The sequence below is a fragment of the Mytilus galloprovincialis genome, chromosome 6 (assembly GCF_965363235.1).
Source record: "Mytilus galloprovincialis chromosome 6, xbMytGall1.hap1.1, whole genome shotgun sequence".
In the NCBI taxonomy this organism is placed as follows: domain Eukaryota; kingdom Metazoa; phylum Mollusca; class Bivalvia; order Mytilida; family Mytilidae; genus Mytilus; species Mytilus galloprovincialis.
The window spans coordinates 80,104,509-80,176,597 of NC_134843.1; the positions used below are offsets into that span (position 1 = coordinate 80,104,509).

The 72,089-nt window shown below is 31.5% G+C and overlaps 2 protein-coding genes and 3 long non-coding RNA genes across 5 annotated transcripts; 2 read left to right on the forward strand and 3 right to left on the reverse strand.

The window, feature by feature from the left end:
• Window positions 1–8,699: 8,699 nt before the first annotated feature.
• Window positions 8,700–18,231, reverse strand: LOC143080463 (uncharacterized). The gene is made up of 3 exons (XR_012979719.1): window positions 17,991–18,231; window positions 9,772–9,860; window positions 8,700–8,983 (listed from the first exon to the last, which is right to left on the reverse strand). It is a non-coding gene; the product is annotated as an uncharacterized LOC143080463 (long non-coding RNA).
• Window positions 18,232–21,070: 2,839 nt separating this feature from the next.
• Window positions 21,071–22,612, forward strand: LOC143080464 (antithrombin-III-like). The gene has a single exon (XM_076256319.1). It carries the CDS (start codon window positions 21,234–21,236, stop codon window positions 22,383–22,385), a length of 1,152 nt encoding a protein of 383 aa, XP_076112434.1. The 5' UTR covers window positions 21,071–21,233; the 3' UTR covers window positions 22,386–22,612.
• A 2,729-nt stretch (window positions 22,613–25,341) lies between these two features.
• LOC143080467 (uncharacterized) lies at window positions 25,342–33,613 on the reverse strand. The gene is made up of 3 exons (XR_012979721.1): window positions 31,014–33,613; window positions 29,885–30,193; window positions 25,342–27,576 (listed from the first exon to the last, which is right to left on the reverse strand). It is a non-coding gene; the product is annotated as an uncharacterized LOC143080467 (long non-coding RNA).
• A 49-nt stretch (window positions 33,614–33,662) lies between these two features.
• On the forward strand, window positions 33,663–35,258 carry LOC143080465 (iripin-3-like). The gene has a single exon (XM_076256321.1). The coding sequence runs from the start codon at window positions 34,133–34,135 to the stop codon at window positions 34,673–34,675; it is 543 nt and encodes a 180-aa protein (XP_076112436.1). The 5' UTR covers window positions 33,663–34,132; the 3' UTR covers window positions 34,676–35,258.
• A 7,058-nt stretch (window positions 35,259–42,316) lies between these two features.
• On the reverse strand, window positions 42,317–50,755 carry LOC143080466 (uncharacterized). Its single transcript, XR_012979720.1, has 3 exons — window positions 50,630–50,755; window positions 43,506–43,628; window positions 42,317–43,050 (listed from the first exon to the last, which is right to left on the reverse strand). It is a non-coding gene; the product is annotated as an uncharacterized LOC143080466 (long non-coding RNA).
• Window positions 50,756–72,089: the final 21,334 nt, after the last annotated feature.

The following is a 72,089-nucleotide window of genomic DNA, read 5'->3' on the forward strand; positions in this document are numbered from 1 at the left end:
GTCGTGACATTGTTGGTGTGTAAACAAATGGAAGTCGTCATTTAACAGGAGAAACACACGCACACACACACACACACACACACACACACACAAAAACAGACTAAGCATAAGACAAAATCCTATGAGAATAACAAATATAACATCAAAACCAAATACATGAATTTGGGATAGATAAAGTACCATGACACGTCTTATATCAATGTGAATTCACACTCAAAAATACGAGAAAACAAACGACACAACGGAAACACAACGTAAAAATGTAACACACACACAGAAACGAACTATGATATAACAATGGCCATATTCCTGACTTGGTACAGAACATTTTTAAAGGAAAAAATGTTGGGTTGAACCTGCTTTTGTGGCATGCCAAACCTCCCCTTTTTATGGCCATGTGAAATATAACAGTAAAATGACAACACAAAATCACAGGACTACAATATGAATAAATAGGAGAACATAATTGACAAAGAAACACACGAATAATAGCTAACAAAAGGCAACAAGTTTAAAAATTTTAATACAACCTTCTCTTAAACTTAGAAAATGATGCATTCACACAAGACAAGACCAAACTATTCAAAACAATTAACGGTAAAATAAAATATGAGAAATAGCAATAAACGACAGATAATAAATCACAGGCTCTTGACTAGGAAAAGTCATATATAGAATATGTCAGGGTTAAACTGTCAATAAATGATGCCACTATCGGGACGCATAACGTTCTCCTTTGTTTGGATAGAAGTATTTCAGAACAAATCAATTTTAAGTTGTATTTCACATCCTAAATTTTACGGTAAATAGTGTGCTTAAAGTGCGGAATAAAGGCAACAGTAGTCTACCGCTGTTCAAAACTATTGAATATATGGACAAAAAACAAAATTGGGATAACAATAAAGAATTTCACAAACACTATTTGATCCGTGTAAACTCATCAAATCTTTAAACAAACTTATTATTTAAATTATGTAACAAGATCTTTGAGTATTGTATACATTTATATTGATACTTACATCGACAAATTAAAACATAACTAAATTTGTATTTTTATGAATGTTTTTCTTTAAGCAAGAATACACATTCATGTTAATGTTTTCTTTGTCTAAAATGTATAATTAACATGATACTACATTGTACTAGTACATATTTATTATGTAAAGATTGACATCTAACGATCCTACTGCCTGTCGATAGTTTCACAAGTTTCCTTTACTGTCCATGGCTTTAAAACACTAAATTCCTGGGATATGTTTGATGCATGATTTTGTATAATTGTTGATTGTTTTTGGCTACGAGTCTAACCCTCCTTTTTGTACTTGTGCTAGTTCCCAAATCACACATACTCTGGCTAGTCACGTTATCATCGTTGACCTCAACATGGTAAATAACACTTCCCTGCGAAATGTGTCATCAAAAGGTCCAAAATATCGTGAACTTGAATTCATCAATTGGAAACACAACTTCAAAATTTTGATGGATTCAGTCGAGGATTAGGCCAGGCAATGAATGGGCTTAGCGTAAGATGGAAGACGTAGACCCTCTTTCTGAATGGATTAAGGCTGTGAGGTCGTTGTTACAAATCAGAATTAAGAAACTGAATGGGACTATAAATGCCCATGGTACGCCAATCTTTTTGTAAAGTGTTTATTGTCAGCAAACTACATATACAAATAATCATAGTGAGTAAGTCCATATAGTACATCAGCAAAATAGGACAAGTACATAGAGTTGATATTTAATATAGTTTGCAGATATTTAATATGTGACTATGCAATAGATCAAAATATATTTTGATCTATTGCACTGTTACATATTTAATAACTGTTTTATTACCTAATACATACTGAGTCAGTTCTAACAAATTCTTAGAAATAAAAGGTATGAAAGTAACACCTTTATAAATTATAATGTGTTAGGGGCATACATGTACAACTAATACTTTATAAATTCAATAAAACGGAGATCAGAGCAATTTAAATGACAAGAAAACATTAAAGTCAACATATCAAATATTCTTCAAAATTTAACAGCTATACACATTTAAGGTGTAATATCACTACATCATGGTACGTCACATCCGATTGTATACAAAAATAGGTCGAAAAAGTATTCCCTTGACTTTGGCAGTTGTAGGTTAGTAATACTACACTTTATTGCAATAAAACATTTCTGTGTCATAAACAAATGCCTTGGGTATTTCAAAGCACCATTATTTTGTTATTTGGGACTTCTATAGAATATTTTGTAATCTCGAGGTTATATGGTGACTTAACATTGTACATAGATAGAATAGGGGAGAAATTTGATTGGTTAACTTCCAGTGATGGTAATTTCCTTGTATGCAATGAAATGTTATGTGATTTTTTTTTCTATAGTACTGGACAGGATACAACTTTACTCATGCCAAGTGTTTCTTTATTTGAAACAAATTTAAATTATGCACATTTTTTTGAAAAGTGCACAATTAACAAAGACTGATAGGTGAAATCAATGGGGGTATAACACCTAATTAATGGTAAAGAATGTGTACATTATTCACATAACTTAACACCAAATTATTTGGAACATTGAGTCTCCTCTCAGTTAATACTCTTGAGGTACTTTCACATTTTGACGCTATCGTTCTGACGTATACGTAATTGTCACTTAAAGCAGTTTTATTATTTGATGTAACTTCAGAAAGTAATTACAGTTATACAATTTGCAGATGATCAAAACAATAAACCCAAAAACGTTTTAAAAACACAATTTGATTGGAAAAAAATAATTCCTTTCAACTAATTAGATTCCAGAATAAGAGTACATAAAAAGTCAGTGCAATAAACATGGAACAAAAAATGGCAGAAAAATAGCAAATAATATAGGAATATTAATAAAAGAGTAAAATACTCTTTATTAGGTAATAAATAATAATAGTGTCAAAGGAAAAAAAAAATCTAAACCTGAGGTAGCATGGATTGGGTTGGTGTTCTTATTATGTAAAATCTTACTTGTAAAGTCATTCTATTAGTTGGAGCCAGGAGTTCAAGCAGACGTACGCTCTTTGCAATTTTTTATTTTTATAAAATATTATTTTTCAATAAACAAATTTTCTTCAAGATAGTCTTTAAAAACCCAAATGTTGCAAAACTTTAATCCTACCTACATGACAAATATGTTGTTGTCCCCGCAGATATAGCCCGAAACAACATCGTGTGTGTGTGTAAAACAATTTACATTAACTGCTTACTAAACGAATTACGTTTCACTTGGAAACTCAACATCTACCCTCACACTTACCAAAAAGGAAATTCTTGGTCTGTTCTATCGGATATGTTCCTTACGTGATAACTACAATCTCCTTCTTTTCATAAATGTGATATACCGAATTTGACTAATTATCGGACTTGTTATAACATGTGCAACACGACGTTTGACATATATATATGTGGAGCAGAATCTGCTTACCATTCCGAATCAAATGAGATTATCTGCATTTTTTGGTGGGATTCGTGTTGCTTATTCTTAAGTTTTATTTGTTGTTTCATGTGCAGTATTATTTGTCTATTTGTCTTCTTCATTTTTAACCTTGGCGTTGTCAGTTTATTTTCGATTGATGAGTTTGACTGTTTCTCTGGTATTTTTCGTCCCTCATTTAAAAGTATTTAGTAATATTTCAGTCAAGTTTAGACAAAATTAATTGTAAATTTGGAAATCATATTAAACTTTGAGAGATATAAAGATTCTACCACTCCATCGCGTGAAATACGAAAAAAAAACCAGTTAAATTTTCATATTTAAAACACAAGGAACTGTCGAGAGAGGATACATATCGTATTGCACGATACGTGGTGGTGGAATCTGTTTCTCTAATGATTTCAGACGATATGCAGACAATCTTAGAATCATTCCTTTTGCCTGCAAAAGATGTGTTCTTTCTATGTGACGTCATCACACATAATCGCCTTTGTTCATGACGTCACAGTAGGAATTTTAGTGGAAAGCAAGAAAGCTTTACGTCATTATGGAATTGAGACGAATGAAGTAAATTGTATTGAAATCAAGAGAACCACACGTTGACTTATTAAAAAACTTTACATAGTGGTTTCTTCTGATGGTCAAATGATATGTATATTTTTGGGTGAAAATAAGATTTAATTTTTTGAGACACGGCACTTTATTACTAAAACAGGGGAATTTATGGCGACGTATCTCAAAAACTATTTATGATTATTGCTTAAAACTTTACACACTTCTTAGTTATATTAATCTAAAGATCTGTATACTTTTTGGTAATGATTCAATATTTGTATTTAAGAGTTATTGAGTTTTTGTTTAAAAAATGGGCGTTTTCCAAATGTCGCGCCGTATCTCATAAACTTTTTATGACTATTGCATAAAATTTCACACACGAGACGACGGGTGTATCACGCGCTCATTGCACAGCTCTTGGTTACTTTATATCCAGTTGTTTTTCGAATTATGGTGTTGGAACGCCTTCGTGTCTGTCTGTTTTTCTTTTATGAAAACCAATAAAACATAAATGTATCATAATGTGCCAACACCTTACGCATGAAATTTATGTTAACAAAATATTTTCTGTAAAGTGTCATGTTGTGTAATCAAAACTTAACAATTACGCTTTAATATCAAATCTGTTACCTTCACTCGTCTAACATATTTACGTCTTCAAATGAAGGTTTTTGTCCGGATGAATAATATTGTAACGACTTCAATTGTCGGTTTATGTTTTTATACACCGGAAAAATGTTATTATACATTGAACTTTTCAAACTTAAATACACATACAAGTATTCAGTACCGGGCCACGTCCACTTGTATTTTTGTCCATCTGATGAGTTAAGCCTTTTTCAACTGATTTTTATAGTTTGTTCTTATGTTGTACTGTTATACCATTGTCCCAGGTTAGGGGGAGGGTTGGGATCCCGCTAACATGTTAAACCCCACCACATTATTTATGTATGGGCCTGTCCCAAGTCAGGAGCTTGTAATTCAGTGGTTGTCGTTTGTTTATGCGTTACATATTTGTTTTTTTTCGTTCATTTTTTTATTTAACCTTTACTTGTTGAACAATACTCAACACCACAAAACATATTCGTGTATAGGTAATAAAATTCAGAATGAAAATGGAGAATATGTTAAAGAGACAAACTCCAATGGGTCTTCAACGCAGCGAGCAAATCCAGCACCCGGAAACAAAAATGTGTACTAGTCCAATGATAATAAACGTCATATATACTTAAGGATGTACTTAAATGAGTCGAGGTGAAAATTTATAAATCAAGAATTAAAAATTGAAACTATAAACTTGTAGAGCCTTCGTTAAGGATAAAAATAAGCTAAAATATTAATAGGTCATGAAGCTCCTTTTCGAGATATTTGATTTATAAAATATGGCGGGAAAAGGCTGACGCTGACTTTTACCTTATATTTGCATCTGGTATTATATTGGTCTCAAATCAAAAGAAAGAAAACAAGAATCTGCTTAAATTTTGTCAAATGACCATTTATGAGCTATTAAGTCTTATGTTAAAAGATAAATAGGTGTTACGGGACAAAATAATTTTTCTTGTATCGTATGGAAAAACACCAAGGAGTCCGAATATTTGATACTTATTCCAAAACCTCACCTAAGTACATCCATAACTCCGAAATATATAAATGAACTAAAATTCAAAATCATACAAGACTAGCAAAGGTCAGAGGCTCCTGACTTGGAACAGGCGCAAAAAAAAAACCTATAGGTTTCAGCAAACAGTGATACTGCATAGCATAAGATAAACTAAAAATTTATATATTTTTAAAACCGTCTCTGCCAAATCGATCAGTATAGTTATACACTATTACAAAAGACATACAGTTAAAATGAACATTAACACAGAATTAATTAACTTTTTAAAAACACTATGAATATATGGACAATGGAGTAAAAACATAATATCCTTTTTTCGAAGCTTCGATTTTCAAACAAAAACAGTGATATAACGTGGAAATAATAATTTTGACCCCACTTTCTCTTTTTTTTTTGATTTTATATATGTGCTTCAATGAATACTTTATAATAAAGATAATATTACGCATTAAAATAACATATGGTTAAAAAAAAAAAAACTGAAGGTCGGAGGTTTTAATGAATGTTCAATTCTATTGGACAAAGTTTTAATATTTATAATTGAGATATAACAACAATAGAGTAGTCGACGACAGACTAATATCCGTATGTAAGTTAGACGTATATATTTTTCTCTTTTTCTCTTTAACATTTGTAAATTAATAATGGCTTAATTATTTCATGACTAAAAATTCAAATGAATTTCATAGAAATTATGATGTCACTGGTAATTAAGAATTTTCTATTTTCTTTTTATTGCTTTCTGCTTTTTTGTGTCACTGCTGCATGTTTATTTTGTAACATGGATATTGCTCGACAAATTGGAAATAGTAAAACGTAAACATACAAAGAAGCACAATAGAATATGCGTAGTTTGTAATTAATTAAGGAATGACCCTAGACCTGCGTAATTCAAATTACATTCAACACTCAAAACAACAATCACTACAAACCATTAGAAGTCTGAAATGGCCTATATCTGTACTCGACTATACTGATTTTTACTCGACCAGTCTGAATTCGTCTGAGATTTACTTGATAATACTCGACTGTAGTCTGAACCATACTTAACAGTCTGAATGTGTACTTGACCAGTACTTAACCGTTTTATACGAGTCTGAACCGTACTCGACCTAGTCTGAACCGTACTCGACCTAGTCTGAACCATACTCGACCTAGTCTGAACCATACTCGACCAAGTCTTAACCAAACTAAACCTATTTTTTGTATCTATCAACTGAATTTTATCAATTTAGGATTTTTTTAAAATAAAAATGAAATTTGAACAACAACTTGAAATTAAAAATGTATTCAATACAGTATTGAAATTAAAATTTCACAATAATCAATCATAATATAACTTCAACTCAATATTAATCAACACTTACATAATAATATATATCAACTTTTAAAATATAAATAAAACAAGCTGATCAAATAATCTAAAAAAAATGTATTGTGACTAATATTTTCAATATTTTTCAAAATTTTATGAATATTTCGGGGGTATTTAATGGTAACTGGACTATTTTCACCATTAACTTTAGTCTAGTATAGATTTATGGTGTCAGTTGAGTTCAGGTAATAATGCAGTGAATGTTTTTTTTTATTAAGTAATTCATAAAATATACTAGTCAACAAAAGAAACGATACACGACTTTGAAATAAAATTTATCAAAAAGTATTAAATATAAAACAAAATGAAATACACTATTTTAAAAAGCTTTCATTTGCAATGTATGCACATGTGATAATGAAAATCAAAACTTGTCGGAAAGTATCTAAATTCCCTGTAAACGACTATAGGGTGCACATAAGTTTTGCGGAAAGTTGAATAAAAAATCGACACGTAATTTTCTAAGTACTAAATAATATTTCAACTTTGTTTAAAAATATTCAATATGCTAATCAAGTTGTGTTTCATGTTGTAACTAATGGGTTGAAATATTGTTTTTTCAAATTTTTGGGAAAAAAAGTGTTTTTTTGAAATCTCAAAAAATGCAAAAAATTATTTTTTTATTTTTGTCTCAAATCAATGCTTTGGATATGAAAACAACACACAGTAAATTTGGAACATTAGTTTTAAGACCGCTTTTTGAATATCACTTTATACATACTGTCTATGGTAAATCAGTTGATAATGTACACATTTTAACGATTTCTCGTGGGGCCGAACTTTGGTAAACAAATAAACGAAGAAACTGTATGATTTTTAAAAACAAATTGATGGCAAACATTGTCTTTACCTTTAAATGAGAGGTTGGCATCATTAGTTGAAACTTCTGTTTTTCAAATTGTTTTATGTAAATTTTGTAAAAAAAAAAAAAAAAAAAAAAATCGTCAAAAAACATCACGAAAGCAAAAAAATATTTTTTTAAACGGATTTATATTTCCATAATGATTAAGTATTACTACCTTCTATATTGGTCCTATAAACGGAAAACTTTATATTAAATTTGAAAAAAAGTCTTGTATCGTTTCTTTTGTTGACTAGTATAGTATATAAAATAACTTAATAAATTTTTAAAAAATGAGAGCTTAATTGTTTTGTTTTATTAAACCAAGAATTTAATATAAACATTATAATAGAATTTCCATGAGGGTGTCTACAATCCAGACATTTTCCATGCAAGTGAAAATGATGTACAGACCAATGAACAAACTGAAGAGAACGATGACTCATTTCAGGATAGTGATGTCGATTCCAAAAGCTCGACAAAACCTCTCCTGAATACCAAGTGTAGAAGTAGGTCAGAGAGTGACACGGAACATTCACATTTGAACCTTGGTACTCATGAAAGTAAGTCCGCTGGAAAAGACAATTCCCATCAGCAAAAGGAAAAACCCAAAATTCTTAAAAGTGTTGACAGAAGACCAGGTATCTCGAGGTATTTGACAACAAAACCGAGTCATGATACTAGTGACAATATAAATAGCACACCTAAACAGTCAAAAACAAAGAACATTGAAGAATCTCCAGTAACCCCAACAGAGAATCTGCACGACTCAACACGAGATGAGGCTGCTAAGAAGCCAAAAAAAGAGACGTTAATTTAACATCTGTTAATCAAAATACAAAATATAGGACTAGAACTCTTTTTATTTTAAATTATAAAAAAAAAAAAAAAAAAAAAAAAAATGCATTGTATCAATCATATTTTTCACAAAACAGTATGTATAGCACTGATTCCATTTATTTTTAACTGTATATATGATTCGAGATACGTCTCAAAATGTTTGTTGTTATGTGACACAGCTGATAAAGGTTGTCCACTTAAAATATGCAGACTGCCAGATAGTCTAATCAATACCAATAATGGAGATCATAAATGGTCTGTTCTTTATCATGTTTATGAAAGTTTTATCCTGAAAAAGAAAAAAAACAAATAAAAACAAAAAGTACATTAATGTATGTGTATGTAATAAAATGGCAAAGAAATTGTGTTGTGTACTAGAGAATCTAGTTATGTCGATGATAAAATTTATGTCATGTTACTATAATATTAAATTAAAGTATTTAACATCTGCTACTAAATATCCTGATCGAGAAAACATATTTATCAATCTTAAAAAGTCTCCATCAAAAGCGGATGAAATAACCTTGACCAGAATTCTATAAATAATTTAACGTTGAGGTCAAAATATAGTATACGTACAAAACTAAAAGTAGAGAGCAAGCATACCTGGACAATGAAAGTCTAAATCTATTGCAAAACAAACACCATTTACTTGACGAATATAATCATCATGAGAATAGGTTATCAATACTAATTATGAAAAAGATCGATAACATAATACATTTTACTGTACGAGAAAATAAAATGTTAAAAATATTAATCAGGAATACACCGACTATAAACATAGAGAAGATAGTAAACAAACCGGTATTACTTGGGGAAAAACAAACACAGACCCAAATTCATCTTTTAAATACCGACGATCTGAAAAACCAATCGCAATCAGTGAGGCGTATAACGGTATTTCTCAGGTAAAACAAATGCTATATCAGGATGTAAACTGCCCTATAAATAAGTCAGCTTGTACAGAAACAAGACTAAAAGAATTTACTTTTAAGTCAGTCAAAAGAAATAACAAAATAACAAAGAAAACAAATCCTAAATGGTTCATTATTAATGCTAAGAAAGATAACTCACCATGTATGAAATTTAAAATATCCAACTATAAATCACCATGAAAAACTATCTGCATATTTGTACGGTCAATGCTAATGGCCTACAGCAACCTGAAAAGATAAATAAAATAGTAAGTTGGGCAAATCAACAAAAATGTGATATAATTTTATACAGGAAACTCATTTTACTAAACAAATGAAAGATACTTTGTATAAAGAACTTGGTAAAAATATTTTCAGAAGTGATGGTACAAGTAATGCACGCGGAGTAGCAATATGGATAAAAGAAAGAATAAATTTTAAAATTAACGATGAGAACAAAGACTCTGATGGTAGATTTATTTTGATTAATATTGAAATTAATGAAAATATTGTTACACCCCGGTGATTTGAAAGCTGATATTTTTACTGTGTTCTCCGTTCCTCACTTGATATACGCAGATGTCCGTTGTTGAGTTCGGATTCGTATTTTACAGAAGAAATAGCTGACTTTGACCTTGTATTATATACTGACTTCTTTAAATCTATATATCTATTTTATTTATATGTGTAATTTTTCTTTTTGTATTTGTTTATACTTAGTTTCAGTATAACGCGCCAAATGTAACGTTACGTGTTCTTGTTTATGAAGAACTTGTGTATTACGTCACACGTAGTATAAAATACGGAACGCATGTTCCTAAGTTGAGCTTCTCTCCAAAACCTCCATGCAGTTAGCAGTCTCTCTAGAATTTGCTGCACCAAGTAAGAGCACTTGTGATAATGCAGTGCACCAAGTAGATTTGCAGCATTAAGTAAAGTTGCTTGGTGAGAGTTTTTAGATGCAGTGCACCAAGTAGATTTGCTGCACCGAGTACGCTGAGTATTTGAATGCCGTGTACCAAGTAAACCCCGGAACATTACATTGGTGTCAGAAGTGGGATTTTAGATTTTTAACTATAAAAAAAATTATCTGGTGAAGTTTGAAAAATAAAATCATTTTAAAATGGATGATTCCTTGCAGTCTGATATAATACAATTTAATCCAACTGATAGATCATCAATTGCTAGTGAAGATACAGTGGAGAATATTACACATCATGCAGAGAGAACAAATTCGCAGAGTTCTTATGAATCAATTCAAGCATACAATCTATCTAATAGTTTACCAGCTATTTCACCTGCAGTAGGAGACATATTTGAATCACTCACAAATCAAATCAGTGATACATTTTATATGGTGACACAACAAAATGCAGCAAATCTTTCTATGTTGGGAGACAGATTTCAAAATCAAATCACACAGTCGAAAGAAGAAATATTTAATTTAAGAAAAGAGTTTAATAAACAAAAGTCTAAATCTGATCAAATTCAATCTGAAAGATCAAAAATTATTGTTCCAGAAGCTGATATCATAAAAACACATGCAGTACCTTCAAAATCTGAAACATGTAGTTATCAAAATTACAATAATAGTCAAAACACAAGGGGTAGGCAATCTCGTCCAAGTTATCATGCTGGTGTTGCACAAAAACACACAGTTGATATGAAACCACAACCTTATGATGGTACTGATGATATAGAAGAATATCTCAGTCAATTTCAAATTTTAGCTGAAGTTAATGGTTGGGGTTATAATACAATGTCACTATGTCTAGCTAGCAGTTTGAAAGGTGGTGCTAGAGCCATTTTAAATGAATTAAACGAGTTTAAAAGGCGAGATTTTGATAGCCTAGTTGATGCCCTTCATAATAGATTTGGTTCAGTTCATAGGTCTGAGATATTCAGAGCTCAGTTACAGACCAGAGTAAGAAAAGATAATGAATCTCTATCTGTCCTCAGTCAAGATATTAAAAAAATGACTCGCTGTGCTTATCCTGGTGCCCCTTCTTCTGTAACAGATATACTGGCTTTGGACAGGTTTATAGATGCATTACATGACCCTGAAATGCGTCTTAGAATAAGAAAAGCAAGGCCTAAAAATATAAATGAAGCTGAAATTTTAGCTATTAGATTTGATACTTTTAACTAAGCAGATAGAATAAGGTATCATAGCTTAAATAATGCTGTCGCTGGTATGTCTGTTGAGTCAAAGAATAAATGCTTTCGCTGTGGTGAAAAGGGACATGTCAGAAAAGCTTGTCCTTATAGAGACTAATTCTATAAATATTGTTTTCGTTTAATTTGTTTTATTTATTATGTTTTAAACTGTTTAAAATATTTATTATTGAATGTGATGCAGAAATGTGCTGACAAGTAGAAACAAAAGCTCGCTGAATTGTTCAATTTAGTTGTTGTTGTCTTCCTGTCGTTGATCTAATGCCGTCGTAGTTAAACTTGCAAGAACTAGTAGTGGTCCAAACTACTACTACACAATAATAATACACGCAGAAATAGTTAAATGTCTCTGTAAGTATAACCGATGCGTAAATAATAGCATAAGTCAAGCTCCATGAGTAAAACAATGAGACCATGGAACCAGACAAATTGTATGCTATTGTATCGGATGTAAGTTACATGGAGTAAATAAAAGTCAATGAATGGTTTGTTAGTAATTTTTGTCGCTGATATATTCATGTTATCATGAATTAGTAGAATGGTTTGCTGTTGTATTTTGTAAGTTATCCTGTGACGGAAATGTCTGTGGAAGACTTATGTATTTTAAGGGTTTTACTTGTACGTCCTGTGATGAATATCTGTGGAGTACCGGTGATTGTGTATGTGTATTTTCTGTGATCGAGTATCTGTGATATACCATATATTTTAGGAGCAGTATAGTCCTGTGACTGGTATATTGTATGTGGAATGCTGTTGCTAATGTTGTTTTTGAAGTCGGTTCCTGTGACGAAAGAATGTCTGTGGAAGACTTATATACTTTAAGGGTGTTACCCGTACGTCCTGTAAAAAAAGATTTCAGTGGAGTATTGGTGATTTTTCAGTATAGTCCTGTGACTGGTCTATTGTCTGTGGAATACTGTTGTTTATTTGGATACCAAATTGTGATATCAGCGACTGGATTTAAGTATATATTTTGTTTATGTGCAAACCATAACAATAATTGTACATATAAACTGATTTTAACTAGACCTGAAACGGCGAGTCAACCATGTAATGAATATCACTAAAGATACTTGTACAGCTTTAACATTTTATTGAACTTTGATATCAACAAAGAACTTTTTATCTAACCACAAGAGGGATATATGTTATCGAATCATATTAAACATTTTACAGAAGACGATGCACAGGAAGGGGAAGACGGTCTGAAGAGTGAATATCTGAATGATGGATTGTTATATTTCTATTTCTATATGAAGTGTTTCTTACTCAACATTATTGTTTTATCTTACACCATGCATGAGACTTACGAAGTGAGACTTTTTGTGTTTATTCTATATTACATTATGAAATGACATCTGCATGACATACATACTCTCATATTTGAGGACAAATCCTTTTTCTATAAGGTAGGGGGTAGTGTTACGCCCCGGTGATTAGAAAGCTGATAGTTTTACTGTGTTCTCCGTTCCTCACTTGATATATACGCAGATGTCCGTTGTTGAGTTCGGATTCGTATTTTACAGAAGAAATAGCTGACTTTGACCTTGTATTATATACTGACTTCTTTAAATCTATATATCTATTTTATTTATATGTGTAATTTTTCTTTTTGTATTTGTTTATACTTAGTTTCAGTATAACGCGCCAAATGTAACGTTACGTGTTCTTGTTTATGAAGAACTTGTGTATTACGTCACACGTAGTATAAAATACGGAACGCATGTTCCTACGTTGAGCTTCTCTCCAAAACCTCCATGCAGTTAGCAGTCTCTCTAGAATTTGCTGCACCAAGTAAGAGCACTTGTGATAATGCAGTGCACCAAGTAGATTTGCAGCATTAAGTAAAGTTGCTTGGTGAGAGTTTTTAGATGCAGTGCACCAAGTAGATTTGCCGCACCGAGTACGCTGAGTATTTGAATGCCGTGCACCAAGTAAATCTTCTTGCTCCGAGCAATTGTTTTATTAAACGTGGTGTAATGAACGCATCTTGCCGTATTGCTTATTAGCTTATTAACGTATTTTGTTTCATAAACCACTGTATTTGATGTATTGTTTAAGTAGAAATAATTCAATTTATGAACTTTCATTATGATCTTTATTATTACTTCCTTCACCAGAGGCCCACAAAAGTAACTACGGGTGCATATCCTGACAAGAAAACTCCGGAACGTTACAATATTTATACGCTAGTAAATATCTATGCTCCAAATAGATCAAGAGAGAGAAATAGTTTTTTTTTCAAAACAGCTAAATCATATATAAATAAATATGGATTAGGTCAAACAATTCTTGCGGGAGATTTTAACGACATCTGGTCATTAATTGATACAAAAAATAAAACTAAATCCTCCAAAAAATTTGATAAACCAGTTTCAGGTTTAAAAGGGCTTATAAAATCGTGTAGATTAATAGACATTTGGAGAAGTAGAAATAAAAATCTAAGGCAATTTACTTGGTGTAGAAAAGATAAATCAGATGCCACCAGAATTGATTACTTTCTGATTTCGAAAAATTGTAAAAGCTGCGATATTAGACCTATAGTGCAGAAACTAACTGACCATAATGCAGTATCCTTAAAAAATAATACTGAAAGAGGAAATAAGGGGCGTGGCTACTGGAAATTAAACTCAAGTGTTTTAAATAATGTTGACTATGTAAATGAAATAAACAAATTAATAAATAAATATGAAAATGAATCAACTAACTGTGATGATTTAGGGATACTATGGGACAATTTGAAAATAGAGATAAGAGATGCAAGTTTAGACTATTGTAAAAGAAAAGCCAAATTAAAGAAAATCAAATAAATATTCTAGAAAACAGCTAAATGATCTCAATAATAAAGCAAATAATGGTACAGATGTAAATCATATATTACAAAAAGAAATCGAGAATGTGGAAAATGATCTAGAGAGTTTATATAAAGACAAAATTAAAGGACAAAAAATAAGATCAAGGGTAAAATGGTTTGAAGAAGGGGAAAAAATAATGCATACTTCTTGGGACTAGAAAAAAGTCGTCAAACAAAAAAGATTTCAACTGAACTATATGATGAAAATGGGCTCGCAACAACTGATCAAGATAAAATTCTAAATCTACAAGTGAAATATTACAAAAAACTTTATGAGTCAACTAATCCTTGTGATAATGAAGTTAAAACATATATTAATGAAACAAAATTAACAAAAACGCTTAAAGATTCAGATAGTAATCAATGTGAAGGGGAAGTAACAGAAATTGAATGCACTGATGCAATTTTTAAAATGAAGCTTAATAAATCCCCAGGTCTTGATGGGCTGACAGTGGAATTTTATAGGCAATTTTGGACGTGCTTAAAAAATATAGTTGTCAAAGTATTTAATTATAATTATGAAAAAAAAAAGAACTTACAAACTCACAAAAGAAAGGTGCAATTTCACAAATTTTTAAAAAGAATGATCCTCTTTCATTAGATAATTATCGTCCCATAACTTTATTGAATATTGATACTAAACTATTAGCTTATGTGTTAGTTCAAAGACTTAAAAAAGTTCTACCTTCTATTATTAGTTTAGATCAAACAGGATATGTTAAAAATAGATATATTGGTTTTAACATCAGACAAATTCAAGATATAATAGATTATTCTGAGAAATTTAATATAGAAGGAGCAATCCTTTTCTTAGATTTTAGTAAAGCTTTTGACTCACTAGAATGGACTTTCATGACGGAAACACTGAAACGGTTTGGCTTTAAAAGTACCTTTATCAGATGGGTGGAAACTATGTATAACGACATAAAGGGATGTATCTTAAATAATGGGTGGGTCTCAGGTCCGTTCAAAATATATCGAGGAATACGACAAGGGTGTCCGATCTCAACGTTACTTTTTGTTATTACAGTAGAATTAATGGCAATAAGACTTAGAAGTAATAAAGATTTTAAAGGTATAAAAATTACATTAGATGGAAAATCTTGTAATTTTAAAATATGTCAATTAGCTGACGATACAACACTTTTTCTTCAGTCAAGGAAAGAAAAAAGTTTAGCTCTCAGTATAATTGAAACATTTGGAAGTTTTTCAGGACTTAAGCTTAATAGAAATAAAACGGAAGGGGTATGGTTAGGAAGACTAAAAGTTCAAAAGATAAATATGAAAATATAAATTGGACCGACAAACCAATCAAAAGCCTTGGAATATATTTTGGGTATGACAAGAAAGAGTGTCAAACATTAAATATTGAAAAAGTGTTAGACAAATTAACGAAACTTGTAGAAAGATGGGCAAAAAGAAAGTTAACACTACTTGGAAAAATATAAGTAGTTAAAGCTCTTCTGTTACCAAATATAACCTACATTGCTACTAACAGTATCATTACTAAAGAAAATCTACAAAATATAAATAAAATCTTATATAAATTCATTTGGAATGGAGGAAGAGATAAAATAAAAAGGTCAACAATAACAAAAAACTTTGCAGAAGGGGGGTTAAAAATGATTGATGTAGAATCCTATATAAAATCTATACATTTAAAATGGATTATAAAAATATTAGAATCAGAAAATACGAATTGGTCTGTATTATCAAAACTGTACCTTAAAAAATTCGGAAAAAACCTTCTTGATGAATATAAATAACACAAAATTGCTAGATAAAAACATATGGAACAGTACACCAACTTTCTATCAAGAGATGATAAAAACATGGATAAATGTAAATAATTGTGAAAACAATCATCACGATCAAATCGATAATTATTTAGAAATCAGAAAACAAGTTATATGGGGAAATAAATTCATAAAATTTCAAGGAAAATGTTTGTTCTTTGATAACTGGATTGATAGTAACATACTATATATAAATGACATAATAGATAAAGAGGAAATATATCAGAAGAATTGATTACTTCAAAATTAGGAAATAAAAGGAATTGGATTTCTGAATACTCAAAACTAAAAAAATCTTTACCAAAGCAATGGACAGACAAATCAAAATCAGAAGAATCATTCAAAACAAATGTCCATATCAACCGAACAAAAACTAGACTAAGAGATTGTAATGATGTTCTAACTATTAATGCTAAAAACATATACAAATTAGTATTAAGTGTGTCAAAAACAGAAATACCAGTAGGATTTTTGAAATGGGAAAGAGTCTTAAGCAAAGGGGGACTAATAAATGAATTTAAAGACTCAATTAAATTTAATTTTGAATATCTTAAAGATAATAAAATAAAAATGTTTAGGTGGAAACCAATGCACTATATTTTGCCAAATGAGGTGCTGCTTTATCAGTTGAAAATTTCACTAAACAACTTATGTTCATATTGCAATGAAATAGATAATTATAATCATTTTTTCATTACATGTTCATATCATAAAACATTCTGGAAATCAATGAAAGTTTTACTTCAAAAAGTCTTCATAGGTGAACATGTAATAAGTCTTCATTCGTTGGTTATAGGATACAAAATTCATGACGATGCATACTATGCACTAAATCATCTGCTTAGCTTAATGTTCTTTTCAGTCTATAAAACACATTATGTTTCTAATAAAAAAACCAGTAGACACATTAAGAATTTTTGAATATGAGGTAGAAAATACTGTAGAACTATATAGTAGGACCAATATAGAGATCAGCAGTTTATTAGCAAAAGTGTTGAACATTTTGAAGAATAATAATGAAGTCACCTTATAGTTAACTTAAGCTACATGTATAGTAAAAAAAACAGATGCTATAGATCTAGATTGTGTGATTGTATGTGTTTTTTTTTCCTTTAATTTATTATAAATGTACTATGCAAGTAATTATCTGTAAGTGCTATGCCTATGGTATGAGTATGTGTGAAAGTTATGGAAAAAAATTTGTGTGTAAAATGTATCATGTAACACTGAACAAGTATGACTGTATGTGCAGAAGTTTGTTTGTACAATAACTATTAATATGAATGTTAATGTGGGTAATTCAGATATATTAGTATGCATGTGTATGTAGGTGTGTGTGTGTCTTGGTCAATATATAAGTATGTAGGTGTGTGTGTCTTTGTCAATATATAAGTATATAGGTACTTCAACACTTGTACGTTAAATTTGTGTACATTGTTTACAAACTTTGGCAGATAAAGGTCACGACACGGTACTTATCTGGGTCAAATCAATAACAAATTTAATAAAGATTGAAAGTGCAACTATGAAAAATATATTTACACTCCAACTTACCTTTTCGCAATATTACTCCAAGCTTTCAAAACCATATCGAAATTAATAATCCAAATTCTCGAAACACTTCAAAAAATATTGTCCAAACACGAGGAACAGAAAAGTCGTGTGAGGTCACTTGACCGCAATTCGTTTCTGATTAGATAATAAAAGAACCCCAAAAGTCATTCCGGATGAATGATCAATTTCCGTAAAAAAAAATATTGTGTAGATATTTTTTATGAATATATCTGAAAATACTTTTTGTGAAGTAGCAAAGACTATTTGTAACAACTATAATAATAGTTTAATGTGTTAATTAAACCAATGTAATTTATTAGTTAATTTTACTGAATATCATCCCGGGGTATTCAGTGGTAATTTAACAGGGAAACTTGATGAAATGCTGTACACCAAGTTTAATTGTTAAACAGCAATATGTGCAATAAAGAATCAATTAGAGTGTTTAAAAAAAAAGAAGAATTTCCATTGCAATCCTTGATAACATTTTTAAAAAAGGAAATGTATTCCAAAGTAACAGTAAAAAATTTTTCAATTAATTTAAGTATTTTTTGTCAAATTAACATGGCATACATAAAGCACTTTAATATGTTCTAATTACTTCAGTACATGTGTGTTTTACAGGTAAAAAGAAAGCCCTATTTTCTTAAATTCGTGTATTACTTATCTAGTACATACATGAATATTCGAAAGGCCTTGTTATTTAATTTAAACAGAATGTTGTAATTTTGAATCAATGTTATTTAGAATTTAATACCTCTGACCAGGTATGATCTTATTTATGAGTTTGCCCCAAGCAGAGGTTATACTTTATATTTCACCACTAATCAGAAAAACAATTTAATTTTTTATTTAATTTTATGCCTTTTTGATATAAGTTATATATGATATATTTTTTATCCTAAATATAATCAGAGATATATTTCTTTTATAAGGTTAAAATCTTTTATAAATTTTGTTGGCTGTTGTTATATATGTCAGTTAAAAAAAAAATTATTTTAACAGTTAAAAAAGTAGAGGTTTTTTGGTCTAGTATGGTTCAGACTGGTCGAGTATTGTTCAGACCTTTGGTTAAGTATGGTTTAGACTGAAAAAAATAGGTCGAGTACATGTCGAGAATGGGTTGAGACTGTTTCAGACTGGTCGAGTAATAGTTCAGACTATTTTCAACGGCAAAGATAAGGGCCAAGTACGATTCAGGACAGTCAAGTATGGTTCAGACTGGGGTCGAGTAATGTCAAGTAAAAATCAGTACAGTCGAGTACAGATATAGGCCATTTCAGACTTTAATGGTTTGTAGTGAATGTTAAGATTGGTAAGTGTTAAATCATAAATATGAATTGCAAATGCGTTTGAGAACCACCTGGATTTATATAACCTAAGGGTACCCAAATTGTACCTATTCTGATATTTTGTTCAACTACGTTTAAGTATGATCGAAACAAAAGTTTCCATTCTGTGTTTATTCGGTATACGTACCCTTTTTTTACAAATTAAATTGTAAATCCATATTGAACCATGATAGAAAAATGTGTTAGAACATTCTTAATAATCGAATATCATATGTTTTATTTTATTTCTTGAAATATTTAGAATAATTTGACATTAATCAACGGCCTACTATTTACTTTATAAGAAATGGATGCCTGTAACACATTTTATTTGCTATTTTTCAGAAGATGACTTTTTGTGACCGTCGCATTGATGTTTCCGTAGATTTTATTATTTTCAATGATCAGTGCTTCTGTTAATATATACCGTGAAAGTTTTGTGTATGTTAAAATATATTATCTTAAACTCAAAATTTCTACTTTTTTAAAACTCAAAATTTCGACTTTTCTAAAACTCGAAATTTTGACTCATTTTAAACACAAAATTTCTACTTTTTTTAAACTCAAAATTTCGACTTTTGTAAACTCGATATTTCGACTTTGAACTCAAAATTTCATCTTTTAAAATCTCGAAATTTTTATTTTAAAGTTAAAATTTGACTATTGAAATCTCGAAATTTTGACCTTTTTCTAAGTACTTTTAAAACTTTGATGTTAGTATTCAAACACAGTTATTATAATTTTAGAAGGAGTAGACATGGACGCAAGTTATTAAAGCGTCATCCACACATTTTGGCAATTTATATATAGAAATTGGTTTTGTTCTTAAATTTAAATAAGGATTAACATTTAATATTGAAGAGTTTCATTCGGAAAGAACATGCATGTTGACAGAAAAAAAATGTTTTCCCATATTTCATGTTTTAGTTACCACGACACGGTCATATGATCGTCAGATTTGAGGACATTTAGCATCACAGTTTCAAAGGCCTGTTTGGTTTCCCAATAGCAAGTCACTGACTTTGCCTTGTTTAAACAATGGTAAATCAAGTAGCCAAAAACTGCCATGCATATTCAGGACGACCAATGAGCTGCTCAGTTTTCTAGTTTTGGAATTTTGAAATGTTGGTTCTTTTTTCTGGAACATTCTCTACAAGTTTGCATTCTTATAACTCAACTATTAACCCTTGTCTTTATATATTAGACTGTTGAATAAAAGTATATCGTAATATATGTGTGTCGGAATAACGGAGTTGTCTTGATACACATATCTGAAGTCCAGACTTGATATTTATGTATTTAAACTTGAAACAAATTTTATTTATTCTTCGGCACGAACAAGATTTTCTATTGATATAAATGACTGTGAATGTGGTAATCGCAAACTTATAAATACTGAGGAAAAATTTTGAGTTTAAAAGAAATCAAAAATTCAAGTTAAAGTCGAAATTTTAAGATTTGAAATGTCAAAATTTCGACTTTGAAATAAAGTTCACTGCCAATTTTATTTTTTCTATGTCCCTAATACGCTTCCGTACAAATCACTAAAACTGCATTTGCGTACGTTATAATTATAAATATTAAATTTGACAAATGACCAGGATAATAACCAGAATATTTGTCACGATTCAAATGGACAAACAAATCGGTAAACCGCATAATGTCCTCGACTGACGACAACGAACATGACATTTACTGCGTTTTATAAAACATATATACAACAATTTTTTTATAAACTATCTATAAGTAAAAAATGTTAATCTAGATTGCGCATTTCAGTAAAAATCTTGTATTATTTTGTTGGAAGCTTATTCTATTTACATACAATTTGCATTTAATGTATATATGTAATATAACTGTGTCTGCATTCTGATATTTCAGTATCATACCACATCTACACGGGACTGAAATAATGGCTTCGTTAGTAGATATTCCTATTGACTATCAACAAAGTGTAATTGAATTTTCGACATCTTTGTATCAAGGATTAAACAAGCAAGAGAGTTTATGTATGTCACCGTATAGTATCACAGCGGCGTTTCTACTGCTGATGGTCGGAGCAAGCGGACGATCAAAACAACAAATTTCATCTGCTCTTTTTCAAAATAGTATATTTTCAGAGGAGGAAAAGTTGAGATATCACAAGTCACTTAATAGCTACATAATTCATCAAGCTGGTGTAAATGTAAGTTTGGCTAGTGCAAATAGGCTTTTTGTAAATAAGCAATTCACAGTACTGCAGAATGTCCGAGAAAAAGCAAAACAATACTTTGGAGCTGATATCAGTTTAAAAGATTTTACAACACCCAAGGCATCTTCACTGATAATGAATAGATGGGTGTCAAAACAGACAAACGGCAAAATAAAGGATCTGATCAAGGAGAAATGGATAGATTCAAATATGGTAATGTTCATTATAAATGCCATATATTTTAAAGCAACATGGGAGAACCAATTTTCACCGAAAAAAACAAGAAAAGGAAAGTTTTACCTCCCTTTCAAAAAAACAATTGAAGTTGACATGATGAACACACGAGCAGCTGTTCCATCTTTTAAAGGACGAGACTTCTCCGCGATAGCGTTACCATTCAGGGGAGGAAATTTCGATATGGTCTTCATTTTACCAGATGAAAAAGTAGGACTCCAGAATATTGAAACTAAAATTACACCAAAATTCCTTAAAACGATTTCCTCTGGATTTGAAAGAAAAATTAGTAGTATCACCATTCCTAAGTTTAAATTACAGTCTGAGTTTGATCTAAGAGTAGAATTACCAAAACTTGGAGTTACAGAAATTTTTGACGACTTGAAGGCTAACTTCACGAATCTTATTGTTGAGAGAACACCCAATTTATTCGTCAAGGTTGCTGTTCATAAAGCCGTCTTTAACTTGAACGAAGCAGGAGTGGAGGGAGCAGCTGGCACAGTCTTTGGAATAGGTTTCAGAAGTGGTGGAGGCTTAGAATTTACAGCCAATAGACCATTTTTGTTCTACGTAAGAGATGTCAAATCTGGTCTCATTTTGTTCATTGGTCGATTTCATCCACAAGTCAACGCTGGATAATTAGCAGCAAGACAAAATGAATATTTTCTAATTAATGGTACATTATTAAATTCATTTGCAGATCAAACATTCACTGTATAAATTTGGTATTAAAGCTTTTTTTAAAAGCCTCACATTAATTTAAAAATAAGGACGTATTTAGTTATTCAAATCAGCTAACATGAGAGATATGGTTAATGGTTTTCTTCCGGTACCTTGTTTGTACCGTTATTAAAGATGCATGTCTATTTTTGAGTTTATTCTAATTTTAATTCAAAATCCAATCTTTTGCATGAAGGGCAACTAAAATTTTTTTCAAAACTATATGAAGAATTGGTGTCTTGTTAAATTCACCAAGACTATTCATAGTCGCTTTAATATGCTGGTATTAAAGTTAGCAAGGGAAATGTTGCTTCGTCATATTTCAGTGACATTGCTGTATGCTTTTAAAATACACCGAAAAAATAATGTTGTATTCAACCGTTTTGATGTTTATCCATATAAACTGCTCAGCATAACCGATGTACATGTTTGCCTACGTCTAAAGAGACTCAAGTCTTTATAGAATAAATTAGTCTGACTAAAAATACATGTTTGCTTCAAAAATTTAAGTATTTCCATTTAAAAGTTTGTAAATTACCATAGCCTTATTATATATGTCATAACATTCCACTCTTTAAATTCTTATTCTATTTTTCCCTCTTACTGGTTTAGCGTCACTGATACAATGGTTGTATGGTTCGCTACTGACCCCCTACGGATCCATAGAGGGTTAGTCAATTCCTATGGATTTTATTCACACTCTATGGATCCGTAGGGGTCAGTAGTTAACCGTATAACGAATTTATGACATGCTGTACTTTTCTGCTGCGTTTTGTTAAAAAAAAATTGTAACACAACAACATTAACAGATGACGTCACCATTAACGCGTCATGAACCCCCTATTGGCTCATAGGGGGTCGCCACATGACGACGTTTAACCAATCACAACGTGATACTTTCCCCGCGGTGCGATAAATACTCATATTTAGATGAAAACGCCCATCTTTCTTCTCAATGTTACGGTAAGTATCTTTGATGAGTACGACTACCCTTTGCACGACTTTTTTTATTTAGCACACTATTGGAGAAGTTGTCAGACCAGGATATGTACACAAGCCCAAGCTTAAGATATCAATGTGTTTTTCAAACCAAAGCTAGAAAACATGTAACGGGAAGATGATTCGATATAATATAATATTGAAATTTTTCTAATTAGATAAAAGAAGATGAGGCATGAGTGCCAATGAGACAACTCGCCTTTCAAGTCATCAATTGTAAAAGTAAAACCTCATAGGTCAAAGTACGGCCTTCAACACGGAACATTTGCTGTCACATTTCATGAAGCTATAAAGGGCCACACAATTTATTTTGTAAAACCATTCAAACGGAAAAATCAACGGTCTAATCTATATGAAAAAAGAGAACTGAGAGACACTTATGAACCACATCAACATACGAAAAACAAGAAGTTTTTTTTTACAGAATCCAATATTTACTTGCCTTTGGCTAATTTTTGCTCTTTGATCACGTTGTTGTCACTGACGATTCCTTATTGCCATTCTCAATTATATCAAAGAAACCCAATGCAAAGTTATAGTCGTAATTCTGTAACAAAATAGGGTATCCAAAAGCAAAGATACACATCTTGCCTTTATGATGTAAGTAAAAACGATATATTTACTTCATTGGTCCTTTTTATGTGGATTATCCGAAATTGAATACTTCAGCCCGAGCCCCATTTTTTCACTAAGGTTTTGCTAATCCCAGCGATAAATTGCTAGTCGTTTATAGAACTAGTTTTGGGATTTTTTTATTTAAATACTCTTCAGCTTCGTACGACCTCTCGATTATTACGAATCTAGTGCCACTAAGGAGAGTTATGTGTATCCCATTTAAAGCCTTGTGTCTATGCTTACTTTTTTGCTGTCTTTTTAAAAAAAAAAAAAGTATAAAGAGTGTAATTTGAAACTGGTTGACCTCATGAGTTTCTATGACTTAGTAATGATTGCATTGATTTCCACTTTTGCTTGTAAAAAACAGGTTCTTTGTGTACCTGCTCTACATTGACCATGTAGCAGTAAATGTTAAAAACATACAAAACTTATGATTAAAAAAAGGGTGTATGCATGTCAGGTTTAGGATATATTTTGTCAGATGTGTGGACTCCTTGGTATTTTGTCAGATGTGTGGACTCCTTGGTATTTTGTCAGATGTGTGGACTCCTATGTATTTTGTCAGATGTGTGGACTCCTTGGTATTTTGTCAGATGTGTGGACTCCTTGGTATTTTTCTTCTTTTATCTATTGTATTTGTCAATATGTAATCATCTACAACGAAATGCAAGTGCCTTGTCAAATTTACTATCAACTTCAACAAATTATTGGTTGGTATCTTTGTGATATTTATTTGTACGTTTTAGTCAGCTGTACACCGATGTATGTGTTGGTATCTTTGTTATATTTAGTTGTACGTTTTAGTCAGCTGTACACCGATGTATGTGTTGGTATCTTTGTTATATTTATTTGTACGTTTTAGTCAGCTGTACACCGATGTATGTGTTGTTTTTTTTTGTTTTATTTATTTGTACGTTTTAGTCAGCTGTACACCGATGTATGTGTTGGTATCTTTGTTATATTTCTTTGTACGTTTTAGTCAGCTGTACACCGATGTATGTGTTGTTATCTTTGTTATATTTCTTTGTACGTTTTAGTCAGCTGTACACCGATGTATGTGTTAGTATCTTTGTTATATTTCCTTGTACGTTTTAGTCAGCTGTACACCGATGTATGTGTTGGTATCTTTGTTATATTACTGTGTATGTTTTAGTCAGCTGTACACCGATGTATGTGTTGTTATCTTTGTTATATTTCTTTGTACGTTTTAGTCAGCTGTACACCAATGTATGTGTTGGTATCTTTGTTAATAAAGGGACTACTGGCGCTGATAAACAGACAATACAAATTGTAGAAAGAATATAGAATATTTATTACTAATAATACAGCAAGTATATGTACAAAATATGTATGTGTGGATATTTAATAGGCCGCAGATAAAATGTTTAACCAGTTCCAGGGAGACAAACAAACCGGTAGCCAAAGGATTGAAAAGAGCATATCGGTGACCCTATGATAACATAAGTGTCAAAACATCCCTCCTACGTGCAAGAGTGGACTGGACGGAGAACCCCCTCTGTTTACACAGACCTCTGAAAACAACAGTCTCTCCGATTTTTTAAATGCAAACAACCTGAATTACGTGTACTGCGGAGATGACACCTCCCTTCTGATACCAGAAGTGGAGGGGATTCCTCTTGATGACAAGAGTGAACCCTAGGAAATTATTTGATACCTCCACTAAAGAGCCGGTAGGGTAGAGATATGTGCCAGAGGGGGACAGTTCCAAGTCCGTTTATAGTCTCCCTGAACCGCCAAATGAATGAGGGTCTTATAAATCCCCATTCACCGCCAAACATTCTCTGCGCTCAATTATCTGGTGGGAAAACCTTAGCAACACCGAGTACGAAAGTTTCAATGGCAGCCTGAATGTTATTTAGGAAAATGCCAATACCGACTTGTGACAGGTGGCAGCCGTCATGTCTAAATAAATTGTGTTCAGAGGCTTTGATAGCTGGATACCTCGAAATATATTGGCCTTCGGTCTTTATAAATGATCTTACGGCACAATTGACTCTTTTTCTAGCTATTTCCACTAACTTTGGCCTTAATGTTCCATGCCAATAGGGCCTTGGTAAAATGTCTGACCAAATAATCCTGATGTCGGGTGCAAAAACCTTTATTCTCAAAATTGAACATTTGATATTCTCTATTAGCTCTTTTGATTTCATAAAAACTAAATCATTGGCACCTAGATGTATAAATATATAATTAGGGGCTGGCCACTTTTCAATTTCATTTTCAAAAGATGAATCCAGATCTTTCCATTTCATTCCTGATTTAGTTATCCATTTAACTTGTACTCCAAGCCTATCCAAATTAAGGTTTTTCCCACCAGATCGGCTAGCAGCTGTTATGCCAGCCCAATGGGGAATAGAAGATCCCATTATCCAAACGGTTGACTGCAGCTCATGACCTACAAACCGAAAACTATTTAAGGAGTTTGTTATAATGCTTTTTACTTCTGTTCTATATGTACATATAAAGAAATTGAAAATTTTGAAATTATTTTCACCAAGGAATCCTGATGTAACGCTCAAATGCACCTGACGACCACCTTCCCCATTTTTTAATATCTTCGTCATTAATACCACGTTTGCTCGCTTCTGTGGCGGCTCCAATTCTAAATGAATGCGATTTCAAAAGGTTAGGGTTTGGAATGTTACAAAAATTAACTGACTTTCTTAGCATAGCTGACAGTTGATTACGGGTTAGCGGTGACCCGTCAAAATGCATAAATAAATGATAACAGCCTGAAACCGCAGGACGTGCAGCTAAATATTTCTTCAAGGTTAACACAGGGCAAATGCTCGCGTTATCTCTGTATTTATTTATCACAATGAACGTTGAATAACCTCTCTGATCCGTTTTACTTTTCTTAATTTTAATTTTTAATTGACAATCTGACACGACCACATCCGACAATTGCAGTGCCTCGGTACTAGAATCAGATTTATTTTTTGTCGTAAATTCACTTACACGTAACATAGCAAAAAATGCCAAAATAAATGAAGATTTAAATAATAAAGATTCATAATTAGATGTACAAATACTAGGGAGAGCGTCTGTAATCTGTCGTAATAATGGTAATGTTACCGGGCCCTTATAGTCTCTCTGTGGGTGATTTCTGTGTAAACCTTCAAGCATTTTTGATACCACAAAATTCTTAGTAGTATCCTCTAAATTACATTCCTTGTGAGAAAAAGAAATGCCACTTATATATAATCGAACTGTAGCTGGAGAAAAATGCTTCAAGGATAAATAAGCGATGAATTGTACTAACTGTTCAACAGGAACTGGCCATACTTTATCCAGTGTATATAGAAGTTGGAATGAATCAAGAACAGATCTCGCTCTTGAATAGCTTTTCCATGTATTTCCGGCTAACGAATCGGAAAAAGTCTAGCTGATTCCTCTGTTATAGAATCCATACTTGGTTCGGAATTGGAGTTGGTGTCAGAGATGCATTTGGTGCTAGGTTCCGGAAACGGGACCACTGGCAACGAGAAATAGCATCAGCTACAATATTAACCTTACCTGGGACGTGATCTGCTGTAATTAATATGTTATGATGTAATGTTTCTAGAACTAAACGTCTAACTAATATCATGACATCTGATGATTTTGATGATTTTTTATTAATAATGTGCACTGCTCCTTCGTTGTCAATATGAAATAACACCTTTTTATTTCTAAGTTCAGACCCCCACAGAATGATCGCTACCATGACTGGAAATAGTTCTAAAAATGTAATGTTAGACAATAAACCGCGCTTATGCCACGTTCTCGGCCATAACCCGTGAGCCCATCTACCCTTAAAATATATATGCCGAAACCAAGTGTGGAACCCCCGGCACTGTCTGTGTAGTTGTCGTTGGAGGTCCATAATCTATCTGGCATAAGAGTAAGACCATTAAAATTTTTCAAAAATGATTTCCACATAAAAAGATCAGCTTTTATGTTCGAAGTTATTCTTATTCTGTAATGTGGTTTATTCAAACCAATCGTTGAATCAATCAATCTTCTGCAAAAAGCTCTCCCCGGCGCGACAACACGACATGCAAAGTTTAATGAACCCAAAAGGGATTGCATTTCTCTTAGCGTTACCTTCTTGCATTTTAAAACAAACGAAATTTTTTGAAGCAATTCATCAAGCTTATCTGAAGGTAAGCGGAGAGTCATGTCGGAAGTGTCAATTTCTACACCCAAGAATGTAAGCCGAGTCGTGGGAGAGATTGTTTTCTCGTGCGCTAAAGGAATTCCCAGATCATTGCAAATAACCTTGAAAGCATGAAGCAGGTCAGCACATTGACAAGTTCCGCCCCTTCCCCAAAATAGAAAGTCCTCAAGATAGTGTACAATGGCGCCCTCAGATTGTCTTACAGAAACCGCCCAGTGTAGAAATGACGCAAACTTGTCAAATAAAGCACAGCTAATTGAGGCTCCAAAAGGGAGGGTTTTATCAAAATAAAATTCTTGATTAATTTTGAAACCAAGAAGATCAAAATCAATCGGCGAGATAGGGAGTAATCTAAATGCTGAGCGGACATCGGACTTGCTGGCTAATGTTTTATTTCCGTATAATTTTATATCATCGACAGCGTCATCAATATTTGAGTAGACAACTGAACATTTCTTTGGATCAATAAAATCATTGACGGATGAATTTTCGGGATAAGATAAGTGGTGAATAACTCTAAACTGACCGTCCTTTCCCTTTGGAACTAATCCCAATGGCGAGATTCGTAAAGTAGGAATAGGCCTAAACTTAAAGGGACCAGCAACACGCCCTGCATCTATTTCTTTCTTAATTTTTTGAAGAAGTATATCAAGTCTCTCAATAGCACTTTTTAAGTTTTTGGAATCTGTAGGTAAACGAGGTCCTGAGTAATGTAAAGAAAACCCAAATTTGAAACCGGACAATAAATACGAGGCATTTTCTAAAAGGGGATAATCATGTAAATATATTTCTAAATTTTCAACCTTAACTGGGGAAAAAACCAAGTGAAAATGTGTCTCTCTGTTTTGCCATTTTAATGTCTCTTACAAAAATAAGCTGGGTGTTGACCTCCGCATGCTGAGCATCCATGTTTGAATCTGCAGGGGTTAAAATTACACCGTTTCCCTTTTGTGTTGTATGCATTGCATGTTCTAGGTGGCTGAACATTTTGTTGGCCTGATGACTGACGAAAGGAATGAAGAGGCTCACTTTGAGAACTGAAACCTACTTTACTTTCATTACTTTGACCTTGATCTCTCATAGCTGTTGTTATATAAAATGACCATAAGTCTTGGTTTATGACAGCCCAAGATGACTGAGGTCTTTGTGCTTTGCGGAGTCTGAATTGCTCATCGTATGTTCCCCAACCGTGTGATTTATTTGCTGCAAAACGAATATCTCTCATGTACTTTAGCAATTCTTGAGCCAAAGAACTCTGTTTCTCTAGCAAAATACTCATATAAATCATGAAACGCTTGTCCATGTGTGTATATTTGGTATAGCGCGACATGGTTAAGATTCAATCCGCATGTGACCCCCTTTTACAACTAAATCACCTTCATGGTCAGGAAAATTTGCCAGTTCTCTAGGAGATTAATCAACAAATTTAGGTCGATAAATTCATGTTTCCAAATCTTATCTTTTAGTTTCATGGGTACATAACACCCGATTTGGTCAAACAAACTTTCCTCAAGACAGGGAAGGCTTTGTGAAAACTGAATGTTTTCGTTAAATATGTTAGATTCTGTCCCAGTTGACGTTTGGGAGGGCCCTGGGTCACTACTAAGATCTATAACCGACTCACCAAATGATCTTTGATTAACTATACTAGCTATAGGTTGTTCCTTCTCCTTGGGGTCGGCCATTCTTCGTCGTTTGACCCCCTGCCCTCTACCTGGGGTCCCTTTCTTTGAATTCCCTCTTGGCATGGTAGATTAGAAAAACTGGTCAGCAAATGAAAAACTAGGATGGCACTAAATCTAGAAACTGGCAGCAAACAAACAGCTAGGATGGTTCGTAATTAAGACAATGAACGTCACACTTTTATATACGGCTAATGTTTCTTCGTTATAAAAACTCTTAAGTCAACAAAATGTTTATTTGCGATGATACTCTGGAAATAAAAACTACACAGGTGGAAATTGCACAAAAACTAAGAATATAGACTAAGTAAAACTGATTTTTTGTTATAACAAAATGTTTGTATCAAGCTAAACAGATGCGATGTGAGAAAGTTATAACGTGCTTTACACTCTTAAGAACAATATGCACGTGATAGTAATCATTCTTAACAAGAGGCGTTCCCAAAATGTAAGACAGTGTAAGCGGACACTTTTGATTTATAATACAAACACGTGTACATAATACAAAAACAACATACGCCAGTAGCCTCATTAAATTCAATTATCTGATAAACAATAATTGCTATTATATTTCTTTGTACGTTTAAGTCAGCTGTACACCGATGTATGTGTTGGTATCTTTGTTATATTTCTTTGTACGTTTTAGTCAGCTGTACACCGATGTATGTGTTGCTCAATCTGTAGTTTTCTATGTTGTGTTTTGTATACTATTGGTAGTCTGTTTGTTGGCCTTTTGTCTTTTCTTCAATTATTATTATTCGCGGATTATTCAATGTAAAGAGTCAAAAATTAGTTTTATGGTTCAATAAATTCAAAATAGATAATAGTCATTCATTAATTAATTGAAGCACATATATCTATAATACTAAAATAACGAGGTCCAATTTATCAGCCGTCATCGGGTAAAAACAACAATTCAAATAATTCAACTTTATATATAGCTAATATAGGACAATGGTGTAGATTAAAAATTACACCACTCCAGACCCTTTTGTTTTCCACATAATTAATATTGCCAATAATTAACAAGTTCCGGGTCGAATCCGATACCAATACCAATAGTATATTTACCTGTTACCTATTTCTTTATCTGTACGTTTCGCATCTGACAGGAGCACCACCAAACGGTGTATTTAGGATTTTGCTATTATCACGGGTGTGTTCTAGTAGAATTAAAAAAAAAGAAAGTGGGGTCAAAGTTATTATTTTCACGTTATATCACTGTTTTTTTTCAAAAATCGAAGCTTCTAAAAAAAGGATATTATGTTTTTACTCCCTTGTCCGTATATTCATAGTGTTTTTAAAAAGTTAATTAATTCTGTGTTAATTTTCATTTTAACTGTATGTCTTTTGTAATAATGTATAACTGTACTGATCGATTTGGCAGAGACTGGTTTTACAAATATATAAATTTTTAGTTCATCTTATGCTATGCAGTATCACTGTTTGCTGAAACCTATAGTTTTTTTTGCGCCTGTTCCAAGTCAGGAGCCTCTGACCTTTGCTAGTCTTGTATGATTTTGAATTTTATTTCATTTATATATTTCGGAGTTATGGATGTACTTAGGTGAGGTTTTGAAATAAGTATCAAATATTCGGACTCCTCAGTGTTTTTCCATACGATACAAGATAAATTATTTTGCCCCATAACACCTATTTATATTTTAACATAAGACTTATTAGCTCATAAATTGTCATTTGACAAAATTTAAACAGATTCTTGTTTTTCTTTCTTTTGATTTGAGACCAAAATAATACCAAATGCAAGTATAAGGTAAAAGTCAGAGTCAGCATTTTCCTGCCATATTTTATAAATCAAATATCTCGAAAAGGAGCTTCATGACCTATTAATATTTTAGCTTATTTTTATCCTTAACGAAGGCTCTACAAGTTTATAGTTTCAATTTTAAATTCTTGACTTATGAATTTTCACCTCGACTCATTTAAGTACATCCTTAAGTATATATGACGTTTATTATCATTGGACTAGTACACATTTTTGTTTCCGGGTGCTGGATTTGCTCGCTGCGTTGAAGACCCATTGGAGTTTGTCTCTTTAACATATTCGCCATTTCCATTCTCAATTTTATTACCTATACACGAATATGTTTAGTGGTGTTGAGTATTGTTCAACAAGTAAAGGTTCTGAGCTGGTGGTTAGGTCCTATTTTTAAGGGTTTTTCTTTCTTATATTTAACCAGAAAGGCTATCAACTAATGCAGTACATTTCAGCAAACAATATTTCAAAAGAAAAGTAATTCGAATCTTTTCTGATGTGACCTTTTTTGGAAATATTTAGTTGGTTACAAATGTATATAAAGGGAATCACTGAAGCATGACTACAGCGGACCCTGTCTTTGGCAGTCAATGGGTCCCCTCTGTATTCAATTTATGGATACGCCAGTGTGAAAAACGGTGCAAAATATATTATACATATCCCTTATCATATTGATGGTCGTGAGGATTGAAACCAATCTTTCTAATTCGGAGAAAAGGACGATCTAATGTATATGACTCGAATTGAACAAACTTCGGTCTTTTATGTTAAAATAAAAGCGATGTACATACATCGGAGCTTGATGTTAAATTTAAAAAAGAAATTGCTGTATAATATTGCAATACGAAAGGAACTATATTTAATGTATTAGATATAACTTGAAACATATTTTATTTATTCTACGGCACGAACAAGATTTTCTATTGAAATAAATGACTGTGAATGTGGTTATCGCAAAAGTATAAATACTGAGGAAAAAGTCGAAATTTTGAGTTGAAAAGAAATCAAAATTTCGAGTTTAAAATCGAAATTTCGACTTTTCGAAAAGTCGAAATTTCAAGATTTTAGGAAGTCAAAATTTCAAGATAAGAAAAGTTAAAATTTCAAGTTAAAGTCGAAATTTTAAGATTTGAAATGTCAAAATGTCGACTTTGAAATAAAGTTCACTGCCAATTTTATTTTTTCTATGTCCCTAATACGCTTCCGTACAAATCACTAAAACTGCATTTGCGTACGTTATAATAATAAATATTAAATTTGACAAATGACCAGGATAATAACCAGAATATTTGTCACGATTCAAATGGACAAACAAATCGGTAAACCGCATAATGTCCTTGACTGACGACAACGAACGTGATATTTACTGCGTTTTATAAAACATATATACAACAAATTTTTATAAACTATCTATAAGTAAAAAATGTTAATCTAGATTGCGCATTTCAGTAAAAATCTTGTATTATTTTGTTGGAAGCTTGTTCTATTTACATACAATCTGCATTTAATGTATATATGTAATATAACTGTGTCTGCATTCTGATATTTCAGTATCATACCACATCTACACGGGACTGAAATAATGGCTTCGTTAGTAGATATTCCTATTGACTATCAACAAAGTGTAATTGAATTTTCGACATCTTTGTATCAAGAATTAAACAAGCAAGAGAGTTTATGTATGTCACCGTATAGTATCACAGCGGCGTTTCTACTGTTGATGGTCGGAGCAAGCGGACGATCAAAACAACAAATTTCATCTGCTCTTTTTCAAAATAGTATATTTTCAGAGGAGGAAAAGTTGAGATATCACAAGTCGTCACTTAATAGCTACATAATTCATCAAGCTGGTGTAAATGTAAGTTTGGCTAGTGCAAATAGGCTTTTTGTAAATAACCAAAAAATAAAATCACAAAAATACTGAACTTAGAGGAAGATCAATTGGGAAATTCCATAATCACATGGCAAAATCAAATAACAAAACGCATCAAAAACGAATGGACAAAAACTGTCATATTCCTGACTTGGTACAGGCATTTTCAAATGTAGAAAATGGTGGATTAAACCTGGTTCTATAGCGCTAACCCTCTCACTTTAATGACAGTCTAATCAATTTCAATTCACAGTACTGCAGAATTTCCGAGAAAAAGCAAAACAATACTTTGGAGCTGATATCAGTTTAAAAGATTTAACAACACCCAAGGCATCTGTACTGATAATGAATAGATGGGTGTGAAAACAGACAAACGGTAAAATAAAGGATTTGATCAAGGAGAAATGGATAGATTCAAATATGGTAATGTTCATTATAAATGCCATATATTTTAAAGCAACATGAGAGAACCAATTTTCACCGAAAAAAACAAGAAAAGGAAAGTTTTACCTCCCTTTCCAAAATACAATTGAAGTTGACATGATGAACACACGAGCATCTGTTCCATCTTTTAAAGGACGAGACTTCTCCGTGATAGCGTTACCATTCAGGGGAGGAAATTTCGATATGGTCTACATTTTACCAGATGAAAAAGTAGGACTCCAGAATATTGAAACTAAAATTACACCAAAATTCCTTAAAACGATTTCCTCTGGATTTGAAAGAAAAATTAGTAGTATCACCTTTCCTAAGTTTAAATTACAGTCTGAGTTTGATCTAAGAGTAGAATTACCAAAACTTGGAGTAAAAGAAATTTTTGACGACTTGAAGGCTAACTTCACGAATCTTATTGTTGAGAGAACACCCAATTTATTCGTCAAGGTTGCTGTTCATAAAGCCGTCTTTAACTTGAACGAAGCAGGAGTGGAGGGAGCAGCTGGCACAGTCTTTGGAATAGGTTTCAGAAGTGGTGGAGGCTTAGAATTTACAGCCAATAGACCATTTTTGTTCTACGTAAGAGATGTCAAATCTGGTCTCATTTTGTTCATTGGTCGATTTCATCCACAAGTCAACGCTGGATAATTAGCAGCAAGACAAAATGAATATTTTCTAATTAATGGTACATTATTAAATTCATTTGTTAAAAAGCCTCACATTAATTTAAAAATAAGGACGTATTTAGTTATTCAAATCAGCTAACATGAGAGATATGGTTAATGATTTTCTTCCGGTACCTTGTTTGTACCGTTATTAACGATGCCTGTCTATTTTTGAGTTTATTCTAATTTTAATTCAAAATCCAATCTTTTGAATGAAGGGCAACTAGAATTTTTTTCAAAACTATATGAAGAATTGGTGTCTTGTTAAATTCACCAAGACTATTCATAGTCGCTTTAATATGCTGGTATTAAAGTAAGCAAGGGAAATGTTGCTTCGTCATATTTCAGTGACATTTATGTATGCTTTTAAAATGCACCGAAAAAATAATGTTGTATTCAACCGTTTTGATGTTTATCCATCCATATAAATTGCTCAGCAAAACCGATGTACCTGTTTGCCTACGTCTAAAGAGACTCAAGTCTTTATAGAATAAATTAGTCTGACTAAAAATACATGTTTGCTTCAAAAATTTAAGTATTTCCATTAAAACTTAACTATTTAAAAAGTTTGTAAATTGCCATAGCCTTATTATATATGTCATAAATTTCCACTCTTTAAATTCTTATTCTATTTTCCCCTCTTACTGGTTTAGCGTCACTGATATTATAGGTTGTATGGTTCGCTACTGACCCCTACGGATCCATAGAGGGTTAGTCAATTCCTATGGATTTTATTCACACTCTATGGATCCGTAGGGGGTCAGTAGTTAACCGTATAACGAATTTATGGCATGCTGTACTTTTCTGCTGCGTTTAGTTAACAAAAATGTAACACAACAACATTAATAGATGACGTCACCATTAACGCGTCATGAACTCCCATTGGCTCATAGGGGGTCGCCACATGACGACGTTAAACCAATCACAACGTGATAGATGAAAACGCACATCGTTCTTCTCAAATGTTAAGGTAAATATCTTTCATGAGTACGACTACCCTTTGCACGACTTTTTTTTTATTTAGCACACTATTGGAGAAGTTGTCAGACCAGGATATGTACACAAGCTCAAGCTTAAGATATCAATGTTTTCTTCAAACCAAAGCTAGAAAACATGTAACGGGAAGATGATTCGATATAATATAATATTGAAATTTTTCTAATTAGATAAAAGAAGATGAGGTATAAGTGCCAATGAGACAACTCGCCTTTCAAGTCATCAATTGTAAAAGTAAACCCTCATAGGTCACAGTACGGCCTTCAGCACGGAGCATTTGCTGTCACATTTCATGAAGCTATAAAGGGCCACACAATTTATTTTGTAAAACCATTCAAACGGAAAAATCAACGGTCTAATCTATATGAAAAAAGAGAACTGATAGACACTTATGAACCACATCAACATACGAAAAACAAGAAGTTTTTTTGACAGAATCCAATATTTACTTGCCTTTGGCTAATTTTTGCTCTTTGATCACGTTGTTGTCACTGATGATTCCTTATTGCCATTTTCAATTATATCAAAGAAACCCAATACAAAGTTATAGTCGTAATTCTGTAACAAAATATGGTATCCAAAAGCAAAGATACACATCTTGTCTTGATGATGTAAGTAAAAACGATATACTTACTTCATTGGTCTTTTTTATGTGGATTATCCGAAATTGAATACTTCAGCCCGAGCCCAATTTTTTCACTAAGGTTTTGCTAATCCCAGCGATAAATTGCTAGTCGTTTATAGAACTAGTTTTGGGATTTGTTTGTTGAAATGCTCTTCAGCTTCGTACGTCCACTCGATTATTACGAATCTAGTGCCACTAAGGAGAGTTATGTGTATCCCATTTAAAGCCTTGTGTCTATGCTTAATTTTTGCTGTCTTTTTAAAAAAAAAAAGTATAAAGAGTCTAATTTGAAATTGTTTGACCTCATGAGTTTTTATGACTTAGTAATGATTGCATTGATTTCCACGTTTGCTTGTAAAAACAGGTCCTTTGTGTACCTGCTCTACATTGACCATGTAGCAGTAAATGTTAAAAACATACAAAACTTATGATTAAGAAAAGGGTGTATGTATGTCAGGTTTAGGATTTATTTTGTCAGATGTGTGGACTTCTTGGTATTTGGTCAGATGTGTGGACTCCTTGGTACTTTGTCAGATGTGTGGACTCCTTGGTATTTTGTCAGATGTGTGGACTCCTTGGTATTTTTCTTCTTTTATCTATTGTCCTTGTCAATATGTAATCATCTACAAACGAAATTCAAGTGCCTTGTCAAATTTACTATCAACTTCAACAAATTATTGGTTGGTATCTTTGTGAAATTTATTTGTACGTTTTAGTCAGCTGTACACCGATGTATGTGTTGGTATCTTTGTTATATTTATTTGTACGTTTTAGTCAGCTGTACACGGATGTATGTGTTGGTATCTTTGTTATATTTATTTGTACGTTTTAGTCAGCTGTACACCGATGTATGAGTTGGTTTTTTTGTTATTTTATTTGTACGTTTTAGTCAGCTGTACACCGATGTATGTGTTGGTATCTTTGTTATATTTCTTTGTACTTTTTAGTCAGCTGTACACCGATATATGTGTTGCTCAATCTGTAGTTTTCTATGTTGTGTTTTGTATACTATTGGTAGTCTGTTTGTTGGTCTTTTGTCTTTTCTTTAACTATTATTATTCGCGGATTATTCAATGTAAAGAGTCAAAAATTAGTTTTATGGTTCAATAAATTCAAAATAAATAATAGCCATTCATTAATTAATTGAAGCACATATATCTATAATACTAAAATAACGAGGTCCAATTTATCAGCCGTCATCGGGAAAAAACAACAATTCAAATAATTCAACTTTATATATAGCTAATATAGGACAATGGTGTAGATTAAAAATTACACCACTCCAGACCCTTTTGTTTTCCACATAATTAATATTGCCAATAATTAACAAGTTCCGGGTCGAATCCGATACCAATACCAATAGTATATTTACCTGTTACCTATTTCTTTATCTGTACGTTTCGCATCTGACAGGAGCACCACCAAACGGTGTATTTAGGATTTTGCTATTATCACGGGTGTGTTCTAGTAGAATTAAAAAAAAAAAAGAAAGTGGGGTCAAAGTTATTATTTTCACGTTATATCACTGTTTTTTTTCAAAAATCGAAGCTTCTAAAAAAAGGATATTATGTTTTTACTCCCTTGTCCATATATTCATAGTGTTTTTAAAAAGTTAATTAATTCTGTGTTAATTTTCATTTTAACTGTATGTCTTTTGTAATAATGTATAACTGTACTGATCGATTTGGCAGAGACTGGTTTTACAAATATATAAATTTTTAGTTCATCTTATGCTATGCAGTATCACTGTTTGCTGAAACCTGTAGTTTTTTTTTGCGCCTGTTCCAAGTCAGGAGCCTCTGACCTTTGCTAGTCTTGTATGATTTTGAATTTTATTTCATTTATATATTTCGGAGTTATGGATGTACTTAGGTGAGGTTTTGGAATAAGTATCAAATATTCGGACTCCTCAGTGTTTTTCCATACGATACAAAATACAATATTTTGCCCCATAACACCTATTTATCTTTTAACATAAGACTTATTAGCTCATAAATTGTCATTTGACAAAATTTAAACAGATTCTTGTTTTTCTTTCTTTTGATTTGAGACCAAAATAATACCAAATGCAAGTATAAGGTAAAAGTCAGAGTCAGCCTTTTCCTGCCATATTTTATAAATCAAATATCTCGAAAAGGAGCTTTATGACCTATTAATATTTTAAGCTTATTTTTATCCTTAACGAAGGCCCTACAAGTTTATAGTTTCAATTTTAAATCCTTGACTTATGAATTTTCACCTCGACTCATTTAAGTACATCCTTAAGTATATATGACGTTTATTATCATTGGACTAGTACACATTTTTGTTTCCGGTTGCTGGATTTGCTCGCTGCGTTAAAGACCCATTGGAGTTTGTCTCTTTAACATATTCGCCATTTCCATTCTCAATTTTATTACCTATACACGAATATGTTTTGTGGTGTTGAGTATTGTTCAACAAGTAAAGGTTCTGAGCTCGTGGTTATGTCCTAATTTAAATGTTTTTTTCTTTCTTATAGTTAACCAGAAAGGCTATCAACTAATGCAGTACATTTCAGCAAACAATATTTCAAAAGAAAAGTAATTCGAATCTTTTCTGATGTGACCTTTTGTGGAAATATTTGGTTGGTTACAAATGTATATAAAGGGAATCACTGAAGCATGACTTTGGCAGTCAATGGGTCCCCTCTGTATTCAATTTATGGATACGCCAGTGTGAAAAACGGTGCAAAATATATTATACATATCCCTTATCATATAGATGGTCGTTAAGATTGAAACCAATCTTTCTAATTCGGAGAAAAGGACGATCTAATGTATATGACTCGAATTGAACAAACTTCGGTCTTTTATGTTAAAATAAAAGCGCTGTACATACATCGGAGCTTGATGTTAAATTTAAAAAAGAAATTGCTGTATAATATTGCAATACGAAAGGAACTATATTTAATGTATTAGATATCAGAAACTAAGAAACGTATTTTCAAGTCTTAATGCCGTCTAAAAAACTACTCTCTTTGGTGCATGAAATAAGAATTATCTACGGAATTAAACATGTTCAAGGAAGTCCATAAGATGTGCAGTTATCATGAAGATATCCTTTCATTTTTTTCAGTTTGTAAAAAAGTTGTCTTCTAACACTGTAGTTGATGAAAATTACGATATTTATAGAATAATTATGTTTTTTCTAACGAGATGGATTTTCTTATTCTCATCTAAACGAAGCTATTATGTGAACTTTCGAATAACTCTTATATGATTTGCATATTAGGGAAGACGTTTAAATGATTAGTTGAGAGGGCTTCCAGTAGACGGTATTGACGTTATTTATTTTTCATAGACGACGTTGACGGAACTACTTTTTGTGACCAATGTAAACAAGATTCATTTTTATTAAGAAATAAACACAAAACAATCATTTGAATGATAGTGAGTTCAAATTTTTTGCAGTTCATTTTAAATCAGATAGCAAATTTTATGAAGTACATAATTTTTTTTAACCTAACCGAAAAAATATATTCAGGCGCCGGGCCAACTCTTTGACACACATATACAACTTAAAGTGTGTCTATCACATAAGAGTAAAAAGTATTTTATATATGAGGATAATACGCCCTTTTAAAGAAATGTATTGTTGTACAAACTTGACCTAGTCACTTACAAACATATCGTAAAGGTTCTGCAAACCTTTATCTGTTTGTGAGTGTATTCGACGAGTTTTTACACAAATGAAGTATTTTAAAAAGTCGTATATCCGAACAAATTATTTTAAACAAATTACAACAGACATATCTAAAACGAAAGGAATGTTTTTTCTTGTTTTTTTTCGGTTTGATTTTTTCGCGCAGTCTTGTTTTGATATCTTAAGTCATACAAACGACTTTCAATCATTTGAAAATTAGCGTTTAAACTAATCAGCCGGCATGTTCAAAGATTGAGATGTTTTGGGAAGAGACTTTCTCATCATTGTATCAATAATGAAATGATATCAAATACTTAAGGAATATGTCAAGTTTTCTTAATATAGTTTGCTGCGTATCAAACTAAGGAATTAAGATTGTCATTGTATATTAGGTTTAGAATCAATATTAATTCCCGTTATCGTACAATAGCATATGAAGTCATAAGTTTTAACTGAAATTCATAAATAAACATTTTAAATGGTATTTACTGCTTTATATATTACATGTAAACAGTTCCTAAGATGTTATTCTTATCATGTATATTACATGAACAATTAATGCCAACGTAAATATCAAATAGTTACAAAAGTCAGGGAATTTCAATATTTGATAATTAAAAATACTACATGTAGTTTGCGTTAAAGTTTGAAAAGTTCCAAGTATAATTACATTTTTGCGATGTAAAAAAACATAAACCGACAAGTGTAGTTATTACAATATTATTCATACCGACAAAAAAACCTTCGTTGGAAGAGGTAAATGTCTTGATGAAGAGGCTGATACTGTACAGGTTAGGTGACAGTTATTAACAGGATGTATGTAACAGCGTAAATTGTTTTAGTTTGACCACACAACATTCCAACATGACTGATAACAGGTCAAATACTTTGTTCACTGATATTGTAGAAAATGACAAGTGTTAAACCATTCAAACAGGTAAACCAACGGTCTTGTCTACATAAAACATGACAAGACCGTTATCAAAAGTTAACAAAGAATGTCCTCGATTTTATACTAGTATATAAGATTTTCGTGTGTATTTTTGTCTTGACGCCATCTAATTAACTGTCAGAATGACCTCCGATTATTGCCGATGATCACTTATATAACCCTATATAAACATAAACATAGATATAAACAGATAAAGACCTCTGGATTTTTATAGGTTTTTTTATATTATTTTAAAAGGTTAGAAAAAAATAAGTTTGTCAATATTTTTTTGTGGATAGAATAAGTAAACGAAATGGCTCACCTTTGTTTCACTTTCAATGTTGACATTCTTTGTCTTTTAATGACTGAACACGACTTATACATGCGTAACCAATATAAACTTAATGGGTTAAATTGAAGGGCACATGAAGACGAATTTAATGAGATCGAATTATTCATTTGCAAGTAGGAATGTTAATCTAAAATTAATACTCGAGTACTCGGATAAATCTTTAACGTCTAGTGAAAAATTTCTGTTATGATGTCGTATTGTTGGTTCTTACCTTTCATAGACCTAATTACAAATGATGACATCGCTGGACATCTTAACAAAAGACATACATAGTGTTAGAAGAACTCAAACTATGTGACTACAAACTATCATTATACTGGTCCTTGATTTGGTGTCAATAGAGTAATGAATAACGGACCACTGTTTCTACAAAATAATTTAGCAATAATTGTATGTGTGTTCATTAACCAAATCAGAGACATGTAAAAAAACCGTCAATATGTTCATAAAGTCCGAATTGTTAGACAATATTCTATACCATCTGTTTCTGATAATTTAGTATTTTTTTATATTACGACTTGTTTCATAATTTGTCAACAATGTATTGGACTTCAAATTACAATAAAATAATCAAATACAGTTTCGAATAATATTATTACATTAAAGGAAGGTCTTAATAATCAAACAAAAAGTAAAATCACAAAAATACTAAACTCAGAGGAAAATCAATTCGGAAAATCCATAATCACATGGCAAAATCAAATAACAAATCGCATTAAAAACGAATGGACAAGAACTGTCATATTCCTGACTTGGTACAGACATTTTCGAATGTAGAAAATGGTGGATTGAACCTGGTTTTATAGCTAGCCAAACCTCTCACTTGTAAGACAGTCGCATCAAACTCCATTATACTGTCACCGATGCGTAAACAAAACAAGCAGACACAATAGGAACAAATGTCAAAAATAGGGGTACAGCAGTCAACATTGTGTAATCATCTTAATCACTATAAAACAACAAATGTAACGAAGAAGCACAAAAAAGCATACATCAAATTAACATCCTCATTTTGATTATATTATACGATTGTATTTGTCTATGTAAAAAGATAGTATTTAAGTGATATTTTTTCGTTTATTTGACAAAATTGAACTGCTTAAAACAAATTATTATTTTGTCTTAAATTCATTAAATTGTGATTGAACCAAACGAAATCATATTCTATTTTTTCATATCTCGTAGCTAAAGCACCTTTAACATGTTTTAAGCATTAATAGAAAGAAAATCAGTTTCTTACAATGAAGAACAAATCAACAATTTCTTTTCAATCATTTATGCAGATTACAGTGTTAAGATATTGACAAAAAATACCCAAAGAAATATCAGAACTCATTATTCGAAAACAAACTGACAATTTCATTGCAAAAGAACCAACAACACAACACAGATGAAAAAACAACATAGAAAACTAGAGAATGAACAAACAACCCCAACCGAGGATGAGGTTAGGTTCTCCGAAAGTGTAGGCATATCATCTCCATTACAAACACCCGTCTTGTTGATTATATAGATAAAAATTCGTTGATACGTTGATAACTGATTTGATAAAGACGTTCGTAGAACATAGAAACAAGTTAACATCACTCATAATAACAATAGTAGAGCACGTTGTTTCTGTCTGATGTGTCGTTCAAAGGATGACTTCCACCTTGATAGTATTTGTTGTGGCGGTCCTGGTCGTCAAACATCACGATCTCTTCCCTTACAACCATACCCTGTACCTGTTGGCACGGTGATCGGTAGCGTAATAAATAGAACGGTATTGTTGTTGGAAGATTGATCTGAGTTCTGTATGATCCATCAAATATGAAAGCAATGAAATAAGTCAATAAAGTTATATTTTTTTTAATTTTGAGCCAAAGAATAAGTAAAAACTAAGTGTTCCGTATAGCGGACGACATGCTTTCGGACCACATGAGACCATACCAGTTTTTGATAGGGTTCTTGTTGCACTGTCTGAAGTTATCTATGTGGTATTTTGCAGACTATTGTTTGCCCCTTGGTCGTTTTACGTTTTGTTTGAATATTCCTTTTGTATTCGACTAATGAATCCGACTATCCCTTTTGTATCTCTCTCGTTCACACTAGTATGTTTATTATCATAATCAGAAAGAGTGCGTGAAAACGGGGGTATAAAAGCGCGAAAAACGTGTCAAAATATGTAGAGCACGAAAAGACCCTTTGATTAGGAAAAAAAGGAATTGGAATTGGAATGTTATTAAAATTCAAAATGTAAAATATACCTGCAACAGTAGTTTATGCGCGTGTCCCTACTAGAGGTTTCGAGTCCACTGGGAAGAACTCCATGGGGTTTGTTTGCATTACGATGGTCTTCATCATCCGAATAAATATATCCATTTTTGAATCTTAAAAAGAAAACACATTCACTGCAACACTTTCATTTTTGTTATCATCAAATTGTCATAAGTGAAATATTTATCATTACGTAACAGTTTTTCTACCAAAGTTCGAGATTCTTTCCGGTCATACTGGCTTCCTTTCGAAACAATTGACTGACACGAAACAGCCAAAAAGTGTTAATTTGGCGTTTATAGATTAGCTTTCAGTAACTCTTAGTACTCTTAAATAGTATTTTCTTGTTAATTTGACCTATTGATTTAATTTGTAATGAACATTTGTAATTCAAAGTTTACTTAATAAGTGTGATATGTTGTCTCACTATTTGTAATATTTTCCACCTTGAGAATTGTTTGAGAGGATGATAAATTTTCCCGAACCATGAACAACAAAATTATTTTGTAAAAGTAATATGTTGTACTTATTGTATACAAAAATTAGTTTTTATGAACCATTGCACGTAATTCTGTTTGGCTAAATTTTGTCAAAGGTTACGGTTGTATTTTGTATGCTGTTTAATAATTCATGTTTATTTTGTATTAACATTGTGTTAAAGATTACATTTAATCTTTCAGTGCATATTCTTTTGTTTGTGTTCATATATCTTTTGATTGAATTAAGCCATTTCATTTATTATTTTATGATGTGTCTTTCTATGTTGTGATGCTACACTATTGTTTCAGGGTGAAGTAAAGGTATGCGTTTAAACCTGCTGTATTTGTTTGTCCCTGTTCTAAGTCAGAGATATGATGTGTAGTTGTTATCGTTTGCTGATGTGGCTTATAAGTGTTTTTCGTTTCTCATGTTAGCTGAAAGTTGACGAACCAGGGGTATGTCAAGGAAAGTCTCGTCCTTTTTCTAAAGAGTTCATCTGAAGGTACCAAGAACTTGTTGATAAATATTTCGTTTCGACTTCACAAATAATACACGATGGTCTTGAAGTATAGATTTTGCGTACTGATGTTGTTTATCATCTTAATAACGTGTTATATTATTCTTTTATTTGTCTTTATTATTATTACTTTTAGGGTTAAGTCTGTTTTTTGAGATATCCAGTTGACGTAACTCTGTGCTTATGTCTGCCATCATACTTTGGCGGGCAAAAATATTTTATGATATGACTCTGTACCAATGTATCTTGTCATACTTTGAATGACAAAATTATTTTATCAATATTACTTTTACTGTTAGTCTGTTTTTGTGATAAATATTTGATGTCATACTTTGAACCACACTATTATTTTATTTACTATTATTACTTTAATTTACTATTAAGTCTCTCTTTTTTGTAATAACTATTTTACGTGACTGTATTTATACATACGTCATACTTTGAACGACAAAATTATTTTATCTCTACCTGTGCGAATTTCAAATCCGCAATTTTACACCAGTACTTAAAACCTTCAATCCTTTATGGGTGTATTTTACATAGATAAATAAAATCGTATAATATAAGCAAAATGAGGATGTTAATGTTTATGCATGTCGTTTTGTGCTTCTTCGTTACATTTGTTGTTTTTATAGTGATAAAGATGATAACACAGTGTTGACTGCTGTACCCCTATTTTTGACATTTTTACCTATTGTGTCTGTTTGTTTTGTTCACCCATCGGTTACAATATAATGGAATTTGATGCGACTGTAATACAAATGAGAGGTTTAACTAGCTATAAAACCGGGTTCAATCCACCATTTGCTACATAAGAAAATGCCTGTACCAAGTCAGGAATATGACAGTTGTTATCCATTCGTTTGATGTGTTTGAACTTTTGATTTTGCCATTTGATTGGGGAATTTCCTTTTTGAATTTTCCTTGGAGTTCTGTATTTTTGTGATTTTACTTTTTACTGTCCATGGCTTTAAAACACTAAATTCCTGGGATGTGTTTGATGGATGATTTTGTATAATTGTTAATTGTTTTTGACCTCATCTCTAAACCTCTTTTTAGCACTCGTGCTAGTTCCTAAATCACACATAATCCGACTGGCCACGTTATCATTGTTGACTTCACCATGGTCAATAACACTTCCCTGTGAAATTTGTAATCAAAAGGTCCGAATATTGTGAGCTTCAATTCATCAATTGGAAATACAACTTTAAAATTTGATGGATTAAGTTGATGATTAGGCCAGGCAATGGACTGAGCGTAAAATAAAAGACGTAGACACTCTTTCCGAATGGATTAAGGCTGTGAGGTCGTTGATAAAATTCAGAATTAGAAAACTGAATTAGTCTATCAATGCCCATGGTACGTCAATCTTTTTGTAATGTGTTTATTGGCAAAAAACTACATAATCATAGTGAGTAAGTGCATCGTATATCAGCAAAATCGAGACAAGTACATAGAGTTAATATTTTATATAGTTTGCAGTTATTTAATATGTGACTATGCGATAGATCAAAATATATTTTGATCTATTGCACTGTTACACATTCAATAACTGTTTTATTACCTAATACGTACTGAGTCAGTTCTAACAAATTCTTCGAAATAAAACACATGAAAGTAACAACTGTATTAATTATAATGTGTGAGGAGCATACATGTACAACAAATACTTTACAAAAATTCAATAAAGGGACATGAAATCAAAGTAATTTAAATGACATGAAACCATTTAAGTCAACGCATCAAATATTCTTCAAAATTTAACAGCTATACACATTTAATGGTAAAGAATGTGTACATTATGTAACGAATGGATACCTTTAAAGTCATTATATTAGTTGGAGTTAGGAGTTTAAGCAGGCGTACGCTCTTTGCAATGGTTTATATTTATAACATATGTTTTTCCAATAAACAAATTATATAAAAAAGATAATCTTTAAAAACCCAAATGTTGCAAAATACTAGTCCAAATAATTATGACGTCTGGCAAGGCTTTTTTTAATGTTTTTTTTTTCTGGGACGCCTTCCTACAACGTCATAACGCTGAAGCCATTTTTTTTACATCTGGAGTTTGAGAGCAAATTTTGGGATAAACTCTGACACCTAATTTGGACCTGAAATTTTCATTGCCGGTTAGAAATTTTTACGTAGTTACAAAGTCCTACATTTTTTGTGCTTATTGATGTAAAATATTTCCAGAAATATCTAAAAGAAAAGATAAAATAAGCTACAATTCCATTTGAGGTGGGCAATTGATATTTTTTTTTGTTTCAAGATGTTTTCCCACAATTACCAAAAAAACGTCACTTCGGGTGAATATAAAATTAAAAAAAAACAAAAAAAAAAAAAAAAACAAACTGTAAAATTAAATGGACCCGTATGACCGGAACGTTCGATTTACATTATCTGGAATGCCAGACGACATAATTATTTGGACTATCAAAACACTTATCCTACCTACATGACAAATATGTTGTTGTCCCCGCAGATAAAGCCCCAAACAACATTGTTTTTGTGTGTAAAACTCATTACATTTACTGCTTGCTAAACGAAATGCGTATTGACTTGAAAACTCAACATATACCCTCACACTTACCAAAGAGGACATTCTGGATAATCATACGTCTGTTCTATCGGATATGTTCCTTACGTGATAAATACAATCCCCTTCTTTTCATGAATGTGATATACCGAATTAAACTAATGACGGGATTTGTTATAACATGAGCAACACGACGGGTGCCATATGTGGAGTAGGATCTTCTTACCCTTCCGAATCAAATGAGATCACCCGCATTTTTTTATGGGATTCGTGTTGCTTATTCTTGAGTTTTACATGTTGTGTCATGTGTACTATTGTTTGTCTTTTGCATTTGTAGCCTTGGCGTTGTCAGCTAATTTTCGAGACATTTTATGAGTTTGACTGTCCCTCTGGTATCTTTCGTCCCTCATTTAAAAGTATTTAGAAATATTTCAGTCAAATTTAGACACAATTATTGTAAATTTTGAAATCATACCATACTTTGAGAGACATAGATTCTACCATACCATCACGTGAAATACGATAAAACAGTTAATTTTTCATATATAAAGGCAATGCTCGCCGAGCGTTTTTGGTATTTAAAAGTGTTATATTTGGTTGATACATTCAAAAATACCTTCAATTATCTGGATGATATTTTTTCGTTGAATAATCCAGAGTTCTCTAAATGTACTTCAGAAATTTACCCCAAAAAACTTACGTTAACTAAATCTAACATATACAGCAGCAGTTGTCCTTTTCTAGATTGAGACATTTCAATTTCAAACGGGAAACTTCAAACTAAAATTTACGACAAAAGAGACGATTTTTCATTTCCCATTGTTAATTTTCCTTTTTTAAACGGCGATGTGCCTTTAGCTCCATCATACGGTGTATATATATCCCAACTCGTTCGGTTTGCCCGTGTGTGTTCAGATGTCATAGATTTTAACGAACGTAATCAATGCATCACTGGGAAATTGCTGTGTCAGGGATTTCGATACCATAAATTATTTAAAACTGTTACTAAATTCTTTCATAGATACAAAGATTTGATTAGTAAATTTGGCTATACCTGTAGAAAACTTGGTATTTCACATCCTACATTTTATGGTAATATTGCACTTAAAGCGAGGAAATCACTATGTGATCCGTTTAAACTCATCGAACCTTTAAACAAACTTATAAGTAAAGGTTATCGTACCAATATTGTAATTAGATCTCTGAATATAGTTTACATTGGTACTAATATCGATTTTGTCATTAGTAAATTAAAACATAACTTGTATCTTCTTTTGAGGCGGGATATATAGAGACACATACACGTTAATGTTTATCTCTATAGAAGTCGCTTCTCACTATTCTTCTACCTGTCGATACATTTATTTTTGGCATTGCACAAGTCATGTCTTCTCTGACTGTTCATGACGTTAAAATACTAAATCCCTGGGATGTGTTTTAGTTGATTTTAGTCTCTGATTCATGATTGTTTTATTATTTATTGTTTTTGGCTTTTAACTAGCTGTCAGTAACTGTTAGTACGCTCAAATCGTATTTTCTTGTTAATTCGACCTGTTGATACTGTTTATAATGCTTTTTTTGTTATTTTATATTTATATGGATCTTGTCTATATACCAGCTTTGATTATTTTGAATATATTCTATGTTTCACTTCTTCTTACTACATTTGTATAAACTTCAAGATTTACCTTTATTCTTTTAAAACCGTTTTTTTCTAAAGTGAATATTTTCGAAGGGTTGTGATGACTTGCCATGGCTTTGTTTGGACTTGTTTTTTTTTTTGCTTTTTGGCCTTGAATGTGTGTCCCTTATATTTTATTAACTGTGCATTTGCATTCAGATATCGCAGTTCACATTTATTCGTTTATAGTGTATTAATGTACGTTTTTTGATTGAGTTAAGCCTGCCAATTGATATTATATCGTGTGTTTTTCTATGTTGTGATGTTATGCTATTGTTTTAGAAAAAGGTAGAAGGTTTGGATCCATTAAAACGTTAAATCTCGCTGCAAATGTTTGCACCTGTCCTAAGTCAGGAATCTGATGTACAGTAGTTGTCGTTTGTTTATGTAATTTATACGTGTTTATCGTTTCTCGTTTTTTATTTTATATGGATTAGACCGTTGGTTTTCCCGTTTGAATGGTTTTACACTAGTAATTTTGGGGCCCTTTATAGCTTGTTGTTTAGTGTGAGCCAAGGCTCCGTGTTGAAGGCCGTACAATGACCTATAATGGTTTACTTTTTTGAAATTGTTATTTGGATGAAGAGTTGTCTCATTGGCACTCACACCACATCTTCCTATATCTATGTCGAGAGAGGATACATATCGTATTGCACGATATGTGGTGGTGGCATCTGTTTCTCGTCATCAGACATAATCGCCTTTGGTCATGACGTCACAGAGGGAATTTCAGTGTAAAAGCAAGAAAACTTGACGTCATTATGGAATTGAGAAGAATGAAGTACATCGTACTGAGATCAAACGAACAACACGTGGATATAATAAAAAAAATTTCCACCGTTTAGGAAAGGAATAAATTATTTAAGAGTTAAAGAAATAAGAATATCATTTTTTTTTGTGGTAAAGGTTGTATTTTTTGGCTGTTATTTTATTATTTTTTAATTTTTATACGCCCGCCAATAGGTTGACGGGATGTATTGTGGTATACAAATATCGTCTTTTCTTCTGTCCGTCTGTCCGGCGTAAACATGTCGTACCGCAACTTGAAACTTTACATAGTAGTTTCTTCTGATGGACAAATGATCTGTATATTTTTTGGTGAACATAAGATTTAATTTTTTTTGAGATACGGCACTTAATAAATAAAACAGGGGAATTAATGGCGACGTATCTCAGACACTTTTTATGATTATTGCTTAAAACTTTGCACACTTCTTAGTTATATTAATCTTAAGATCTGTATAGGTTTTGGTAATGATTCAATATTTTTATGTTAGAGTTATTGAGTTTTTGTTAAAAAAAAAAAAAAAAATGGGAGTTTTCCATGTGTCATGCCGTATCTTGAGAACCATAAATGATTATTGCTTAAAACTTTATACACATCTACGTTATATTAATCTTAAGATATGTTTACTTTTTTGTGATGATTCAAATTTGTATTGTACAATTAATGAGTTTTTTGTGAAAAAAGGGGGATTTTCACATGTCGCGCCGTATCTAAGAAACTGTTTATGATTATTGCATAAAACTTCACACACAAGACGAACGGGTGTATCATACGCTAAGTGCGCAGCTGTTTATTACTTTATATCCAGTTTGTTTAAATTATTGTGTTGGAATGCCTTCGTGTCTGTCTGTGCTTTAATAAAAAAAAAAAAACCAAACACCTATAAAACATAAATGTATCACAATGTACCAAAACCTTATACATAAAAGTTAAGTTAACAAAATATTTTCTGTGACGAGTCATGTTGTGTAATCATTGATTTGTTTAAAATACTTTTCCAAACTTAGAAATAGATTTAAAAAATTTCAATTTGTTACTGTTGTTTTTATGATAGTATATATAAAAAACATAAACCAATTACGATTTAATATCAAATCTGTTACTTACACTCGTCTAACATGTACAGAATCAGCTTATTATCAACATATTTACGTCTTCAAATGAAGGTTTTGTGTCCGGATGAATAATATTGTCACGACTACAATTGTCGGTATATGTTTTTATACATCGCAAAAATGTTATTATACATTGAACTTTTCAAACTTAAATACACATACTAGTATTAAGTATTATCAAATATTGAAATTTCTTGCCTTTTGTATTTATTTGATATTACGTTGTCATTGATTGTTCATGTACAGTACGTAATAAGAATAACATCTTAGGAAATGTTTGATATACAAAACGGTGAATGACGTTCATCATTGTTAATTTATTGAAATGTATTTTTAATTCATTTTAATTTTAAAGTATTGTTGTTATTAATTTCAATTAAGGAAATGATTTTACAAAAACAAGACAAAATGGACTTAACAGGACTTAATTTGAAAAAGTTAAAGAACAAAAAAGCTTTATGGCATTAAACTGACAGTGTTCTAATTTTTATTCAAGTTTATTTGCCTAGCTAGTAACAAGAATTTTCTTAATAACAGTTGGTCAGTACTGCTTCGAAAACAGGAACGAGTTTTATTTTCTAATCTGGCAATCACCAACATCGATTATTATTTTATTTAGCGTTTAACTAAATTGCATTAACATAGATATCGAGAATTTTTTAGGAAAAAAATATATACATGAATAAAAATTAATGTCTAATATTAGCAAATAAATAGTTTTCGTGAAAAAAAATTCATTGTGTTTAGAAATTGATTTGACAACAAATGAATGTACATATCACTTGTGAACAAATTTCGATCGGCCGACTAATATGTCATTATAAGTAATATCCGATTTATATGTACGATATCGATATCCGATAGCATTGCAATATCTTTTAAATTTTTTAAGTGATTTCACTTACATTCAATATTTCCTATGAATGCATAAAAAGTAAAATAATTTAAATATGTAGGACTCTAAAGTGAGATGGGAACGCTAAAGTGCAATGTCCACATACGCTAAAGTCCGATGATCTGCGAAAGTATATACGTAAGAAACTCAGTTGAATTATGACGTAAACAGTCGTTTATGCAAACCACAAATGTGCATGTCGTAAGATTCATTAGGAATATTAGATCAAACGAAATGTCTATGACATTATTTCAAACTGTGATTTTCAGCTAAATCAAATGTGTTTCTTTTGTGCTGAAAGAATGACTTGTGTCCTGCAGTATAGACATATGTTTTTTTTTGTCCTGTTTCTATTGAAAGCAAACGGGTTCAATTAAATCATGATTTACGTTGCATTCTAATATGACGTGCTTCTTTAGCTTTGTAAACAACACTGTGATAAAATTCTCGATAAAATATACTTAGCACAGACTCCGAGATATACATAATAATGGCTGTTACAATATACTTGCCACGTAAATCTACATGTATTGGAACCTATTTGCAGACCCTCTGCCTCTGGCCTGGGCCGTGTGTAAATTTCCAACAATATATGGCTTCCATGAATTATTTCTTAAGTTTATTTTTTGGTCCCCGTTAAAATATTGTCGATAAATTCCTAAGACGATTCAATTATTATTATTTTATTATATTCTTTGCATTATGAAAGGTGAACAGTTGTAATAAATATCTCGAAGACAAGATATGCCCCTTTTGAGAACAGCTTTACTTAACATTCTATCTGAAAGTCAAAATAATTGTGGTATATCAAACGAGTATTACGTATTTCCAATTTGATGAAGCACAAGATTATATTAAGGAAGACCAAAGAAATAACTAAACATCATTAACATTTAAAGTGGAGTTGGATATGCATAGTAATGAATTTGAGTTATAAATTATGACTTCATAAACAATTGTAAGATAACGGAAATTAATATTGATTCTAAACATAATATACTATGACAATCTTAATTTAATTCTTAGTTTGATCCGGAGCAAACTATATATAGAAAACTTGACAGATTTCTAAAGTTTTTGATATGATTTCATTATTAATAGAATGATGAGAAAGGATTTTTTCAAAATCACTCATAAGACTATTCGAATATTGCAAAGATTGCTCTTTAATTAAGAAATGATTTCTTTGTTTGAAATACTTATTTTAACATTAGAAATAGATTTAAACACTTTCAATTTGTTACTGTTGTTTTAAATTATGATATAGGGTACGGCATATCTATATATTCATGATATTAGAGGTAATGTTTGTCAACTTTGGTGAATTATCGGCTAATACTTAAAACTGACTTAGATTTTTAACAAAAATCAGTGAACAAAAAGTTAGTTATATCATTTCTAGTAAAAAAAAATCTAGGCATATAACTACGCTAAAATTACATGTATATATTGTTGGTGATCAACAATGTATTTTCATATTAATGCAATTAATGAAAGGGATATTTGTGTATGCAATTCATCCTATAAATATGAGCTACGGCATTCCAAGCATTTTTCTAAAGATACAGGAAGATGTGGTATGAGTGCAAATGAGACAACTCTTCATCCAAGCAACAATTTATAAAAGTAAACAATTATAGGTAAAGGTACGGCTTTCAACACGGAGCTTTGGCTCACGCCAAACAGCAAGCTATAAAGAGCCACAAAAATTAGACAGTGTAAAACCATTCAAACGGTAAAAACCAGTCTTATCTATATCCTTTTCTTATCTTGACAGCTGTTTTAAAGGCTCAATCCATGATACGTGTCTTATAAGAACTCTGAGTGTTATACTTTGATTCAAATTCAAATTTAGTTCCGTTTTTATAAATCTTCAACATCGCATATTACCTTCCTATGCAAAATGTGATATTTCTGTGTAATTGAAAGATTTCCCTTTCATGCCTTGATAGTTTATTAATACAATTCACATCTTTTTCATTTGTAACAGATAATACAGCCTTTACAATGTGGAATGCCCTGAGCAATGAAAAAAGAACCAACAAAACTAATAATTTTAAATACCAATGTTCAAATTAATTATGACCAACAGATAGAAGAGGATCAACCTGTGTCCTCAAAATATGTGAACACCATAATTAATATACGTTTTGTCTTTAGCATTCTCTTTAATTTGCTTTGAATTTTAGTTGATGATCTTATTAATCTAACAATATTTTAAAAACGTTTAAATCTGCCATATTGGTTTGGAAGAAACTTACAAATACCTTTATTTCAAATTTATTGTTTTCCTGTATTTTGATTCGGCATGAAATAAAGAAACGTGAGTGCTGCAACGCAATTTATATTTCTCTTTTTTACATTTTTTATCATGTTCTCAAACATGCATTTTTCTATAAAATGAATTGCTGTCTACTCAGTTTTATATTTCATACATACTTATGAAAAGAAAGATAACTCTTGAGTTACATACAATATGCAATATTGGGTTATTATGTGAATCGATAATCAAGAAACCATGTTGAACTGGCTTAGTCCAAAACTCACTTTGTTGGATTTATCGTTTGAATTGTTGACAAATGAAATGACCCTGATTTTTTTACGTTTTGATATATCGTACGCATCTCGATCATTGTTGAAAACCCTATGATTACTAAAAGACGTTTAATCATTTTAGTCTCTTTGAAAATTATAACACATTTATTTTTTTTATATAGTCAATAGAATTAAAAACCTCCAGTAAGGTCAACTACCAGGTCTAATATATTTTGAAAAAAAAACTTCAAATAAACAAAATACGTTAACTTCATATGCATAGATAACTGTTTATTTGATTGCATGCAAAGGTAAATAATTTCCAGAATTATTTACGAAAAGGTTCATATAATACTTTTTTGATAGTATTACAAGTAATATTACAAAAACACTGATCGAACTCCGAGGGAAATTCAAAACAGGAAGTCCCAAATCAAATGGTAAAATCAAAAGGCTCAACCACATCAAACGAATGGACAACAACTGTCATATTCCTGACATGGTACAGAGATTTTATTATGTAAAAATGGTGGATTATATCATACATAGAATTATTCACAGTATGTATTTATTTGTAGATTAAAAGGAAGAATGAAGAGCCCTTATTACGAACATCACATTTTGCTAAAATCTTCATGTTATTTTGGTGCGACTATCATACAAGTGAGAAGTTACCTACTTTTAAAACCAGCTTTAACCTACCATTTTTTGAAATGTCCAATATCGAGTCACGAAAATGGCAGTTATTATCTTATAGTTTGTTTTTGTACAGAATGTGTGGCACTGTCTTTTGTTTTTGTTGCACTTCAGTGTTTCCGTTGTTTCTGTTGTTTCGTTGTTTCCTCCTTAAATTTATGTGTTTTCCTCGGTTTTAGTTGTCACCCGGATTTGTTTTCTCTCAATCGATTTATGACCTTCGAATAGCAGTATAGTACTGTTGTCTTTATTTGGTGCGTTTGTGTTTAAACATATATCTTTTATATAAAGGCATATACTATGTGTCTTCCAATATTTTGTATAGTAACATAACTTCATTTATAAAATAAAGCAAGTCTAACAAATTCACTCAGAATCATTTACATTCCTGAATCATTTTGAATGGAGGACGCAATTTTATAATCATAGCAATGAATTTTAAGTCCATATTATGACTCCGTTAGCAGATGTAAGAGAACGGAAATTAATATTGATTATACATATTATTCACTATGGCATTTTTAATGTATTCCTTAATTTGTTTCTGATCAAGTTATATTAAGTAAACCTGACAGATTTCTGAATTATTCTATAACATTTCTTTAATAATAAAATGACGAGGAAGCCTTTCTTTTAAATATCACAAAATCAATTTGTAACGTCCGAAGGTTAAAATTAAAAATTGATGTTTAACTAATTTTGATGTTTTTTTTTTAAGAAAAAGTTAACACAAAAATCTTAATTTGTAACTGTTGTTTTAGATAAATGCATAGGCTATCCTATAGATTAGAACATGTGTAGAAGTAAGGTTTGTCAACTTGGAAGAATTGCTGACTAACACTTATAAAATTCGGAATAGAAATGGGGAATATGTCAAACAGACAACGATCCGACCAAAGAGCAGACATCCTTTTCTAATATTGACAGCTGGTTGAAAGGTTGAATCCATAATCGGCGACCTTTAAGAACTACTGATGTATTTTGAATCAAAAAGCTTTCATGATAGTAAAACGGGCATATATTTCCAGACGAATTTGATTGTAAGTAAGAGATCCATTAATTTTTATAACGTAAAATAGTCTGATCCACGCCATCACAGATTGACTTCCTGTGCGTATGTGACATTTCTATCCGATAAAAAGATTTCTCTTTCATGCCTTCATTAATATCATTCATATCTTTTTTTGTTTGTAGAAGATAATATAGCTTTAAGAATTGGACTACCATGGACACTGGTAAAAAAATTATTATTTTGAATACTTGTTAATTAACAAAATTCACACATGTCTAATGTGAAAGTGTCGAACTGTGTTCTCGAAATATGGTAGCAACATATGTGCATTTGTATTTAACATTATCTTTAATTTTCTTTGGATTCAAATTGATGGCCTTATTTGTTTGATAGTAGTTAAACAAAGTTTGAATTTTCCAAATTGATAAGGAATAGATTTAAAATGACTTTTAATTACTAATTTTTCCTGTATTTTGATTCACTTGCACTCTGGGTGCGTCAACGTGATAGACACGTGATTCTATTGTAAACGTCACTAAATCCGTACGATGTCGTATATGATGGAAATTACAATGCACATCTATTCAGTCATCACATCTCTTGTTCGTGTTGTTCTTTGGTATATAAATACAAGCGAGCGGATGCCAAGAGATATATTTAAAATCATCCGTGATAAGTCAAGACCGGATAAAACCATTTTGAATATTACAAAGTCAAAACATTTCTTCAAAACATACAGCAAACATTATCAAATAGATTTGGTGCGGTCTCAACGTATTTTCTCCTTTAAAAAAAAAACAGAAATTAATTCAAAAGCTAAATAAAATAAATTCTTGAGAGTTATATAATTAGATATCAAATGTGCCAGGACTGTGATTTAACACGCCAGACGCGCGTTTCGTCTTATCTTAAACAATAATATCTAAGATCACTTTATAAAAAAATAAAAACAGTTCTGTCTTTAAGATACGAAAAAAATACCAAGATTGATTTAGAGGGATTTGTTTTGAGAGGATTTAGGGGATATTATATCTTAAAAGTAAAATCATCAATATACTGAACCCCGAATAAAATTCAAAACTGAAAAATCCGTATTCAAAAGGCAAAATCAAAAGCTCAAACACATCAAACGAATGGATAAAAAAGTAATATTCCTGACTTGGTGAAGGCAATTTCTTATGAAGAAAATGTTGGATAAAACCTGGTTTCATAGGTAGCTAAACCTCTCACTTGTATGACTGTTGCAACAAATTTCATTATATCAACATCGGTGTGTAAACAAAAAAACAGATATGTAAATAATCCTTCAAAAGAAAATAGTCTATAAATTAAAATGATATCTCAATCGAAGTTGCATTCTCATTTGAAACAAAACTGTTGAATTATTCTACTTTGTACTTATTTGGCTTTATAAATATTTTGATATGAGCGTCACTGATGAGTCTTATGTAGACGAAACGCGCGTCTGGTTTACTAAATTATAATCCTGGTACCTTTGATAACTATCTATTTCGATTAATACAAAGTCATGACTATGGTACTTGCAAATGATGACTTTTTTTTATAATATTTTCATATCTTTTGGAGTGTGTACATTGGTTATTGGTAGAATTCTAATTTCAAATTGTATTGAATGGATTAATGGACTAACTTAAACAAATTCAACTGATTGTAAATTAGGACAAACCATGACATTCTTTGACTTTGTAATTGATAGAAATTGATAAGATGTACTCCAACCACACTTATACAATATGCAACTAAGGTGGGTTGAATTATACCAATATCTACTTGTTCTGAAACAACATATGTAATGGAAATGTTTGTTCTCTTTGCTAAATTCATTTTATTGATATTTATCCTAGTCGTTGTTCTTTACTCCACAATTGTGGCGAGTTCGTTGAGAATGCCGCTCAAATCGGTGCTTTGAGCCGTAAGGAATATGTATGTTTATGAAAGAGTGATCTTCGGCAGGAAGCTAGAAAATCACGTGACAAATCTACAAACTCATTTGACATTGACGAAATTTGCATTGTTTTGTTTACAAACATCACATGGAAAGATAAACAGTAATAAAAAGAAGGTAGTCTTTCTTTAAAAAGTAACCGTAAACAATTACCAAATGATCAGATTTTATGGTAAGTTCTCAATTAAATTATCAGTCAGATATTTTTAACATCCGTATCATTCGAGTTAAACTAGTTCGTCAGTACTCAACACGCCAAAGTTACTGCAAGAATAAGTACACTTCCTTTGAAATATAAATCAAGTCAACAAAAAAAAAAAAGTATTTTGCATTAACAAAAAAAGTATTTTGCATTCATGACAAGTTGATAGATTTATAGATTCCCTACATTGATTAGATTTTAGAAATTTTTGTTCTCGATCATGGATTGCACTTAGTTGTTTTGTGAAACTGGAATGACAATTGTATATGCTTTATGACATCAAATAAAACAGAAACTACCAGACAAATTCTTTTGATTTCCTTGAAGTAAAGCAAATAATTAGGAATTGTTATTTATATGTGTCGTTCAAACATTATATGCCCAGTATCTTTGTAAAATTTTGAGACTGGAGTATTCACTAAAGTGCATCAATAAGACAAATATGGATAATAAGACAATAATAAAAGGATAATTATGGACAATGCAGGCACGACAGCACGCTTATCTTGAACTTTTCGTTGTTTTTTTTACCAGTGCAGTGCAGACGATTAATATTGATGATAACACAGTTCAAAAAAGGGAGATGTGGTATGATTGCCAATGAGATAGCTATCGAGAATGTATCGAGACAAATATAGGCATACACTAGACTGTCAATAATGTGTTGGCACCAGGCCTTTCTAACATGTAATGCATTACATTACAATTACTTTGCCTGTGTAATGCATTACATTACACATTACTTATTCAATATAAAAACAAAAAGCATTTCAAAAACAGAGGTATATGTACATATATATACAGTGTTAGGTACATAGACTTCAAATACTGGTTAATTAATATGTCCATTGCACTTTATCATCATAAGTGGTTTAAATGTGATGCCATTAAGAGAACAGCGATCAGTTCTGTACACCTTTCCGGCAATACTGTAAAGCCTTTCTACAGGAGCTTATGTGTGGGAAATGGCTAAATACTTGATAGCTGTATTAGCCAAAGAAGAAAGGCACACTGAATTTGACTTCCATTATTCCAGTGCATTGATTGAAATTTCTTCACATGGCTCAGACAAGTAGATGTCAACATCATGTACTGCACCGTACTTATGTCTATACCCTTTGATTGAGTAGTAGGAGGCACGAAACTGAAAAAGTCACTTTCAAGTTTCTTAGGTGGAGGTAAAAAATAAATAAATTATCATATAATTTTGTTTCTAACATTGATCACTTAATCATTAAGACATCATTAAGGATTTCAAAGGGATATAATAAATGTGTCATTAAAGGATTATCTTGTGAAATGCCTAAGGGTTCTGTGAGGACAAACATAAGTTGAGAAGATTTGATTGTAATAAAAACATTGTGATATTAAATTAGGTGAAATAACAACACAGACAGGACCTAAACCACAGTTTGGTTTAAAAATGTTGTTTGATATATTCAATATTTCATTGAAATACATGTAAGGTGTGTATAGAATTATGAAATTTTCATCTTCATAATTTTTTCATTGATCTATAAAGTTTTGTTTAATATTTTTTTTATAAGATTTTTCATAGACCACCAAACACCAAAATATTCCCATATCATATTAAACAAATATCAGAAACCAAGATCAAAGACTTGCTATTTTTTACCATTTTATATTTTTTACCTTAATGTGTGTTTTAAAGATTGATGTAATTTATTTGATACAGTAATTAACTGTGACAAAAATTTTGTTCCATACTTTCTTTTGCTTTTGTTAATATTTTATTTTTATTATACAATATTCTTCAATTTTATCTATTTTACCAATTTGTAATGAAAAGTAATGTACTGTAATGGAGGCATTACATCGATTTTTAACTAAAGTAATCATTACATTACATGTAATTGTAATGCAGAATGTGCATTACAAATTACTTTGCATTACATCCAAAAAATGTAATATTACAATGCATTACAATTACAAATTACCATTACCCCAGGCCTGGTTGGCACTAACTCAAACATTATTGAGACTGTCAATAATTTATCAAGACAAACTCAGATACTGTTCATAGAGTCAAGAAATGTTCAAGACATACGAAGTCACTTTCAAATTGTCAAGACTATATCTAGACAAATATATTATATTTTTAAAAACAATTGAGTATTTTAGTATTATACGAGAATTATTCGTTAAAAAATTTCGAGAAATATTGAGTAAAATAAGGCAATTTAAGATTGTCAGGTAACACTTCATTCAAATTCAGACAACAATTTTTAACCGGCGATTTTTAGAATTTTGAACTTCCGTATGTTCTGGCCTCTCTTTATTACCGACTGTGACTTATAATCTAACTTTTACTTGCATCGAGTAACACGACATGTGCTGGTAGTGGAACAGAAACTGATTATCATCTGCAGCACCGGCGATTAATCTGGTGTTAAATAAGAAAACTTGAAAAGAGATGTGATAATAACTCATTTCTGTTATTAGTATTATTGTGTAGGCAGTTGTTTTATCTGTTTATTTTTTACCTAGCAGTACTTGTTTTTTTAATGATAGTGTTTGTTTACCTTCGTGTCTATCTGTGCTGTTTTTAAAAAAAACCAATAAAAAAATAATGTATCTCCATGTTTCAATCCTTTCAGCATAAAAAGAAGACATTCATTGATAGAAAAGAGAAGATAGCAAACAATTCAAATTTTAATCTTCACTCGCCATTAATTATTGTGCTGCAGACTATATTGTATTATATTGATAATTAATCATTTATTTTCGTTTTCAGTATTCCTTTAATTGTTTACTGATGAAAAGGAAATTATACAGAGTAAATGTTTTTGGGTGTTTTTAAAATGTTGATATTGAAGAAATATGAATATGTTGCAATAGATCATCAAATAAACTAGGTGGATAGTTTGGTTTGCGCGTTTTTGTCTATATAATACTGATCAGCAGCACCCAAATCAAAGCTGGACGTTAAAATCAAATGGAACATTAAAGAGCATTTCAACCCCAAAATCTTCAAAGAGTGTCAAATATGACATGCAATTTCATTCCTAGGGTTTGCAAGAAATACATAGTGTTTCGAATAATTCAATTTTGCATTAACAATAAATTTAGAGAAAATTGATATATTCAGATATGTCGTGTCATTGACCTTAGCTTGTGGTTGTTAAACATAAACAAGGATCTAAGGCCGGGTATTTAGTATACCACGTTTCGCGTAAACAAAACTCTTTAGTGACGCTAAAATCAAAATATAAGCATAAAATGGAGAATGGAAGTATATTTTACTTTTATGATAGTAATAGATGAATTCCAAATGTTGAACTACAGGTTACAACATGTTAGAAATTACTTCAAATATTGGAATGCTTCTCACTCATGCATCCCCCTGATCCATAGAATGCGTTCTCAACTAAAATTTCAAATTCTCATGTACAGTTTTTGTCGTACATTCCGTGAAATAACTAGGAAATAGCATATGTCAATGAAAAGATGCTAATTTTGAATAATTTGTCAAAGTATTTCTCAATTTTTCAATTGCTTTCATATTTTGTATAAGGTAGCATCTTTTTATAGTACATAAATATTATGCTGTCTGTTTGATTTTATATGCTTCCAGCATTAAAATTTGATGTAGATGCTGTTGTTAAAATAATAATGTACTGGAGCATCTTACATTTACTAGGATGCTAGTTTTGCATATATTTTTTTTAAATATTTTTTTATTTTTTGGGGATGCTGGATTTCCTATATATTGAAATGCTAGCATCCAGTCATATTGGGATGCTGGCATCCCGTTTTACTGAGATGCTGGCATCCCGTTATTTTGGGATGCTGGCATCCCGTTTTTATTGGGATGCTGGCATCCAGTCATATTGTGATGTTGGCATCCCGTTTTATTGGGATGCTGGCATCCAGTCATATTGGGATGCTGGCATCCCGTTTTATTGGGATGCTGGCATCCCGTTATATTGAGATGTTGGCATCCCGTTATATTGGGATGCTGGTATCCCGTTTTATTGGGATGCTGGCATCCCGAAAAAGCTGGATGCTGGCATCCAAAACTGTAGGAGTGCAGACATCGCAAAATATCCGAATGCAGTAATCCTACAAGTTCTGTTTGATATACTGTTGGCCGAATTTCTATAGATGTACTCCAATGCATAATTTTGTGTAATGCAAAAAATAAAACAACAACAAAAATCCGTTTGTTGTTTTCCTCCCAACACTTTATCTAATGACGTCAGGGATATTATGACGTAAGAGGTGTTTTACCATCATGCGTAGAGATTCATGCAGAGACAGTAAACATGATAAGAAATCAAATCTCAAGAATCACTTATACCGATGTAAATATTTTTTGAAAAGTAATTAAAACAGGTAACCCTTTTAATATTCTGTTATTTATTAGTTTTTCTTATGTATAATACTGAAAGCGCTTGCACTATTTTTCTACGCTAATTGCGGCAAATCCCACCCGCATGACGTCATGTAAAAAGAATGTTTAAAATCGGCGAAATGGACGCAAGGGGAAGGACGAAAAACACTTCTTTGGCCAGTATGCCGCAATTTATTATCATTTTGATATAACAGAAACATATACGCAATAGAACGCTACTCATACAGGTAAGACAAAGTAGATTTGCTTATATTTTACATTCACTTCGTAGTCCGAGATTTCTCAGATTTAGCCATTCATAAGGAATATCCTACTCAACTCGACAACTGTATATGTCTGTAATGGTTTCATATATATATTATCGATCAGATGTCGAATTTTTCTATAGGAGATGATTTGACTTGTGCCCGTCCGAGATTACTCTAACGTCCTACGCTCATGGGCCTACATGTAGCTTGTCTTGCAAAACAGCTGTTTGAAGTCCGAGTAATATCGGACGCATTTCAGTGACTTGATACGCCAGCCGGATAATATAATTCTGATTACTTCCAGAGTGAAAATAACAGGCTTAAATGGTTAGGCAACAATGATTAATGTCAGTCGCCAGATTCTCCCATGTCGTCAGGGAGGGATGCACTTCGATCCGTTTGTGGTAGCCAATGGTGATTCCAGAACTTTCTATAAATGGGATTTGGGGGAGGGAGGCACTGACTGCCATAACAAAGGGACCCGCTAAAGTCATCTTTTAGTGTTTACCTGTATAATAAACCAAATTTTTTCACACGAAAAAGGAGGGGGGCTGGATCCGCAGCTAGATCCGCCTATGGTAGCGATGAGCCTCCAAGACAGACATACTTTAATATAACTATGAGAGTGTTTACCTTTTTTTTTAATCGAGTCTATGAGAGAGAAATTATGACTGTAACAGTACTTAGTGCCAAATTACCAAAAAACTTGAAGGAAGACTATTTCTATATTAGGGTAGGTATGGAAATAGGAAATACACATATATTTTTTATTTATTTTGCCTTATGGAAATATGTACTTTTTCATGAAGTTATGAATAGTTTTGACAAAAATATGATCGACATAAACCCCACCGAGACGATTAACCACCATCAATATGGCCATGGCCAGTAAAAATATTGGGTCCGCAAAATTAACTTGTTTACCCCTAGACAACCTATAAGAAAACCATTAAAATGCATCACTGGTAAGAGTCCTTTGAGTTCAAGAAAAATAAAGTATGAAAAATTTAATTTCAGATTGATTTTCGGTCTAGAAAATTGATGTGTTGATTGACTTTTTTTGCAAGGGTCTAAAACTAGTTAACTTGTGCCCGTCCGAGATTACTCTGAGTCTTGGCTTCCCACGCTCATGGGCCTAGCTTGTCTTGCAAATTAGCCGTTTGAAGTCCGAGTAATATCTGAGTAATGGTATGATTGCTAATGAGACAACTCTCCACCGGACTGAGACCAAATAATATAGCACTAATATGACTAAGCAGTTTACAATTAAATGTCATCATATGGCCTCCAACAATGAACAAAACTCATACTGCATAGTCATTTATGAATCAGATTGAATGTAAAATTTGAAATACTATGTTTTAAAAGAAAGAAACGCTTATCATACATAACAGATTTACCGATTTCAAAATAAATTTACTCTAATATATATACATTTAGTACTTACTAGCTTATTGACAAGAATTAATAATAATAGGTTACATGTATAGTTTTATGGGTCAAGCTAGTCTTACAAATATGCCTCGGAGTCATCTTTTCATCAATGATTTTAAGCTGATATTTTCGTGATTTATTTCTTTTTTTTTTAAACGAAGCTCGGTGGAAGCTTGATAATAAAAGCAATGCATATATAAAGCAAATTTGCAAAGTGAATGAAAAGAAAATACGAAAATAAAGGAAAATGTAAATATCGCTACAAGAGTTTTGTGTTCCAGGACTAGGCTAAAATAAAAAAAAAAAAAAAACCCACACACAAATTTAAAAAAAGTGTTAACCGAATACACCCTTAGATGGGAATTAAATTTCACGAAAGTCGCTAAATACACGTAGGATGTATTTCTTAAAAAAACCCACTTTTCTCCCTTTCATAATGTACAGTATAGACCTGGATGTTGTTCTATAAAAAAAATCATTTGAACTAGTGGTTCATATGTCAAATGTATGTGTTTTGAATATTAACAACAGGCATATATTGGTGTGGAAAACTTAATTTAAAAGAAGTTTAGATGAAGGTTTTCTTCGAATAATAATGCGTTTTCTCGTTCCCTAGTGTTGTGATGTTACAACGAAAATTTATTGTTGAAAATCTTTCATATATAATAATTATTATTTCTCTTTTCAGCATTTGTAAAGAAGTGGCTTCACCTTTCTGGTTACTATTCATGTGTTGTGTATTAATGTATCGCAACACTTTATAGTTATTGGACTGGTTAAAATCGGACGACGAATCATCCAAACAGCACCAGATCATTTGTGATTCCAGCTGATTTCAGATTACTAGCAATACATGATAATAGAAAGTTTGAAAGTTCCAGTTCGTGTAACTGATTTGATTAAATGATTATCAAATATTGAAATATTAAAATACAGAAAAAAGATACAAGTTTAATAATGATTGTAATAAAGAAAATGTAAGTTTTGTTGATAAAATGAAAGGCTCAAGTACTAGAAGATCCTGACATGATGTACTGACTCATTGGAAGATGTATACAGCAAGTCCAGAGATACTGTCAATATCCAGTACGTACAGATCATAGACACTGTGCACTAGTATTAATAATAGATTATTTTTAAATATTGCATTGTGGTACACGTTTTATTGTATACAGGCAATTGCGGGAAACAAATCTCCTTAATTTATACATTGGATGCCAATGGGGTTTCTCATAGACACAAAACAAAAATTACTATGCAGGTTTAAATATAACGCACCTCATATTTAGCATTTTAATAAAGGTACAGTCACTAATCCGTTTGTAGAGTGTTTGTCCTGGATGACTTAGTTAATCAGACATTCCCAAGGTTGATGGTCATTGGGCAAATTCATTTGATTGATAAAATGCCATACAAAATGAGCAGCATTTTTTAAAAATTTTGTCCAGTTGATTTCTGAAAGACTTGGGAACTACTAAACTTGATATGATTTCAGCTGGCAATTGCATTAAGCTTATTTAAAAAAAAAAATTCTATGAACATTCGAAACATGAGCATATCAGATTTGAAAATTATAGTCCTGATGTCATCATATATAAATGTATTGTCTCGAGACCACAATAGTCAATAACATGTATACATCATGTCTTACATAATGGTAATCAAAGTCAGAAAAATAACATTAAAATTGGCTAATTATTGGAAACTTACCGGTAGTACATTGACATAGTTTTATAAATATCAAATTGTTGACATCAGCATTCACATGGTCAACTAGCACTTTACAAATCAGACTCAGTTTGTTGGTCAAGTATACATTTCACACTCTTACCTATGATGTCACATTCTCAATATGCATTAAACTGGAAATGTACTAGGTGTTATATTGGTGGATTAATACTAAAATCCAATTGATTAGGAAGCAGCATTTAAATTCGTATGTCATAATGAAAAATGGTACATGTCTGCAAGGTTGTGATGCCAGAATCCCTATATTTTGGGAAGCCAGCATCCGGATATTTTGGTATGTCAGCATCCAGATATATTGAGATGCCAGCATCCCGATATTTTGGGATGCCAGCATCCGGATATTTTGGGATGCCAGCATCCAGATATATTGGGATGCCAGCATCCGGATATTTTGGAATGCCAGCATCCAGATATATTGAGATGTCAGCATCCCGATATTTTGGGATGCCAGCATCCGGATATTTTGGGATGCCAGCATCCGGATATATTGGGATGCCAGCATTCGGATATTTTGGGATGCCAGCATCCGGATATTTTGGGATGCCAGCATCCAGATATGTTGGGATGTCAGTTTCCTGATATGTTGGGATGCCAGAATCTATAAATAATTGAAAGCCAGCATCCAAACGTTGAGGTATTCAATATGAAATTAAAAGAATTACATCAGCATCTATCAAAGGTGAAGATGCAATTTTAATCTTTTTCTTCATTATCCGCAGACACTTTTTTGAAATATGCTATGTACAGAAATAAGAAGTGCTTTTTATACAAAACAATTTCACCACTACAAAAGTTATTAATATAATCGAGAGAGCATCCATAATCTTTAAGACCCAATAAAATTCATTATGTAGCATCTACTATTCATAGAAATAAATGAATCAGTATGATTTTTGGTAAAATGAGCATATGTTGATACTTAAACAAATGCAATATAGTAGAAATATTCCGAATATGGAACATGGCCGTAACATTTTCTCTGGACATTTAAAAAATTTGGTAGAATACAACATAATTTTACCTTAAAAATTCAAAAATTGTCAAAAAAATTCTCTTTAAGCATATGAGAATTACAAATTTTAGTTGAGAACACATTATATCCCAACATTTTTTTTATTGTTTTTTTGTTGTTGTTGTTGTTTGTTTGTTTATTCACGAGACTTTTATGTTCAAAATGCGCTTCTGTTTTAGTACAATTGATACCGGTAATATTATTGAAACTAAACTGGTAAAATTTAAATTCTTTCTTAAATTATCTAGTTAAAATTAATGGAACAACCTGAACCAAGCATTAATTTTAATTTCGAAATTTCGTTTTCTTATTGAAGCTGCATGTAAGTTTATATTTGATCTGAAAAGGATTTAAATAACTCTGGTAAGATAAATGTATGATTGACAGTTTGAAGGGAAATAATATAAAATCCAACTAGATTGTGTGCTGTCTGCTTTCTGTCGGTTCCCAGGGCTCCCACTTTACGATTACAGTATTGTTAGTGAACTAAGGTATGAAAATAGGATTGATAACCAGACATATTTTAATTATCCACAAAAAGCATATTAGGAGTTCTATTTTAGTAAAACTTTTCACAACCACGTCAACAAATTGGATTTTGGAATGAAATTAAAGTTCATACGCACCTTCAATATGTCATTAGGAACATTTTGTTATAATTATTTTTTCAATCCATTGTCATTTATTCAATAAGGTTTCACAAACTAACAAAAAAAGTTTTGTATTTGCAATTCTGATTAGAAACGATGTTATTAGACATCGTAGTGTACAATTTATTATGTAAACAATCAATGTGTCGATGTCTGAAATAGGTCATTGAGTTCAGGTACTCTTTGGGACGAACACCATCTTACAGGAACACAGTCACATATGCTTCGAATCATTATTGCAGTTTATTATAAGGAAATTGATATTTAAATTCATGGTATGAAATGTGTGAGTTGCAAGTTGTATGGCGTTACCACATTTTTAGTCAGGAATCCAGCCTACGATGTTAGAATTGCATATTATAAACATGCAAATTCAAATTGTTCGCAATCAACCTTTTGATTCACCGTTTCAGAATCTAATGCATTCTGCGTAATATTTTAAAGGCGTACACCAAACCGTTTTGATTGGTTAAAAACGTTCTTAACAATTAAAAATCAACCAATGACGTTACGTTATTTTGGGGTAAGAACAATGAAATTATCGAATCAATCAGAGTAATGACTTACTCAGCCCTCGTTAAAAGGTTTGTTACTTCGATAATGAAGGGTAGTGGTCTAACTGTGCTGTAAATCGTCATTATTTTGTACATTTCTAAATACGAATGTACATTTAAACTATAACCGTTTATAGAAAAGTTTAAAAAGTTAATCTTTTATTTTTATTTCAAACTATGCGTCAAACGGCTTATAATAATCAGATAATCTTCGTACCATTCCATACATCTATCGAACAGAACATTTTCTTTTCAAATAATGAATATACAAAAAAAAAAGTGTGTTTTGTAACTTTGTTATCGTTCAACTTTTCGTATTTCAAAGAACTGACCTGATCATACTTTTCTGAGTTGTTATTTGTTATTCGGAGTTCGCTATTTAACCGATCCAGGTTCTAGATTGAAACAATATTTTATTATATTGTCTTAATTTCTAAGTTCACAAACTACAATTTAAACTATGAGTAAATAGGAACCACAACAGCTATAGTTGAAGTACAAAAGTAAAATAGCACTATATCAATTTGCGGCGTTTGAAGTACTTCTGTTTATTTTAATTAATCAGGAACGCAATGACTTAAAAAAATGCAAATTACTTATTCATAGAAATTTAAATCAAAGACCTTTTGACTAATGGAGACCTACATGTGTACACATTTAAACAGTCCTTACATGAGCAAATGTTGTCTAAGAACAGTCCTTCTGACGACTAATTTAGTTATCTTTGAGGATTTCCTTGTTACGATGAAAAATGATAAATGACTTAAAATGATATATGGTTTACCTAATGTAAAATTGTAACTAAACCATTCATTTGCTCTGCTTGTGTCTCACATCGAAAGATTTATATTAATTACGACATGTCTTCCATTTGTATTACATAATACTAAGTAGTGAAAATGTAATTCCAACTAAGAACGATCTCCAGTGAGATAGAACAAAAAAATCTATTGACGTGCTAATTGTACGTTATAATGTATCAATCAAGTTTAAAGTAGTAACCAATAAAACTATATTATGTATAGCGGAATTGAAAGTGACATTTGTTGTGAACACGAACCTTTAGATGTGTACTTTAATTGTCCTGAACGTGCTAGTGGTTATTCATTTCATTTTACTTTTCACCTTTTTATAAGATTCAGATTGAATGCAAAATGCCGTATTTAATTACTTTATTCTATTATTTGGTTATTTCAGTTGTTTCAGTTTTAATTTGTTCGTAACTTAAATTTATAATAGGATTTGATTTTAGAAATCATTTATGTTTTGACTGATGAACATATCATGCATATTTTATAAGCCTCTAAAGTTTTGTCTAAAGTAATCTGGAAGGTTTAGCTTATAATTATTTTGCACCACAAGTGGAATCTGTTAAGATATCACTTTGTTTTTTTAGTCAACGTAATCATTAGCAATTAGCTGTTTACAAAAGTGGGATCTTTTTTTTTTGAAATTCTCTTCCTCAGTCATAGATTTTTTACCATTGCTTTGGCAATTTTTTAGGTCCTAAATGTTCTTTTTTTCTTTATAAAAAATTTGTCATTTTAGCTGTTTTGGTTTGCACGTTACTGATGAGTCTTTTGAAGATGAAACGTCTATCTGCTATACACCCGGTATCAACGATAAGTTTATGTACAGCCTCTTTGATTGATATTCAAAAAGTGAGTTAAGAGAAAAAAGTAAAAAAAAAAAAAAAAAAAAGTACTGAACTCCGAGGAAAATTCAACACGGAAAATCCCTAAAGAAATAAAGATATAATTGTTATTAATTCTAGTTTGAAGTCGATCATCTGTGTCTTACCGATGAACAGATTGAAAGATTAAATTCACTCATCATACCTGTTAAAGATATCAGAATGAAAACTTTGAAGGACAGACACACTTTTCATCTATAAAAAGAATCGTCGTTGACGCTCAAAGAAAGTTCAAATAAAGCAATTATGGGCATTTTACGACCTTCAAAAATCAGAAAAAAACATACCGTATGTTCCGTTCTAAAGGTTCTACACCACATGTTTTTTAAGAATGTAATTTAGTAGTACATAAACGTTTTCAATGCAAGATTTATCAGTTGTTTTTAATTACCAAAGTTCGTTTTCAAGAGGATTTATTAGATTTGAACGTTGGATGTCTAATTGAAGTGAACGTCAATAGCTAATTACTACGTCATGTCAAGGACAAAGTTGATTGACATATATCGAATATATGTTTATAACTTTTAGTTTTTGTATTAATTGGTTGCAGTATGATTGACAGTAAGCACTTTGTCCTATAAAGTTTAGTTTTTCTGAGTTAACATTCTAGACAGATTTTTAATCCTTAAATACGTACTTTTTTTTTATTAAGGCAAAAGAGCTGATAATGCAAAAACATGATTAGCTGATCGCCAAAATATATTGTTTAGCATTTAAATTTAAATTTGTCTAGCATTTTTCTATTGCCCATTGATCATTTATAATAATTATAACATACACAGACTCTATGTTTTTTAAAAACCTTTTTGTATTTATTTTTAAAACCTGACTGCTATAATTCACGCCCGAAAAACAAAACATATTATCTTTTTGTAATTCGATATATAGATATATATATAAAAACTTTTTAATGTGAAATTAAGCTAAATTATCCTCTCGTTCGATGTGCAGTGTCCATTACCATAGTACAAGGGCTCTCTGTCGGCCTTTCTTGAATGATTATTCTCTTGTTTGACTGAATGAAATAACACGGTTCAACTTATCATTCCTGCTAACGAATCTACTACCTGTATCTGCCATAGATTATAGCATTTTTATATCTTAGTTTATGTTGGAATATAATGGATGTCACTCAAAAACATTTCAGCGATTGCTTGAGCTTCATTTACCCCAATGAATTGTTTTCATAGAACGTAGAAGACTAGGCCTGCTTTATATAGTAATCTTTCCGTGTTATTGGTATAGATATAGAATCTAAGACAAACATGATGACAAAAACCTTTCAATTGTAAACTTCTTACTTATCTTAAAATGTGTTTATCCCATTTTTGTTGTTGTCTTTTTTTCTTCGTCTTAATCGATTGGACTGAATTAATGAGTTTTGAAACTACTTTTGGCTTAACCTTAAACAACTGTTCTCATAAACAGATATATAAAATAATATTTCGATATGCTCTTTTAGCAAGAGAGATGACTTCACTCATCTAGGATCGTAAAAGTAAAAAAAACCAGAGACAAAGATATTTTAGGAAATATTCAAGTTTTGAGGCCGGTACCAATTAATTTATAAGACCATACATTTATATCAACACCATATATGATGTTTGCCTTATGAGGAAATTTTATAATGTGATTTGAATTTTATAAGGATTGTTACCATGTCTTCATGCAAACTGTTGGCTCGAAGTAAGAATCATCTTTAAATTCTACAAGCGCCATCTTTTAATATCGTATTTCAATTTCTGTCATTTATAATTCATTCTTTTCACATTATTATTGGTTTCCTCTGTATAATTCGAACGAATTGTGTAAATTTTTAACAACTCGTAAATTGAATACAAGTCTGTAATAGCAAACAAATAAATGTATATTTTAACTTGAAAAAGCGACGAAAGGTCTTCAATAAAATTTCGTTAAAAATGATTCGCTATACCTTTAAACATTTACATGTATATTATATGATATGAAAATCTATGGGCTTATCAAATTCATTTTATTTTAAGTAGACTTAAAAGTCTCTATAACTAGAACGACAATCATTCTCACGACAAAATATTGTAAAATCTCCACAGCAAATTATTGATCAATGTTTTTTTTTAATTTTTTTAGCGTTCATAATGCCGATAATAAAAATTAGAGCTCAAGATTTTTTCAATTTATCAAATGTATGTTCTTTTTATCACATCTGTACACCTACAATTGGTTCAGGGTTTCTGGGGATTCATAGTGGTTAGTCTGAAGTAAAGTAATTTTCGCCTTTCGTTTTTGCCATGCACTTGTCTTTGTATCATTTTGTCAATTTAACTTCGACTGATGAGTTTTGAATGTTCCTATAGTATTGCCCACTCCCCTTTCACATAAAACCCGGAACAAAAAAATCACTAACATGACGCATAACATTATCATGGAAAACAAAAACCTAAAAGCTTGA

Bases quoted from the DNA above. Each gene is read 5' to 3' on its own strand.
- LOC143080464 (XM_076256319.1), top strand. From the start codon at position 21,234: ATGGCTTCGTTAGTAGATATTCCTATTGACTATCAACAAAGTGTAATT.
- LOC143080465 (XM_076256321.1), top strand. From the start codon at position 34,133: ATGATGAACACACGAGCATCTGTTCCATCTTTTAAAGGACGAGACTTC.